The sequence below is a fragment of the Centruroides vittatus genome, unplaced genomic scaffold (genome assembly GCF_030686945.1).
Source record: "Centruroides vittatus isolate TY-2023 unplaced genomic scaffold, ASM3068694v2 contig_352, whole genome shotgun sequence".
NCBI lineage: Eukaryota > Metazoa > Arthropoda > Arachnida > Scorpiones > Buthidae > Centruroides > Centruroides vittatus.
This window is the reverse complement of record NW_027122175.1, coordinates 1,197,433-1,255,288: the sequence shown is the minus strand read 5'-3', so window position 1 is coordinate 1,255,288 and position 57,856 is coordinate 1,197,433. Positions and strand designations below refer to the sequence as shown.

Here is a 57,856-nt window from a genome sequence, read left to right as displayed (position 1 = left end):
CGCTAAAGTTGGCTTGGAGTTTTGTGTAGTAAATGGTGACGAAACAATTACGTGGAAACACGCAATAATGGCATCTAGCTGCCATTGGTGCTCTAGCTAAGGATAGATATGACCCCCCACGGGTCCAATTTCTGACCCGGGGTCGCGACATTAACCCGAAGTGTGTCCAGGCGCTGGAGAATGGCCAACTAATAAGAACGGGTACTTGGAACAGCCCTGAGGGACTTGGCTAAAGTGTGTGACAATTTCGTTGAGTTCCTCTACACTCTCACGTACCCCAGGGAAGGAGGATGTAGGCACAACGTTAACTGAGATAACCTGGACCCTGGTCCGAGATAAGGCAATTTGAAAGGACCCTATGAACATGTTCTCCTCGGGTAACGCATGAAAAGGAGGATGACAAAGAATGGCTATTTAGTTTGGCACCAGTGTAATGCTCCCTACCCCAATAACTGGGGAGAGTATTTTTTAAATCAACTATTATGGGATCCCGAAGCAATTTTAAGGACGTAATGTTATTAAGGATTTGATAATTAAACAGGATAATGGATAGAAGCCGGATACAATCCAGACGCAGAAATCCCAGTTCCGCAAAATACCTTTTATCAGACGCCAAGAGGAGCGATTTCTCTCACTTCAATGGACACTTAACAATCGGCTCTCACCCCCCTTTTTTAAAAAATAAAGGAGTAGAAGAACAGTTTGATGGGAGCAATGTGGTCAACGTTTGGTCCACTTATCTCGTCCTGTCTGTCAGTTCGAGTTGACGAAGTTCATCGTAAACTGCATTTTCCAAGTGTCTAAACAAAAGGTTACTCCACGTCACCTACCTCCTCACATTTGAGGGAGCGAGGACTGTAAACAAAGGCCAAAAAAAATTATTTTAGGGGTTATTTTTCTTGCATTTATCCCAACGATTTATTTCCTTCCTAGTGATCAATTTGCCGGTAGTGTCCAATTGTTGTGTTGCGGGTGGACCCTTCTTTCGTCATTATTAGATTGGGAACGAATAGAACCTGATGAAGATAAAGTTTCTGATAATATCTGCCAACATGACCCACTTAGATGGGGCTTAGAAGCGAAGATAAAGCTTCAACTTTCTTTTGATGATTATAGAAGAATGGAGCCGAATTTAAAAGAACCCCTGTTGAAGATTTCCAAAGCAAGATAAAAGCTGATGACCACACAAACAAGTAGACTCGAGATTTGTGTGAAAATTTCCCTCTTAAACGGCTCAAAATGTTCCTGAAATATGAAAATTGGGGAGAAAGAAAGGAGTCGTATCACTTAATACCCAAGAGGGGTTTAGAAAATTACACGATTTTAGGGAAATTAGATTATTTTTGGGGGAGGAAATATTTGGATACCCGATCGGAAAGGAAAGGGATCAGATTTGTTGAAAGGCAAGTTTGGGTTAGGATCTTCTAAGATTTTTCAATTTGTCTTTATTTATTCTTTGATGATGCTGAGAATCTCCATCAGAAGATATACTTTATGGAATTTTATTTTGGGAAATCGCTGCATAAATTTCGCAAGTATTCAGTTACCGGAAGCTTGGAAAACGGAATATTGAATTTTTCTATTTTCCAGTCAGAGACCGAACGAAAGGGGACTAAAATATTCCAGTAGTGTGTTACCGGACACCTTCGCGCCAAGTAGCAGATCGCAGAAATTCTAACCTTGAGGGCTGTATCGAGCAGATTTGAATTCCTTCAGCTTTGACATTCTAATCTGCCAGGAAATTCTAATCCGGGTAGGCAAAGGAGCGCGCGCTATGCCCTGAATGCCCAAACACGGGGCTCATTAGCGGAAGCGGCTGAGCCGCCTCCTTTCTTACAAACAAAACGTTCGTCACTTCATCGATCGCCTTCCAACTCCGAATGCCAAACATCCCCCCTTGGCCCTGGGTGTTAGCTTCTCCCCCTCCTACCCAGTCGGATCACGTATCGAATTCAATTTGAGATGGCGGCGTATTAGCTTAAGAGGTGGAAATAAAGACGCCTAATCTCATTTTCTCTTCATTCCTTTTCTTCTTCACCTCTAGACACGCGTCCCGACACCCTCTCGTGCCACCGTTGCCCTCCAGGGGTAAAAGAGGAGGGAGGGAAACTGGTTAACTTCCCTCTTTTCGGCGCTCGCGCTTGCGCAATTCCCACAACGGTCCAAACACTTCCTGTGAGACGTGCAAAACGTTTTTGATTTAATTATGTCCTCATTTTCTTGGCTCTAATCGCTTCGGTTCTGCTTTAAGCGTTCCGAGTGATTTAGCGGGCCTCTTAATGTTTACGGAAACAAGCGCTAGAGGGTGCTGTTTGCTTTCGTCATAGACGGCTTCATATTTCAATGGGAGAAATCCGCGCGCTTTACGGCCTCCTTGTTTGCTGTTTGCCTCTTATTTATCCATTCTAGGCGGGAAGAGGCGCATAAATCCTCCCCCGGATTATGTAATGAATTTTTACGTAATGTTTACATTCTTCCCAAATATTTTATAAGCGCCTCGAACTAAGAAAAGCATTTTCTCTTTCCTAAAAATAATTTCCTTCGCTTTCCTCTTTCCGTTTACGCGCCCTTCGGGGCTTCTGCGTCATTCTTATTACCCGAAACATTTTCCTATCTTCGCATTTTAAATTCTCATCACCCATTTAACACTTAACAAATATTCAAGGGCGTCAAGTACTGACCGAAGCTACTTTTTAAGCATTTTATTGCGTTACAATCCGTTAAAATGTCAATTAACCTTACGGACCATCAGTCATTTCTCGATTCGGCGGCCATGTTTAAAGTAAAAATTCTAGTCAATCGAGGGGCGCAGAAACTTAAAACCTTAACGCCACCCTTTGCAGACTTAGTCTACATCCAATCTCACCGGGGTTGAACCCCGAAACATATTAAAACTTAACTATTTATGAAGTCCTGATAGAAATGTAACCAAGGCTAACCAACATGATTTAACAACGTGATGCTTATCTGATTGGAGGAAGCGTAACTGTTAAAGCTGGCGCCACTAACGGGTCGAAGAACCAAGCGGGCTGTAATTTGAAAGTGCAGGAAGTGGCCCACTTGATCCGCCCATACGGTAATTCTCTCGATTAAATTTTGACTCGCGCGCTCCAACTCTTGCTCGAGTATGCATCTGCTCTTTGGAATGCCGCGTAAGTATAGGTTCAAGATGAGAGTTGACCCACCCTCCAACAGCAAAAGTTGAATACGATATACTAACTCCACTCTCTAATATTTAGTTTTAGAGAATCCAGCGGAAGTTGCACAGTATCTTCTGAATTTGCTACACCACCCCTACATGCCAGGTCTTTTTTTTTTTTTTTTAACTAAAGGTTATTGAGGGCCATTCGGTCAGTCGATGCTAATTTTACTAGAGATGTTATCTCTTTCTTTCATCCGGGGGCAACTTTTTTCAAATTCACTCATCCAGCTCATTTTTAAGGGATGAATTGTTTATGTTCTCTACCTAATACGATGTCACGCCAACGACGACGCCACGAGTTTAGGCGCCATTGCCAAAGGCCACGTGTTGTCTGTCTGCTTTTGTCAATTCACGCAAACCCCCACCCCCCGAACCATCGTCGTATGTATTTTATTTATTAAACTCTTACGAGAAGGCTCTCGTAGCCTTTAGCGTAGCCTGGGAAAAGCAACGGATTCGGATCAATCATATCGTTTTACAGCTGTTAACAGAAACAGAAGGTCGACACCGAGGACCTATATGACGTCATGGTTTAGGACAATAGGCTGGAGCTGTCATAATTGGCAACATCCGCTCGACACAAGCACAGAAAGAGGGAGAAGGGGGAAAAAACAGGACAGCAGACAATGCACTAGCATCTTGATGGCAGCGAGATAAGGACCGCTGTGTATGTAATCACGCAAGCTTGTAACAGCCCCAATGCTTTGTTTTGACAACGTGTACCATAAGATCATAACCACCCCTTTCACTACTTTGGTTTTCACTACACAAGAGGGCAGAAGGAAGTCTGTTCAATCCACTTTTTACTCTCTTTACTTCTAACAATGGCAATTAAGTGCGCCTTTTAATTATTCTTAACTATTCTCTATTTTAGGTGCCTGCACGCATTATTCCGACATACCTGTTCTTAATTGCTTCGACAGGTATATTACGAAACTGAACTTTAAACCTATTACATACACACGCACAAAAAATGAATTGTTTAAAATTCTTCCACCCAAAAAATTTAAATAAATTTTAAATGCTACAAAAACTGGCTTTTGGGGAGAATTTTTTTCAATTGTATAACGTTATTTAGATACTTTTGTAGCCATAATTCAGGTGGAACCATCTGAATTAATTTGGGAATTTTTTGGTCATTCGAATTATTTTGGTGTGACATTCTTGGAACCGACTTTGAAGCATTTTAGACTCACAGTTTACAGCCACACGGGCTCATCTTGCGCTTTTTGGGACCGTATAATTTATAAAAGGAACACACAAAACGACGTCTTCAAATAACCTTTGACCTCTACTTTCTAATTCGCCCTCCACGTTTAAAGGTCGAACAATCTTACTGCCCTCCTCTCTACTTTTTTTTTATCTCAAAGATATTTTCGGTGCCTCCGGATAGCCTTGCGTGAAGATATCATTCTTTAATAAGATTACAAGCCAAACATGGATTTAAGAACGGTGAACCCCGAAGAAAATTATCTGATGGAGTCACACACATACACACGGACAGACAGACACAACACGACGTCATTGGCCCTTTATTGATTCATGTTCAACCTTCTGAGCATGATTCTTGCAAAAGGAAATGTCATTTTGGGTTGGTGAGCCCTAGTAGACGTGACTGTCATAACAGAAGGGATTTGTTAGTTATATCCGTGCAACGGGGACAATTGGTACAGAGGGGACTACCCTTCACCCCCCTTTGCGTGCAGGAAACGGTGTGATGGTCATCCGCCGTCGGAAAAAAACCTGCCCGTCTGTAAACATGGCTCCTGTTATTGCATGATACATTGTGAATGGTTGTAAAAGAATAAAAAATTATCACGCGATAATCTCGATAATGTGTATGGATTTGTTTCTTGTTTTCTCTTTTTTTCATTCCTCTCCCCCTAATAATTTTTATTGAATACTCACCTCAAGGTTGATGCGTTCAAACAGGCTCTTTGCCTTAATTAAGTATATGAATCCCTGCTGATTCGGCTCTAATGATGCCAACCTGGAACCTGTTTCGGTGGGGGTGTAAAGGGGGGTGTTCGGAAGGGTAGTGTAGAATTTAATCGAGAGGCAGTCGGGTGTTTTAATGCTTAATGCCCATCCAAGAGTATGATCGTGAGGAATGGTGCGTGCTTCAAACTAATGTGCCCTTCAGGGTCGTCCCACCTTAAGATCTAACTCGGGGTAGGGTGTCGAGTTCTTCTAGACGGTGGCGCCTCTAACGGCGAAACGTGGAATTACTTGGCTTGTTGACTGTTCTAATTTTTTGGATTTAAATCGTATATTTTTAACGTAAATCGTAACACGCGATTCTCCGGGCCTTTCTGTATCATTTATTATAATATTAAGTGTGTATTTTATTTAAAAAATCGATTTAAAGTAGTGTATTAACGACTTTTATTTCGTATCTTCGTACGTTAATGACGGTAACTTTTATCTTCGTGCAGCAAAATCCTAGAAGAGAAAAGAGTAAATTTTAGTGAAATGATTAAAAATAAGCTCGTTATATATTTATAAAACACTAAATTATTAAAAATTAAGTATAATTATTACGACTATAAAGCGGCTAACACGCTCAGGTGACAGGTATAGAATTAATGATGAGCGAAACTAATCAGTCTTCAAACAGGCCCTTTGTTAGGCCCGTTTCGCGTATTTGGCCATTAATGGCATAACTGGAAACCTTTCCCGATGACAGACCATTGGTCACACTTTTCACATTAGTGCACTGTCCTAGGTTCGGGTGCGACAATAGGAAGATGGTGACCCGATTCATGCGTGGAGAACACAATAGGAACATGACATAATGCGGTTTCACACTAACATACCAGCCTCGCTGAGAAATTTTACGCTTAAAAAATACATACATTGATCAAACTTTATTCTCACACTATACCCCCATTACCCCCTCCCCCTTCGACAGTATTGAGTTTTAATATTTAAATATCTCTCAATGGGACGAGGAAGATCATTCTTACTGATTAATTTACTGGATTGATTCCTATTTATTTTACCGATCTTCACCGATTTTTACTGATATTAAACAGTATAAATTAATTATAATTAAACTTAATTAGCATCGCCTTAATTAATGCAAAATTAAACACGTTAAAGTGTGTTATTTCGGTTTTAAAATAAAATATTTATCTTAAAAAATGTCTGTAGATGTATTTGAAAGGGGGTTATATATAAAAAACGGGGGTGAAAATAATTTTTCCCTGTTTAAGAAAAGAAAAAGGAATTGAATAGAAGTGTAATAAAAAGCTTCAACGTTGGATGCGTCAAAGTGAAGCCCAAAGTAAGCAGTAAACTTTTTTCCGTGTTCCTGCAGAAGACACGATATAAAGCAAATGGTATTGGGTCGAAATCACTTGTACCAATGTCCAGTTGTCTAGCGAACATTGCCTTCTAACGATTAGTGCCTCCCTGTGTCTGTAAGATGTCACCTTCCAACAAGAGCAACTGACAGGAGTCGATCGTCTCTGAAAGGTTGCGGCCGATCCACAGACCTTCTATCTGACAGTCGAAACAAACACTTGCAGGTGACATCTTCGCTTCTGGACACGTTAGAGATGACATCGTGCGACAGATGGTTACCTCATCTCGATTAATTCCCAATTTCTCTTCCTCTATCGATTTTTTCCCCCTCTTTTAATTTTACAGTTTCTCCTTCTGCAATTCGGCATTTATCGGGTTGGTGTTTTCTTCGCTCCCTCATCTTTTCCCCTGTAAAAATTCGAGCATCCCGGTTCGAATTTTATAGGGATAAATCCCCGCCTACTTTATCCCCGTGGCGGTAATAATCCTTTATTATCCTTAGAGTAGGAGCATAACCTTGAAAAAGTCCGAGTGGATAATTAATGGGCGGCATTTTTGGGCCTAATTAACTAGCGGGATAACAAAGTCGGAAGAGGGGGGAAGATCTCGACACCGATGCCATTTAGTAGGACAGCAGGGGTGGAGTATGGCCGTTTTTCACATCGCCCGTCCAGTGTTGCTGACGGCAACCACAATGGATCCCTTCTCATCCCTCCGAACTGATGGACTATCGGGCCGGCCTAAGGGCACGCCTCATTACCAATGAATGTGTCTCGTGCTCGGAAAAAACCACACACGGAAACGGCGGGTTACGACCGATGGTAATGGATGATGGAGCTAAAAGTCACAACGTCAAATTGGGCGACAATTAGGCCTAAGGCTGCGCTTGACATTTGTCGCTCGACTCCGGTACTTAACACCCGCATGTGTTCCATAACTTGGGTCTCGCGCGTGATGCTGCAAAAGAGAACTTAAATCTCCACCGGAGCCACGTCGTTGGCAGATGTCTGACTTTGTCACCACGACGCCCGATGTGTCATTTGATAAGTGCTCCCCCCCTTTTGTTATGACTTGTGTATGCCTTATTAACTAGGCCTTAATCTGTATCACTCGTTAGTGGGGGTGCGTACCATGCACACTTTTGTAACTCGTGAGTTACCTTGTTTAATACTTTTTTCACAGTTTTTCACAGTTTACGACATGATTCATATGCAATTCTTATGTATGCCTTAAGTATAGCTTACTTCAGTTATAAGTTCTGCTTATAAGGCATCGATCAGTGAGGTGATATTAAATTCACTTTGACAACTCACCGATTGAAACTATTGTCCTTCTGTTTCTCTAAATTTAACAATTCTCTTACTTGTTTCCTACTTTTATAATACTTCTACAAAGGATATAAAGGTTCAAAAAGTGAGTACTTATTTAATACCGGTATTCAGACTTGAAGATTTGGTAATACTTCCACTTAGAAAACACTCAATTGGCTCCAATTCAAGGGAGATTCTGCTATAAACAACGCATCTAACTAGTGTATATCTTTGTGTTTTAATCACCAAGCTGCTTCTATTGTATTTTATTAAGAAAATTGCATCCTTACACCCTTATAAAGTCAAACAAATTAAAGATATTGCCATATAGCTTTGTCAGGCCGTGCATTATAATATTAATAAAACTCCACCAATAGAAAAAAGCGATACAAAGAAGCTATCCACACATCGTTTTTTACCTCCCCTCCATAATGTCAAAAGTGTAGAAACGTGGGGTCATTCTGACGTTCAATGGGAAAATCGGAACATCTGTTCGACCTTGAGACCAAGTGTTGTTTCTTTCGGTTCCAATAGCGTTAGTAGAGGAGGGGCATTTGATGAAACGAGGCACAGCATTGGACGATTCGGCAGTTTAGTCAGGTGTGGATCGTAGTTTTATCTTCTGTAAAAGATCGTTAAATAAAAGAGATTGATTGATTTGTAAAGGCGTCTCTATATTATTTACAGCTTATACAAAAAATGGTATTTTGATGTAAATCTCTTCTCGGATAATGTTAGAACGTTGCACCAATGGGGGCTCGACTCGGTTTGGCTTGTATAGACACTGCTGCACGCACAATACTACTTTTTTTTTCCTCCTCTTCCCTCGACTCTCTTTTGTACTTTCTTAATTATGCGAGGTGGTCCGGGAAATTTCGATAATAAAAAGTGGGAGTTGATCTTTCCCACATTGGCTCAAGCCTCAAAATATCTAATTCTTCTTTCTTATCTATACACACACAAAAAAAAGAACAGATCCTAATCTGTACAGACACACAGGACGTTCACTCTCCTATTCACTACAACTCCACAGATTATATCTTTATAAAAATATATGATTTTTATTATTTTAAATCAATTTTTACTACTCGTAAAGCTCTTACAAGATGCTGGATGATGGAATGGAAGAGTAGGAAAATGATGTTATCATCATAAAGTAATAATTGTTTAGTTAAAATCCGAAAAGAGAGGATGCAGATCGGATCATCTATAACTTCTCTTATATACTGAAGCGCAATAATGTTAGTAGAATCATTTCACTAACCTACTCGGAAGAGTCATCAATCAAGGCAACAATGGTTTAGCTTGGTCCTAAACTTGACACAAAAGGCAGAGAAGGGCCGTAAACATCCTGCATTAGTTTCTAGATACTCCTACATTTTCTCCAACCCATTATGGGTCTCTGTTGGCCTTTTAAAACTCTTCACCTCCCGAACGTATCTTTTTTACCATCGTTTATCCTTCTCTGCCGGATATTAAATAAGAATTCTTCTAGTTTGATAGATTATACGGGGTTAATGATGCAATATTTTGCTTCCACCCGGGAATTGAAAGGTCTGTAGTTGCTCGAATTTATATTATTCTAACGTATACGTATCGAATCTGAACGCAAACAATATTGAAACTACGATATATCCGGATGTTGATCCGCATCCGCATCACTTATCATCGATGATAAATGATGCAACAGGGAATTTTTGTGGGTTTTTTTTTTGTGATTTTATCACAAAATTTACCATTTTATGATGAGAATCCGAGAATAGATTAAGCGATAGCGGATCATTTTATTATATATATATATATATTATTTTTTAAGGAGCCAGACTTCATCAAGAGTGCCATAAAGCTGTACACGAAAAGTGAAAAAAATATGATCTTTGGGTTATTAAAAGCATCATTTCGTTCGTCGTTTTTCACTTGGTTTACTCAACTCCTGCGGATGACAAGGCGGCTGCAGGGTGCCCAAATGTCTCCTGTAGTATCGACGGGTCAAGAAAGTTAGAATTTTTTAGAAAAAAAAAACAAGAAGGTGGGAGTAATTTATTGGCAGATAGGCAAAAAATATTATATATATATCAGTTAGGCGATTTTCCATTAGATAGTTAGAAGTGTCAGTTGGTGGATGGTGTGAAAAATTTTTCCTATCCTCCTCCTCCTCCTCCTTCTCTCGCTCTTCTTTCGTGCAACGTGGAAAAAACACAGGAACGAAAAAGTAGCAGAGAAAAAGACATATACTCGATATCCCGTGGAGAGAGCTTTGCGTATCTGGCTGGTCTTTGTCCCACTTAATCCCCATCACGGCGTCACAGACGTGTAAAACGTCGAAAAATGGATTTCATATCGCTCAGTACGGACACCCGTCCGATCCTGTCGTCCCACAGTTACCGTTCGGACGGCCGATCTCAGCAGGAGTCGAGCAGGATTACTGGACCCTAGGTTAGACACGCGGAGAATGGCTGTCACCGCCCATAAAGTATTTTTGGCGAATTCATGAACCTCCCCCACCTTCCTCTTCTCTGGGCGATTTCGGCCGTATATACCCTTGACGAATCCCATTTCCTTTCTCTTCTCTACCCCGTCCGACACTCTTTCTCTTCTCCATTCAGCTGCCAGCTTCTCCACCCCCCAGACTATAAGTTCGGATAGAAGGGATTAGGCGACGCCATATATTTCTCGCCATTCTGGCCCGGGACTTTAACGCTGATGTCCTGAATAAAGAAACACAATTTCTTTATATATATATATATATATATTATTTTTTTCTTTCTCGAGTTTTCTTGGATGCTCTTCCACTCCTCTACCATGGATCGGTTGCCAAGTGAGTCTCCGTTCTAGTAGTACTTGGAGATTTGTATCGTTAGATCGTCAGATAATGAGGCTACTTCTTGCGCCGATAAATACGCCTCAATCTGTCTCTTTCATTGGGAATTTTAAACGTGATCCGACAGTATGAATGACGCGACGTAAATTAATGTTGAAGTCCCCCCTCGTGTTTGAACTGGAAGATTTATTTACCGGGCTTTCCCTGTAGCCGTTAGGTTCAATTATGTACGAGGAGTGTCAACAGCGCAGTTTAGAAGGCATTTCTAAGTCCCTCTTGAAGAGCTGCTGAATAAACTTGGATAGAAATAAATGAGCTGCTGTACTTATGCCAAAACCCCCCTTTTTTTCTCCTTTTTTTCCTTTCTTCACATTAGAATGATGTAGCTTTTGGTCTTGGAAAAACAATGTGGGTAAACTACGATAATTTACATCTTCCCGGATTTTCTTTACTTGTTCGCACTTTCTACTCAATCTATGTTTATATAAATAATTCTCTTTAAAATTATAACGCATCTAATCGCTTCGAAAGAGAGAAATGCTACACCACTTTAAGAATTCTGCTCTAAATTCCGCCTTACATCCGCATCTTTCATCATGGAGAAACAATACATATGGGTTTTCTTCAATTCTTCTCACCCCAATGTATTATAATTTTTATATAAACAATTCTCTTTTAAAATTACAATATATTTAATTATTTAAGAAGCGAGAAATGTATAATAATCGCTACTCCACTTTAATAATTCGACTCTAAATTCTGGCTTACATTCGCATCTTCATAACTTTCTAGCAACGTCGCTTCGATTATCGAGGTTGCTGCCATGTTAATAAATGCTAAATTAAAGTCTAAAACCTTGTACGTAATTTTTATTGCCGTATTTAAGTGTGGAAAAATAGAAGAACTCGAGATACATCATTTTTTAACGAGTTATGCACCTATAACGACTACACTTAGAACTAAATGCCAATTTTCCCCCCCCCCTCTTTTTTCTTCTAAAAGGAGGGGGTATTTTGTTACATTTCTCTAAAACTCAAAGTCATTTTTATTGGCAATTATTATACTTATAACAACCACTAAATTCTGTACATTTTTTTTTACCATAAGGCTATAAAAAGTAGCAAGTCCAGGTAGTGCATGAAAGCATTCTTATGTCGACAACTGAGTCGTTTTCTTAAATGATGTAAAGTCCTTATAAACTACGTCCTAATTTCTGATAGATTTTACTCATTTTTTTATCTCTAGACATTTTTTTTTTTCATACGTGAGATGAGTGATAATTTATATACTTCATCCCGGATTTATCCATTTTCTTCTAATTATTTTCATACACTTTAAATTAAACAGGTAAAAATTGTTCGTTATAATGAAATTTATGCATAAATGGATTTATTTAAACTCGTTTCAGTTTTAAAATTAACTAAATAATTTTTATATAAATATTTTCTTCACTTATTTATACATTTTACTAACGAAAGCGAAGATCTAAATCTTTAATTTTATAGTTTCCATTCGATTTATACGCTTTAAGTTAAAGCACAATTTAAAACAATATAACTCTTGATGCTAGTGAATGGCTAATAAGTAGAAATTAATATTTATGAAGCTTAATAAACCTCATATTTGCGAATGAGAGAGGTGAAACGGAAAGAAGCAGGAACCTGTGCAAGAGACAAATGAAGAGCAAGGAAAAGGCGGAACTAATCTGCTAGAGACATAGAGGACCTTTCAGGTATTTACATAAGATCCATCATGTCAATTCTGTGCTACTGCCGTAACAAAGTCGAGCACTTTAAGATCTAATATTTTTATTTTTAATCCTTGTTTTCTTAGATTAAAATCCGTATTTTATAGTCGAGTATATAACAGAATTATGAAGCATATCCAAACAATGATCCTGTTATTCAAAGAATTAAATGGGAGACGATTTTAAATTACCTCAATTAAAATAATAAAATTAAATTCTAGACATTTCGAAGAGATAATTTAAATAATTATTTAACTAAAAATTAAATTATCTAACTGGAAAAAATCCCGCTTCCTCTTTTTTTTTATAAAGTTGATAGCTCTTACAATTATCATTTTTTTCTCTTTATAAATCTGTGGTGGAAAGTTATTAAATGGGGGAACCCGAGAGTAAATTAAAGATTTAAGCCCTTAAATTTCTCAATTGGAAAGAGAGTAAGTTAGTTTGACAGAAAGGAGTCGGTTAACGCTGCTCAGTTAGGAGGGCTGTCAATTCGTGCAGCAGCAGCAGTCGCAAAACACTTGACGCTATTTCATGGACCACTGGGTCAACAGATCGGTCGTCCGGAGGGGCCTGCGGGGAACACAAGAGAAACAGAACCTGTCTCATTCAATCTACTAGCAAACATCCTTCCCTACAGCCGCTTATCTAGCCCGGATTATAGGAGGGAGTCAGAATTGTGACTCACAGATATCGTGCTACCTATATGGGAAAAATCTGTGACAGAAGAATCACTTAATTAATTTAAGAGGATTACTAAACACAGTTTGCGGCAAGTCCGACTAAAGATTAGAAAGTACTACAGCTGCTCTTCTGTTATAGGGCTCTTCTCCTTTCTTGCTCAATATTGTAGCCGTTCCCGTCTCTTTTTTTGCTATATATCTTTTTCCTTTTTTTCATATCTAGCTGCCTGCTAATATTTTCACACCCGTTTTCAAACTTTTGGTGTTGTTTATGGTTTCTCCAAACTTTTCTGAAAGAATCTCCTTTTATTTTTTACCCATTCGTATTTTCTATTTTTCAATAGTTTCTCTAAGCTTTACTCAGTTAGATTTATAAATATTTTTTACACTTTAACACCAATAAATTGCCGATTTTTCACTTTATATTAATTGTAAAACGTATAAAATAAAATTTATTTACCTAAGAAGCATTTAATTCATCTTACGCTACCAGAATTTACGTCATTTTTAAAACTTAATTAATTAATTTTTTATTTATTATTTTAAAAAATACACGCTGATACAAGTAAAGATAAGTTTATATATAGCATTAATTATAAATATATAAATTTATATTAAGTTTAAGCCTATAAAGATCCGTTATAAACTTAATGTGTCGTGCTTGCACCACTATTAATAAATATTTTTATTAAATAAATTCTTTAAAACTTTTAAAATACATTTATTATTTCAATTTAAATATTACGGCATTAAAACGAACGAAAAATTATATATTTAATTTGAAAAAAAAATCAAATTATTCGCATTTACAAAACGAGAAACAAACGAATTTGACAATTTAATCCCTGAAAATGTGGTTTCTCCTCATAACAAGCGAACCTTGCAGAGAAGACAACCAGTCGATTTCAATCAAATTTTTGCTCTTTTAAAAACAGAAATATTTGGAAAAATATTTAAAAAATAATTTAACTTTATTTAAATAATATAGAATATTTAATTATAAGCATTTCGACTGTGTCGATTTAATTATATAAGTAGGCAATTAATAATGTTTGTTAAGTTAAGAAGGGGCTTAGACGTCGAAGAAGAATGGAGTGATGCAGGAGCTATACGAATATTTGTCTAAAAAAAAAAGAAGTACATTTACCATCTTAAGTGTTATACGTCAATAAAACATTAATCCTATGCAGAAAAGCCCACATTTCCATAAGGTAGGATAGAAGTTACCGTCAGCTGCTGCAAATAACAAAAGACGAAACGCTACTGTGCTTATCAACTAACCTTCTACTGTAGGTAACCATGGTAACCGGTACTGAAATGGAAGAAACAGGAGTGATATTGAAATGTCGGGTTATGTCTGATCGTAGCCGATACTAGAAATATACCAAGTAGTAATCTTTCCCCATATCCAACTTTTAGAGGGGGTGAAAGAAGGAAGAATGAGAGAAAGAGAAAACGTTAGGAAATCTCGTCCAATTCAAAAAACCCCCGATCTTTGAACTGTATTCTAAAGTAAATGAAGCTGTTAGAAAGAGTGGAGAGGGTTTTTAAAGGGGAGAAGAAGGAAGGAGGAAAAAAAAAGAAAAAAAAACCGAAAATGAGGCGAGTAAAAAATGCTTGGAAGACAGACTGCCATCCTAGCGTGGTGGCGATCTCCCAATGAGAACGCAGCATTTTTAGCCCCGTTCAGACCCCCGTCCTCGCTTTTTTACTGCCCTACAATGTCCCACCTCTCTTTTCTAGTCTTAAACCTTCCTGACAAGTTCCAACTTCGGTGTCAAGCCGTGCGTGAATCTGATCTGTTCGACCGTACTGGGCAAGAAGACAGTAGCTTCTCCACCCCACCTTCATTCCGCCTCATACCTTTTTGTCTCTCCACTCCGGGTTGTGTCGTCCCTGGCTCGGGTATCAACGACATCAATCCAAGCTAAATCGGTTCGGGATGACTTGTTAATCAACTGAAAGAGCCCCGATGCCATCTGCAGTGTTGGGAGAACCGAGAAGGATAAATATCCTCTATCAATCCGTGTAATGAGTAATCATCCGATCGTAAAACGTTCCACAGGCTAGAACAACTTTAGATCCCGATGATAATTTAGGCCCATGGGCCTTTCACGTAGAAGGGTCGAACCCCCGAAGTGTTGGTTAAGATTAATTGTAGAAGACGTCCAGGTCCAATTACGAAAAATCTCATTAATTAGTTAATCTAAGTTGGTATAGTCAAAGCACAAAAGGCTCTTGTACGCAGTGTTTAAAGTAAATATATCAGATTACAGATTAATTTAGCTCGCAGGATTAATTTCCAAAATTTTTCTTTCTTCTCTCCTTAGTTTTCCAGGGGAAATTATGTTGAAAAGTTTTCAAAGAGAGGAGGAAAGTTGTTCCGAGGTCGTTTGATCGACGTCACATCCTATCATCTACTCATTTTATTTAAAAGTGAAGACAACATGGCGTCACTTCGCCATCCGTTTATATCGATCGAGTTAAGATGGCGACAAGAGAAGGCCGAGACGTAAGAAGCAAAATTCCACTCACGTTCTTAACGCACCAGAGGAGAACCGACGAGAACTTAACGACTGAGAACGAAAAGCATTGGAGCAGACCAAACGAGGAAGGTTCGACGACTCTTATACCAATTCCATTCTGTATAATGCCGTTTGTCGACGAAGCACGTGTTTGAATTCTGCCAAAAAAACTCCCAATTCTTAATTCATAAAAACCTTAATTCTGATAAAGCAATGTTGAAAATTTCTTTCGGAAAAGAACCCTTCTGGCAAGATGCTGGAAAGATGAAGAACTTCTCTTCTGCATCTTTCCAGCATCCGAGTTTAATTTTCTGCGTTTGAGTTTAACTGCTACAAGTAGGCTCGAAACTTTTCTAACTTGGAAAGTTTCTACTTCTTAACCTTTTATTAAAGCTTCTAAACGTTAATAGAAATAATTGGATATTTTACTTTTGTTAATTATCCTTCGTAGATGTCTTTAATTGCCCATATAACACGTTAACATCCTTTTTTACAGCCTAGATCGAAGCCTTAATTTCGATATAAATCCTGGAAGACGCTGTTTTAGCATGGAAAAATGCAAAATTTTACTGTTATACGCATAAAAATGTTGTAAAAATCTTCATTTTTATCATCCCAATCACTTCGGCATGCGGAATTAAAGCTAGCACGTACGTTCCTTCTCAATTTTTACCCCTTTAGCAAGCAAAAAATCATAGATTTTAGCCTTCAGAATAGAAAAAAGGCTAAATTTTTACGGTTATACGCAAAAAATGTTATAAAAGCTCCATTTTTATCATCCCACTCACTTTGGCATGCGGAATTAAGGCTATCACGCACGTTCCTTCTCAATTTCCACCCTTTTAGCATGCAAAAAATCGTATATATTAGCCTGTCACGATAAGCCTTCACGTGCGAATAACCTCTTACCATTAGCCAACCTTATATCTATATATAAATCTTTGGTTTAACCTATGGCGCAGATTATATCTAATGAATATGGAAACAAGTGAGTCATGTAGGATATTACTACATTATCTGCCCATCCATTATTCCTGTAGAAGTCTAAAACTGTGCAGCATTATCACCGAGGCTTATTGGTTGACCGTATCAAATCTAAGCATCCTCCAATCATTCTAATGACATAAGTGAATTGGACAGATGTGTAAGAGCTTTTCAATAAAAGCATCAACATTTACAAAGATTACTGCAAAATCTCATTGTTGCCGATTTATTACTGTGGTAGCATCCATAAAATATTTATTGCTTTATGGGTAGAGTATAATATGTGGTTGATGATATATCAAGTGTTTGTTGGGGATTATTTGGGTTATAAATCTATAATTCCTTGCTGAAAGATGGGCCAAAACCCAGGCTAAATGTATATAAGAACCCGGTGTTTGCCATCCAGCCTTAGTTGAGTTATTGTGTAAAGTTTAGCAGATTGAACAAACAATTTAGCTTTCGTCTTTTTTCACCTCTAAATTTACTGGAATTAATCATAAAAGGGGAGTTGGACTATCGTAGTTAACGTCTCAACTACTATATGGAAGCGTAGTAGCGGATAGACAAACGTACAGACATTGGTATCACTAATAAGTAGCGTGGAAGAGCGTAGACAAACGTACAGACGTTAAAAACAGTATCAATTAACAACCTATTGTAATTAAGAACAAAGTAATTTATCAACCCCCTCAAACAATTAGCAACTAATAATTAAAAGATGACAATACAATAAAGAGAAATGGGGACAGACAATCATACAGACACTTCAGTAGTGTTATAAATATTCAAAATTTCAGCAAATTAGCTATATAAAAGCATAAATTTTGGTGATAAGTACAATCTAAATCAAGTATTATAGTTGGAAGACAGACAAACATACAGATACTGAAGTAGACCACATAATTAAAGAACTAAACTATGCCCGGTTACATACAAGCGAAGGGGGACATCACGGCTGACGTGACCACTTCCCCTCCAGACCAATATTAAGGGGGGATAAAGTCCGGCATTCTCCCGTCTGACGTGTCGGGTATAACTATTGTTACGTCATATACAACTCGTCCAACTAGCCAATCTGCTTGTTGACACATAGAGCCGCCATCTTGTCAGCCGGGGTCGAACTTGTCATCGAGGCATCTCATTATGGAAGGCCAAATACCCAGAAGGTTTCACATTGATTAGATGGACAGGGAGTGGGTATTGGATAGTTCTTTGTCTTGCACGCCGGCTGTCACGTCAAAGGGTGAGAAGAAGAAAAGCACATCTGTACTTCCACATAAGCGGTCAGTGAAGTGGCTCTGGTTGCCCTCCTATTGAAAACCGGTCGATTCTCTACTCATATGTTAGTTATTTCCGGTGCCATTTGTTTTCAATTATTCTACGTGGGAACCGGCGCCGCACCATCCAAAATTAATCACTTTTATCTCACCTTTCCACTCATCTTTGATAAATCTTTATGATGCTTAATAAACATCATAAAGATTTATCAATAGGCTGATTATCATATGCATATAAACTACGTACAAATCGATGTTTGTTTAAGGATAAACTAAGATTCTAATATCGCGCTTCGCTTATCATAGATCCAGAAAATTATCTAGAAAATATAATTTACGATATATTAGATAATAAAATTTAATAAAAAAAATTTAACATAAAAAAATCTTTAACGCTAATTAAACCGCATCCGCATCTTCAGAGATGCTGCAAAGTTCTGATCTAGAAACTCCTCCTCTCTCATCCTCTTCACGGATGCTGCAAGATTCTAACGTAAAAAAACTTTTCCTCCTCCGCTTATCGTAGTTAAAATTGTAAGATAATAGGAATTTCTTAGGAAAGGATAAACAATTAATAACAAGAAAGAAGATAATCGGACAAAAGATCCATCAAACATTTGGTTTTTAGCATCACATGAGGCGAGTTATTGAAATCCGATGGGCCAATACCTCCTTCATTATCCTGTGATTCAACTCAATAAACGGAGAAGGGACGATTCTTGAGAGGAATCTGCTTTCGGTAGGATAAACTGAAGTAATATAACTGTTAGATAATCAATAACTGCCCCCTAATATATGGATTTGTCGGTCGGATGGAACAAAGACGACCCCCGACTGATTTACTTCTTCTAACGATTTTAAATTCCATCTCGACGTCATGTGATTGGATTACCTTTACTTTCTCCCATGTCTGAATATTTTTTCTTAGGAAAATTGTAACTTAATTTATTTGAACCGCTCGCCTCCTATCGACTCTTTACTCTTGTTTTCGTTCGGAATCAACTATCGAAAACGATAGAAAAATATACCGAGTTGGAAAATTAAGTAGAACCAATAAAATACGGAGTAAAGGTTATTATCTGCAAAGAAAATCTCGTCAAGTCGACATTTTTTTTATAATCTTGTTATTGATGAAAAAATCTTAACAGGATCTCTTCCACGTAAACTGTGGTTAAATCTTCATTAAACTCCTCGTGAATGGTGAGGATTATTACAAAAAGTTATACAATATTTATTTATGAGTATATTCTTACTATTTCCTACAATAATATTTAACTTATACTAACTCTATCCACATCTCAACCTTATACTAAGCTTTCCTCTTAACCTTAGTTCATCCACATCTTAACCTTACTTATATTCACTTTACCTACCTCCTAATCCCACTTCTACTTATTTCCTTCACAGTTTAACCTTACTTATATTAAGTTTATTTAAATCTTAAGCCTTATACTAAGTTTATCCACCTCTTAACCTTACTCACACTTAGTTTATCCGCATCTTAATCTTACTTATATAGACCTTTGCGGCATCATAACTCATAGTGAGTCAATAACGTAATCCTTTCTACCTTTTTAAATTCAAACATATTATTTTTCTTGAACTTTTTAACCTTATTTTCCTTAAATTTAATCCTTATTAGAGTTATATTTGCACAACTACGCGATTTATCTACCCATCGCTTCATTTATATCGTTATTTTTTATAAAGAAATAGCCAAATTTTACCTTATTAGGTCTACACACACATATATATTTTCTATTTATCTCTTCTGACACTTATTAAACCCTTAACACGAGTGATAGAATCTCATCCTCAGCATCCTTTTACTCAGCTTCTACTCCCTATACGCGTATCCACACAATAATTACGTCTGTTTTTATTAGATTTACACAGTTTTATAAGGTTTTAATACATTTTATACAGTGATAAATCGAGAAAATGGAGTGTAATTTTAAAGCGTTTTCAGAGAAGATGGGAGGGAATCTGCAACACAAATGTAGACAAATTATGCAAGAAAATTTATCTTCCAATTGCGAAAACAATGCAATTTTTACACATTAAATCGTCATTTTCCTTGTTTATTTTTCAATAAACGGAGAAAACGTTGGCTAATTCTTAGCTAACCCAATCTGTTATCGTTAACTGCTACATCAACGTTAACAGGATTGTCGACGAGGTGACATTAGAGCGGCGATCAAACCACTCGAGACGTTACCAAATATCTAATTAAATGAATAGTGAGAGCATCGACACAAAAACAAACACTTTACGTCTATCTATCCACCGTCTTCTCCCCCCTGAAAAGTAACGTTGTCCGTTGGTCCTGGCACTCGTCGCTTAACACGTTTAAATTCAATTACTAAGACCTCAGGCATCATTATTGAGCCTCATTACGAGCTGGCTCTGTCTAATCTCTCACTTCCCATTAAGTCAGTCCAATAATGTGGTGTTTCTCTTCCACACCCCCTGCTGCATCTCCTCCTCCTATTCTTATTAACGGCCCAATCCGCTTTATTAGTACTAAATTCGCGCGCTAGATGGAGTCACTTGTAATGGGTTTTTTTTAATTATAGCGTGAACTAGCGATGCTGCGAAGTTGCCATTAATCACGCGTGATGATGAGGAGGAGGAGGAGGAGAAGGATGAGGATGATTTTCTTTGATTATTTTAAACACTCCTTTCTTTACGTTTTATTAAAGTTTTAACTAAATTTCGGCCGTGTCGTAACGGTAACTCCACCCCAAACTCGCCCATTGATCGGTTGATGTCGACTTATTATCGTTAAGTTTTCATCAATCATCTAGATACTCTGCCCAATTACCCAATTATCTTTATTCTACACTTATCTAATTGAATCTATTCGAGTGATAATTCCTGCTGACTGTAAGTAAAACGTTAACTTTGGTTTGTTAGGTGATTGGGTGGAAAGAGAGAGAGTTGACGTTTATCTTCATTTTTCTCGATAAAACTTAAATTTTTTAAGGAAAAATAATTAAAAATAATTTTAATATATATCTTTTTTTAATTTTAAATGCATTTATGATAAATAATTTATGCAAATTTATTTATATTTTGAGGATTTTCGGCTAAGAAAGAAGCACATTTTTGGTGCGGATAAGCTCACGTTTTATCATTTTAAATTAGTTTTATTTAAAAAATTTTAAGGAAAAGTATTTAAAAAATGATTTTTATACATATTTTCTTAAGTTTAAATGTATTCTAAATGGAAAATTTATGCAAATTTGTGCAAATTTTGAGAATATTTTGCTAAGAAGGAAGCGCATCTTTAAAGCAGATAAGCTCACATTTTACTATAATTTCTACATTTTTAACAAATTAAATGGAAATTTTAAGCCAAATTTTTATAAATGAAAACGATATTTTTTTCAAATATAAAATTAGATAAATATCAAAAAAATCAGCAGTTATTCACGTTTAAAGCATCTAAAATTACTACTCAACTACTCCAAATTGAAAACGTAGACAGTTTTATTTAAATATTTTTATAAAAAATGATTTTTTTATTATTTTTTAAATGTAATAACATAAATATGACGTGTTTGCATTCATTTTATGTTTATTTTAATTGTATTTTTGAGCGTAGAAAATAATTAGGAAGATGATTTCGAAAGGATAACATGGAAACGAGCGATGATTTTTTGTCTATATGAGATTCGAATATAAAAATATTTTACAAAAGAATAAAAATAAAAAAGAATTCTTGTAACTTTCTTCCATTTCTTGGATCCATTTTCCCTTTAAGAAAGGCCAAACTTTCCTGTTTCGCTTGGAATGCTCAACTAGAGAAATACAAACTTAAAAATCAATTGTTCAAGTTTACCGAATTTTTTAAAATGTCCCTTGTCTATGGGAATAAAGTTTAGAAAAGAATTTTCCAAAATATTTATAAAATCTATAAGAACAAATAATAAATAAACAATAAAAAATTACGCGAAAGTAATTATAAAAAATAATTAAACTGCCTGTAATCGCCGCTTCACTGCAAAACGAGCTAATCCCGCAGTGAAACAAACATTCAGGTTTTAAATCTCTTTTTCTCTTTAAAAATTAATGTATTTAAGTATAAAAATCAATATTTAAATTCATTATTATTATATATAATTTAATTAATAAGTTAAATAATAATAATTTAATCTTTTATATATATTTCTTTGAATTTTTTATCCTACTTCTACGGTAATTCTGGTATAATTTAATAATAATAATATAAGCGATATTATATATATATATATAAAAAGGAATCACGGCATTTCTTTCCATCATTAAAATTCATAAAGGACGATAAACACGCGTAATATAAGTCTCGAAAACGTCACGAATATATCTGGAATTAAATTAGGTTGGTCGACGTCAGCAATAGACAAGCAAAGAAAACGCATTTTGTCCAATATTCCCCCTCCTAGATTCCAATTTGCTTGTGTCGTAGCAGGCATTGTCCCTTTCAGCAATCTATTGTCCTCAGGTTTGGACAAAGACAACGTCCAGATGCGTGATGCCTCTTATTGACTCTCACCCGAAGACCATTTGCGTCACAAGTGACGCCCGTGACGTTTAAACAACGTGATTTACTGCTGAGAAGGAGGACAATGCTTTTCGAGGTACGATCCTCCCCCCGTTCTCTTTTCTTATCGCTATGACGACCGTAAATTTTTGGCATTTTGAAAGCATGACGCACTATGTTCACACAATGCTTATCGGGAATTGTTGCTCGACATTGTGTTACGTCTACGTAGCACGATAAATATTCTCCGGCTCGACTTTATGCCTTTTTATACACTCGACACTATATATATTTTAACCCCCCGTAATTAAAATCGGACGGAAATCGAACCCGAATTTAGTATTAAATATAGAGAAGAGGATGCTCCTCCGCATCACTCCGGAATCATTTCTTTTTTACGGGGGGAGTTTAGGATGCGGCAAAATTAACACGTATGACGTCAGGCAACAACAGATGTAACAAGAAGGACGCTTAAAATCCCAAACTTCGGAACCAAGATTACATTTGCAAGCTGTGAGATCAGCATTTGTGAACGGGAAGAGGGGATAGAAGTCGGGGGATGGAAGACATATTGATCAGTTTCGCTACTGATTTGCATTCAATTTTCCGTTCCAAGGACTCTGGGGGGAAGAGGCCTACTGACGCTCACCCTTATTGTGGGCTCACCCCCACAGCCATTTCCCCCTACGCTCCAAAGACCCAGACGTATTTAATGGAACGGATCATTGGCCGATGATGGGCGAAAGGGCAAAGGGCCACTCAGCCACCTCTCCATTCTGCGCCATTGTGTTGATGAAAATTGTTGAGTGTGATTGCACACGGGATTCCGAGAGACTATACTACACACTCCCTACTTCTGGCCTGGTAATATCACGAGTTGAACTTGTTTTGCCTTCATTTCATTGCTATTTTCTTCCAATAAACAATTTCTTTTCGTTTATATTTTAATCATTTCCCCCTGTTCGGCCTGATAAATTCTATATCTAACCTTAACTTCATCTAAATATATTTAAAAGTCTACTACACGTCCCCTTGTTTGTATTATTTTTTTAAATAGTTTTTACACCAAATTTTAATTATAATTAAGGCAAAATATACTAATTTTGGAATAATTTACTCATTTTTGAGCATCTTCGAGGCGTACAATTAATACCTTTTACTGTTTTTCTTGCAAATTTTTACAATTTTTGCAATTTTCCAAGCTTCAACAACACACCCCTGTCCCTCTTTATTACAATTTTAAACGTAAATTCCGCCTCTCCAGCCTTAAAATACATAAATTTTACAATTTCTAAGATTAATTCGTAGCCTTTCCTACATTTTTTTAGCTTTTAAACATATAAAAATTCGCTAATTTTTTAAACATTTTTTCGAACACGAAATTCTCTTCGACTCCACACCTTCCCTGAAAATTTGAACGATTCACTTCAAATATCGGGCTATAAATAAATTTTTAAATAATAAAAAAATTGTATATCTGAACGTCATAAACTGCAAATCGTGCAGGGTTTTTATTAATGTGCTCTCTGTTCACATATAATGTGATCGCACGAGAAACAAGAATGTTAAAAATTAGACCACCAACGGAGAATGTAATAAAGGGAAAGGGGAATAAAAAAAACAATGCAACAAATTCATTTGTCCACTTGTCATAATCTTTATACGGCTCCTTCCCAAAGTAGAAATACTTTATTACGACTTCAAAAACATATAGATTCTAAGGTCGTGACTGTTCTTATTACTCACGAATTACCGCTTCCACTCAGTTTAACACCATTTGAAACTTTTTATATAAGCACCTACTCCAAGAAAAATACACTTTTATTCGTATTTCTGCATACTAAACTACATAAAAATGTGTAATTTTAAGCCAAAATGGTATTAAAAATGGAAAAATTAAGCCATTAATTCATTGTTGGAGAGGGCGAATTAACTGTTTAATGTAGGTTAATACCTTCTTATATAATCATGTACTTTAAGAAAATTGATTTTTATTCGTATTTCTGCACACTAAACTATAGAAAAATGTGCAATTTTAAGCCGAAACTGCGCTAGAAGAAGGATAAATTAAGCGCTGTAACTCGGGTTGGAGAGAGATTAAATGACTCGAATTATCGCTTCGACTATGTTTAAAACCATCCGAAAATTATTATATAATTATCTAATGCAAGAAAATAGATCTTTCTTTATATTTCTATAGAATAAATTGCATAATTTGAGCATAAAAATGTCCAAAATACCGAAAATTTAAGCATTTTATTTATTTATAACGCACGATTCCGTACTTAAAAGATGGAGCTTAAACAACACAAATAAAACTATCAAAAAAAGTTTTTATTTATAGAATTTACCATAAGAAAATAGATTTTTATTCAGATTTCCACATATATAATGGCATGAAAATGCATAATTTTATGTCAAAAATGAGAAGAAATTAAGCATTTAGTTTATTAATAAGTAAAGTTAAAGAGAGAGATTAAACAGCACGAATTACCTGATAAGTAAGTTAAAATCTATTTATCTAACCACCTACCATAATAAAAGATATTTTAGTTTAAATTTCCATAGCTTAAACGTCATAAAAATGCACAATTTTAATCCAAAACTTCATAAAGAGCGGAAAAATTAAGCTAACCCCATAAGTAAGCTTAAAGCCTAAGCACTTACCATAAGAAAATGCCGTGAAAGGGCACAAAACGTCATTAAAAATAACTAAGAATTGAATTCATTAATCGAAAGGGGAGTTTATAACGATTTATTCAACGTTAGATAATGCATAAACTTTATATTTATGTGTATAGTGGAGTAGGGTAAACAGCGGATGGGTGACAGATGGAAAGGCCATTTTGGTTAAAAAGGAAGACCAACCAGTGAGTCGAACAATTCTCTATTATGAGAGAGGCGAGGTTAAACCAATATGCTTCACCAACACATCATTCCTTCCCCATCTAAAATTCACTAGATCACTCATTGTTTGCAAGGGGTACAAAAGATATATATTTAGAAAACCGTAACAGACATACAAACGGACGTACGGCGTAAAATATTAATTTAAATCGATATAAATTGTGGGTGCGGTAAAGGAGGGGGAAACGAATTCGACTTTAATATATTGTGTTTATATATAGAAGGGGTTTATATATATTCAGTAAATCCTGGGGAGAAAGTATTAAAGCAAAGTTAGAATCGTGCAGTGTGTGCAGATGTCTTTCTTACGTCGTACGGAGCACATTATGTATAAAAAGCACTATCATTTAGTTAAGAGTTTCCATCAGCAGATCTTTTCACAAGCTACACCTTCGCTCACACTCGGCTCCTACGTGGAATTAGCCATGGCCCTGAAGGTATACAAGGAGTGGAGGAAAACTGCTGATGTATGCAAGCACCGGACTGGCAGTTTTCAAGCTTCACACCGCAGACGTTGCATCTACTTAGCCAGCCGGATCCGTCGACTGCCTCACATCTCAACATGCAGATTACAGTACAACACGCGAGCATCGAAATGACAGTTGGAGGAGGGGGACGGAGGCGGGGGAGGAAGGGAAGGAGAACTTCTAACGGGAGTAGTAGTTAGATTTTCCCTCTTTCTCTCTCGTCTTTGAGATGACACGAAATAGGCTTATTTTCGCTCCAACTTATCGAGTGATAGATGGACCAGTTATGCTGGCTGCAACGTCTCCAGTCGGCTCTTCTATCCCCCCCTCAACGACCGGGAGAGACGATTGAAGCTATTACGGGGCGGTAATTGGTCAATTTATGTAAATCGCAGCGATAAATTATGCCTGATTACGGAGACAAATGGCAACAGCTGTAGACAATAAGCGAATATATCTATGGCTAGCCAGTATCTACTCGTGTATGATTTCCTGTTAAGCAGGAACCAGTAAATTTCTTTCATGTGTTGAGACGACGCCATTATCCCGCTGCCTATCGCTTTAACGTTCTACTAGTACCTAGTTCGTGCGCAATCTGTGTGCTTCATACGTTGGCTCGTCATTCTATCGGGGGTCTAACCGTGCTAAATCGTAGATGGAATTTATTAAATTGACTTACAGGCTGTTGTGTGCGCTCCTGCAGATTTTTAAAGCACGCCCTACCACGTATCGCGCGCTGTCTCTCTCTCTCTCCCCACCCTCGACTATCGCATTATGTTTTTGCTTAATTTCTCGATATATCTCGTCGTTAACGTGACGAATTTTTAAAATTTATACAATTTACTCACCTCCCATTTTTTAGACACTAAGATAATTTGGATCCTGTGACGTTTTGCGCGCGGGGAGGGGTTGAAATTCACGCTTTTCGGGCGCCTACATCTAGAATATTTCCATGCTTTCTTACATATATTGTCTGTTTTACGTTTTCTAGAGAATAAAAACACAAGGATAATCATGTTTTTTCTTCTCTAAACACGTAAAAATTCGCTTAACTCGTCGGGAAAGAGGGATGTTTTACAGAACCTCCGACGTGCGCCAGTAAAATAAGGTCTTTTCCTATAGGAAAAAGTAGAAATTGTTGTGATTGAATAAACAGAATCGTTGGCGAGAGGTTAGTATAATATATTAAAGGCAGTTAAAGCAGTAAGGCCATGTCAAAAGCTAATTCCTGAGTGGTTTTATATGAGACAATTGAAGCTAAACTTTTAAGATTTTAGAAGACCGTTTTACGGTCAGTTTAACGTTTAGACAATCGACTTCGTCGAAACGTGAAATTTATCGTCCAGTTCTGACTGTAAAAAGTCGTTATCAACTGTAACAGTATCGTGAAGAAAACAGCATCATTCGAGGAGCGGCGAGAGGAGGAGGAGGATTTTTTCTTTTCCTTTTTTTAATAATAACAACATCCATATTCTCTTCGTGGCATGCTGAATAACTTAATTCCCATTATTGTTTTTAAATACGCGAATGGATGGATATTTTTAGGGATTTTTCGCTTTAATTTCTTTCAGATTTATTCGTAAATTTAACTGTTAAAGCTTGTTGTAGGCCTTGGACTAAAGGGATATAATTACAGACATATTTTATGGTAAATTCTAGTTATACAGGTTAAAATTTGATAAATATTTTAGCCTTTCCGGAAGATTTTCAGCGCGTAAAACGTGTAAAAATTGATCAAAAATCGGATATTTAAGCGAGTTTGGGACGTTTGAAGCTGGTTTTTTATAAGATAAAGTGTAAAGAGGCACGATAAGAGATGATTACATTCGTTTTTCAGAGAGTGGAGAACGTATTTAATTGATTCGAATCTCAAGATAATAGGATAATCGCGTGATTATCATACAGAAACGATCAGTCTTCATGAATCAAAGAGATGGAATCAAACGAGTAATAAATCTCTCGAAATCAGTAGAGGATAGATTTTTATTTTTATTTTTTGTTATTTTATTTTTTTATTCAGTTACACTAAGAGAATTCACAAATTTGGGGGAAGGGATAATAAATCTTCTAGAAATTTGAGAAAAAAAGGAGAGAAAATAGAATTAAGATCCTTAATCTGCCATTACTCGGTAGAATGTCGTTCCAGAATGATGAGTGTAATTCAATGATATACAACGATTCCCGAGAGATATGTCAGACAAGTTGTGAGGCCTGTTATAAGGAACAGCAATAGAAGGGCTAAAAGTAATTGAATTCCCAGATTAAGACGAGACTTCAGATAAGAACGAGCAAAGAATGGCAACACGTACAGCATCACGTACAGTTGTAGATGCCGATAAAACCATCGTTTTTCCAGTTGGAAAAAGGGAGGAAAAGATGAAGGAAAAAGAAGAAGAAAAAAAGCACCTTCCACCGGCGCACTTAAGCCTAACGACCTCCTACAAGCGTGAGCTCCTTGTAAACGGCTTACTTAAGGGATGGCAACACTGCAACTAATTAAGGGCCCAGATCACGGCCGGAAACGGGGGGGGGTGAGAGCGAACTGGACGTTTGATTAGAGTACCGACAATGGCCACTCTTGCCCCATTAGATCCGAGTGAAAACCACTTTAATCAACTGGAAAGAGCCTGGTGCACCCCTTTCCCCGCGACGATTTTTACAAATGAAAGGTCCAAAACGGTTCCTCTAATCAATCTGTTAGCAGAACACGCAGGAGGGTTTTCAGAAATGAGGTAGAGCCGCTATAAAAATCCAAACCACGCGGAAAAAAAAAAAAAAAAAAAAAAAGGAGTAACACAGAAGTAGGATAAGCCGGAAATAGCTAGGATTGGGGTAGAATTTACTGCTGGCATTCGCTAAGCTATCCACTGGCTACAAATGACCATCTCAGTAAGGTAGACTAATAAAGGGGAGTGCGAGAATCTCGGGTTAGTTATGGTTCTAGAAGGTTTCAATCTGGATCTAGCTCTACCTCAGATTTGCTAGAAAACTGTAAAAGGCGTGTTTGTGTGCGAGTGAGAGTTGGGAATTGTTGGGCTGCAACGAAATGGCTCAGTAATTCAACCTGTCTGAGATCGTGGCTGATAAGATTATCTAGAAAACTGTTTTATTTGCAACCTCGGTGTTTGCCTGGTTTAAGATTGGTGCGGTTGTTCTACTACTGGAAATCGTTTGTACTCTGTGAGGGATTACTCAACCCATTTTACAGAAAATACCCTCCTTTATTAATATAAAAGTCCTAGTAGATGATTTGGATAATTGTCTACATTAAGGGATTCTTTACAATAATTTTTTATCCACTGTTTACTGTAATAGTGTGGGGTATAATTAAAGAAATACGGGGGATTTATACTCAGTTATCACCCCAATAAACTTGGACGTTTATAGAGAAATATCCATCTTCTCCACTCTCCATTGAATCTACTGGATGATGCTAAATTTAGATGTGTTATATATATAAATTGGACTATAATCCATACAATTACCCATAAAAATTTAATAAAATAATTATTCAGCCAAACCTGTGAAGAACGGACACTGATGGGAACGTAAAAAATGGGGATTGGCCGTTGTTTGCAGGTTCGATCGTATTTAAATGTTAAATATTTACTGTTTAGAGAGAGAGAGATGGAATTAAAAGTTAGATTTATGTAGAATAATAATTGAAAAATTCATTAAAATATATAAATTTATACAAATTATTAAATATTTTAAATTCAGATGTTAAATCATCTGCAGGCTAATTTTAGAGACAAATAAATAAAATAAAGGAAATTGCTGCAGTATTTTTCAGATTATTCTGTAATAATTCTACTGATTTTTCCCTAATGGGGCCTATAAATGTGTACAATTGAACTTATAATTTATAGATTTAATTAGAGAAAAATCAATAATTTTTTAAGGAAATAATTAAGTAAAAATCAATGAGTAATTTGGGGAATAATTCGCATTTCTCAACATTCGCTACCGATTTTTCCCTTTCTTGTCATTTTCTGAAAATGATTCTGCTAATTTTCCCTAAATAAGTCTTTATAAGTATTCACCAAGTTTAATTAGAGAAAAATCTGTAAATAATTTAGGGAATCTCGCCATTTTCCAAAAATTATTCTACTGATTTTTCCTTTACTAAATCAGAAAATCTCTTGTACTGAAGTCTTTAAATCCTTTATTAAATCAACAAGAAAGGAAAAATCAGTAGAATTATTTGCAGGAAATGATTGAAAAATATAAATAATTAAAAAAATACACGAAATTTAAAATTTATAAACGATAAAAATTGAAATATTTAAAATGATTTAAGAGAATTTTAATTTGAATCATCCCCTTATCATCCATAGAGTTAGCACTATCAAAATGGTATTTTCAGCTTATCATCCTAAATTTAGTACCATAAAAACTGGAACTTTATCTGATATTATGAATTTATCATCATAAAATTATAGATATCAAGCACGAATTTCGCGTTATCAAAATTATATATCTCAGCTTAACACTATCATCAGCGGCTTATCATCCACAGAGTTAACACTATCAAATACGAAGATACCATTTGCCCCATTAAATATGAGGCCAATTCAAGATTGTACTGTAGTATCGGGCTTAAAGATTTAAAATTCGTAACTAATTATACCAAATGAATAAGAGATGATAAATGAAATTATATCTTCCTCCTTGTTATTCATGAATATTTAAGCTTCATTCTAACTTATAGAATTATGGAATGATTCTAGAATTTCATCTGAAATTACATCAATATCATCAATTTAAAGATCTTCAAGTAATCGTTATCAACCTATCATCCCGAAGAGAATACATTAAAGCTGAAAGCATCGCTTTTATCATCCATATGTATATAACGTCATTAATGAAGAAGCAGATGAAAATTATCATCATTAAACCTATCAAATTAGCATCTTGAAGTTAGAATTATCAACTTATCATCCTGACGAAAGCATAGTAAAAGTGAAAGCATCACTTTATCATCCACTTCTACAGTATTAACTTGGAACCATAAGCGCTATCGGGTTGTAATTATCATCATTATCAACTTATCATCTCGAATGTAGCGCAATAAAAATGAAATCATCCTCTCGTCATCCATAAATTTGACGTTATTAAAGTAAAAAGTCGACTTTTACAGCGTAAAATCATCAAAAAATTGGGAAAAATCAGAACGATAAAGTTATTTAAACGAGAGGGAGTATCCGCATCCGAATTGAAAATTATCATCAAGTATCTTTAGAGTAAACGGGTTTTAAAAGGCAAAGATCTTTTAAAGATATAAATTAATTCGAAGATTAAAGTCGATAAACAGATTAAAAAGAATAGGAAAATAGGAAAATCAGTAGAAGAAAGCAGGGGGAAAAAAAGGAGAGAGAGAAGGGGAAAGTAAAGATGGAATGGGACACTTCTGTCGAAGGATTTAAAACAGAAAACGATTTTTCGATTTAAATGAGTTCGGATTGGAAGAGATTCTCTCTCTCTGTCTCTCTCTCTCTCTCCGTTTAAATTCTAAAGCAGTTGAGCGACTCAAACGGAGTCAAAAGCTCTAATTAACTTTTCTCTATCGGGAGAAAGGTGCACGCTTCACTTCTGTTACAACGACGCCTGTTATAATTGGAAAAGAGATTAGGCTGTGTTTCGTATGGAATGCAGACAATTGGAAATACTGCACTGCACCAACACTGCTTACAGCTGCACTGAATAGAGACGACAGATCAGGCAGATGTGCGGACTTGCCGATCATACTACATTCTATTCAAATGGTAATGGCTTTAATTGTAAGCGAAACATGCTACACGAAGTCTTCTGTTATCTGCTCTTGCTACTTGCAACAATTAGTGAAGCACAGGGGCACGAAAACCTCCTCCCTCTTCTCCTCCTTCTCCTCCTCTTCCTTTCTCTCTTTCTAGAATTAATTTGGTCTGGATACAGATAACGCTTGTATTTTTCTCCTTACTTATAACCATAACGAAGCGTAGGCCTTCTAATTTTGACGTTAGGCCCTTTACTTATAGCTTCCGATTCGTTAATATGTAGTTAACAAAGCGATATTCTAGAGGAAAAATTGAGTTTTCAACTGAAATTCCTCATCCCAAGCTCTCTAGGATGCGAAAGATCAGTTAAATCAATTGACGACTTCTCAGATTTTATGTAAATAATGCGTGATTATAGTTACTTAACGCGACTTTTCTCAATAGTTAAACAATAAAGCCAGTCGTAGGCCTTCTATTTTCGCTTTCGGACTTGTAAGTTTGACTATATTACAACTAAAACTTCCTTAAAGATATTTCGAAGCTTCCAAGCTAAGTGTTAGGATGCTAATTAATAAATTTCTCATAATTTAGACATAGGACAGTAATAAAATCGATTAATTCTAAAGGAATTTTGCAAGCTTTATCTTTTTTCTAAGGCTAATGAAGCAAACAATACCCAGCTTGTACCGGGATGTTTAGACTTACCTGCTTTAATCACCCTGTTTACCGAGTGTGCTACGAGGCAATGAAGTCAGAGAGGAGTCTCTTAACTCGAGCAGTTCTAAAGGAAGGAAGGAGAATGAAAAAATAAATAAAAAAAAAGAGAAAAAATTAGTCTTAACGAGTGGTTAGATACGTCGAAAGAGTTTTTATTCAGGCGAAAAATATTTCTGAAGATTTACTCGATGAAAGGGAGCTTTGTGTGACACAAAGAGGCGAATTTATTTAGAGACCCTTAGCATAATAAGACGTTTCTGATGGTTCCAGAAGTCCCGCGACCCCATGTGACCCGGAGTCACTCACTGCACTCCATTACGGACGGCAGGTATTGTGAAGAGGGGTTGGACCGTTTCCGATTTCTCTCACGCGTCAACACACCATCAATGCTAATACGGTAACATCGGTACCACCCACCGTCTTCAGCCATCAATGGAAGTGTGAAAAAGACCTTTTTCTGGGGGGTCGGAAGATAGCCCACCCGTGGTATTCCACCCCACGTTAGCCTTATTTATGACTTAAGTCAGTAGCTCTTATACCACCTTTCGATCGGTTCGTTCTTCAATTGGCACCACTACAATGAAGAAGGACCCCCAATTTGCCCCCTCGAAGGATCCACGGTTGGCAGAGTGAAGAGAGTTACCATTCAACGTCGTCCTGCCTACTGTTGTACTTTTCCCTAATGCACAATAGGGTAAAGACGTCGAGGCGTTCCCGAGGGCAGGGTCCGAGACCCGGGGGTCACGGGATCTGTTTCACTTGTGTAGGACCCCCCAAAAAGATGTTTAGTCTTATCCCCTTAGAGAACCATTCCTTTCATTCGAATCTATATTCCTTACAGGTAGCTTAACGAATGCCCTCAATAGATTTAACGTCAATAGGCATTTCATATATCGCCTTATTGTTAGAAGGGCTGGCAAAAGGACACTCGGTGTGAAAGGATGTTGGCACCTCCAACGTATTCGTCCAGTACACCAGCTGTTCCAGCTCTCGGTCACATCATTAAACAAATATATGAGTGCTTGTTTGGACTTAGCATGGCCCGTTTCTAACGTGGCACATAATCTGTTTACAGGCTCTAAACTAGAAAAATAATCCCCAGAACAACTCTAATCTATTCTATCGCCCACAATTCAAAATATGCTAGATCCAGATAACGATGTAGCTACATATTCATATATTTTGTACACGTTTCTACCTCAAAACTTGTCTCTAATAATGGAAACGGGGGGAGAAGCAACTTAGAAGAGTTAAAAATTAGTTATTTTAATTAGAAAATGGGGTTTAGAAGTCAAAATTAGAAAAGATTCCAGACGTTTTTAGAAGAAACACAGCAGACAAAAGAACACATTTAAAGCAATTTATCTTATTCTAGTAAAGCAATACTTCAGTAAGGCGTAAAGAGCGTGTGTGTGTGTGTGTGCCTATATTTAACAGTTTTGACAGTTAAAGCAGAAGGAGTTCACTGACACCGCATCCTTCGACGTGCATAAAACATTCAACAATTTAAACAAGCTGACAACTCCTCTACTTTCCAAGCTTTCTTCAAAGCAAAAATCTGCCTAAGATTAACTTCCTGGAATACTCTTCTTCTTCGCTTCACTTGCATCGTCTCGGGGTGAATCCATCATTGACATTTTTGTCCTGTCGATCGCATCACACCCAATCTATCTGCAGAGTAAGTACATCTCCAACGCTGGCATGACCGAAAGGCCTTCACACGGGCTTCAACCGGATCAAACGACATAAGAAAAACTTAAACACAACTGAGAGGGGTTATAAAAGACGTGCTTAGACAAGATAAGTCTCCCTGCACGATTCCTTTATTCTCACACAGTATTTTGGAGAAATAGAAGCGATGAGAGTGTCACCGTGGGAGTGGTGCAACCTACTTCGATGAATGGTAAAGCTCAGTTCGATTCTTCCTTCATTTCTGCCATCTCAATGTCGTCGTGATTGCCGACGATAGAGGGGTATCCGTATTGCAAAGTAATAGAGAGGATGTAGAACCCACATGGGACCCGTACGTCTTGCAAACGGCTTATTCTATCGCTTGATTTATGCTCCCCTCTTGTATATTTATTTCTTGATGTTGTGGACTGTTGCAGGAGTTTTCTCCACTTCTATGTATGTAGATGTGTTTCAGTGTTTACCCGTCTAGTCTTTGTCATACCGCAATTTACTTTCCTTATCCTCGTGGGAAGTTGCGCCATTCACTTGGTGTCGTTCCAATACGGATAGATAGAAAACCTTAAGAATCTCCCCCTTTTTTTCCTTTTATCCTTCTTCTTCTGATCTTGGCTCTAATAGAAATAAATCGTTGATCCATTTTTTATGTTCCTCCCCCCAAAAAACCTTGCTACCAATGGCTCTTTATTAAAAGAGTAATAGCACTTGTTGACTATCTCCGCTCTACACTGCTTACTTCACTTTTTAAGAGGCTCATTTTGTATATCATTTCCATACAAATTCGACAATCTCGCCCGACTCCGGCTCTTCCCTCGCCTCCAAAAATTTCTTATGAGTGTTTTTTTTTTTGTTAAAACGTGCATCAATTTATCTACTTTACACGCTTCTGTAAGCGATAGATTAATTCTAATGCGTTCGAAATAAAGAATCGCCGTATGGGATGAAGATGAAGAGGAGGAGGAAGAAAGGAGGAGGGGAGGAGAGGAGAGAAGAGAATGGATGCTTAAAAGTTTAGAATATTTGAATTCAATCCGGAACACTTCTGCGATTTACAAATGTACAAATTGGTAGAGCCATAAACCATCGATAATAAGCTTATTGGAGGGGGGATAACGAGTAGGAGGTAAGAAGGAAGATATTGTCAGAAGCAAAGTTCTTCAACCAAGATAGGAAATCCCGTTACAGAGTGATACGTCGAATGGGAGTATTTTTTTTATGTTTTTTTTTTGGGTTTCGCCAATCGAGATGGCACAGTCCAAGGACTGTACTTTGCAGGATTACTTTCCCACTTCCCTCAACGTTCTGTCCGGTAAATCACCCGATCTCACCGTCCACCTACTAAGCTTATATCGGGGGGATAGAAGGTTATCTTCCGTTTCCACTCCGGATCTTCTGCCATCTCTGACTCCTACTATGGGTCATGGTTTCCGTCTGATTTCATTCTGATATTCTCGGATTTCTTCACTCAGAAATTCCACCCAATCGTGTACTAGCTGCTCCTACTTGTCTATTTTTTTATATCTCATAATAAAAAAGAAACAGTAATAAACATAATTTTTAAACTTTGTTTATAAAACCTTAAAAATTTCCAACGAACTTCTATCGATTGTATACTTTTAAACACCCCTCCTCCCTGTACTCTTTACTTAAACACTACTCGACTGTGAAGGAAATAGAAGATTTTAAAGCCATTTTTCTGTGAATTCTCTTTTAATTTTAAGCCCGCTAATGCATCCGCATTTACTAAACTCACAAAGGTTTAAAAGCATTTTGTTGTGAGAACCAGAAAAAACCCGTTCTCGAATTGGTTTTGGACTTCTAATGAGTCAAATCTCATTTCCGGATGACATCTGCACTTACTTTGCACAGGGAAGTGGTCAGAGGTATCCAAAGTTTCGTTCACAAGCATCGAGGCGGACACACAAGTTGCTTCCACTCCTGTGTCAATATTTGTGTCTGCCACAGCATTACTCATGGTCTGTTATCTAACCTGAACTTTTCTGTGGCAAACGACTCCCTTTCTTTGGTTTACGTTGCAAATAATTATTTTAAATCAGCGGTTTTTTTTATATTTTCTAAAGATTTTGGTGAATTAAAACCTTGTCCCGCTCTTTTTTTCTAATTATTGATACTTTACACAAAGAAACACAACCTCGAGTGTTTTAAAACCCATTTTTTTGCTTAATTTAAGCTTTAAAATGGGCCTAAATTAGTTAAAATTTTTATAATTTCACCTCAAATTCGATAGGCCTTCCAATATTCTATACATTTATTAGAGAATTGACAGTTTTGAACTTCAGTTTTTATCGATTTTCTAACTCCCAAACTTAAAATTTCTCAATGTCTATAGGCAAAATAATCGATATACAATAAAGATAATACAGTAAAAAGATGTAAAATACTTTTAAAACACGAATTAAATTCCGTATCGGCCGTAAAAATGTAAGAAAATGGACACAAACTTACAACTTCTAAGAGTAACTTTATGCATTTTAAGCTTACACCGGGCATAAGATATGCTTAAAATAGATTTAAGGCCTTACACAATTTTAGGCCCTTCACGCGTATTATAAGAGAAAAAAGCGATGAAAAAAAAAGAATAAATGTTTACCTGAAGACCCGATTGAGAACTCGGGAAGCAAAGTTGGAATTTATTAGCAAATTTTCTGTCATATTGAATATTCAAGTGAAGATAAGTCCGTTAACGAACAGAGGAAGGCCTCAGTTTGCTGTGCTGTGTTCGATTAATGGAGGACATTAATCAAAACGCAAATGGAACCTGACTAACTTAGCTTAAATGTAGCGAACCAGGACCTGCACGGACTTTTTTTTTATTATTATTCTTTTCTGCCAACAGTTCGGTAACGGTGTATCGGTTTAGATGTGATTAATGCAAATACGTGAAGAAGGGGGAGGACACAGAATTGTGTAAGGGGAGAAACCCGTACCACGTCCTCCCTCTCTTCCTAAAAGTACAGTGAAGAAGGAAGAGAGAGGGTTGAAAAAAAACCTAATTATGGTCCAACCCGTAACGGCAAGATATTTTTCTTCGGCTCTGCTCGTTAATGTGACTCCTCCCTTTTTTCCAGTGCCCTTTTTTCGCCTTTTTTTCCATCCACGCCCCTTTTAGAAAGATCTGCAAATTATTGGAAAGGAAGAGAAGCTAACGAGCAATGTGGAGAAAGGGGTCCTTTCATTTTTTTTTCTTTCGGTTTCTTTCTCGTTTCCTTTTTTTTTTTTTTTATCCACTTTCTTTACTCCATCCCAATCGACCGCAGCAAGAGTTTTTCGAACGTTTCGCTCTCCTCCCACTCTATTAAGGGTGGAAAGATGTGACGTCACGCTGTGAAAATTTGCAGTGATTTAATTCCGCCATATTTAATTTCGCGTTTCTGGTTCCAGCTGCTACCAAACCCGTATGAATTTCTGGTTCTGTATATACGCTAGAGGCTGGGAGAGTTTCTCGATTTTGCTGCTACCGAATCTCTGTGAGTTTCGGGTGACAAATTCACACGAAGCTATATGATATTTTATGGCATAGATGCACACGGATCGGAGGTTCAAAATACCTGTAAAATTAGTGAAATTTGTGATGTAGAAATTCTCAAAATTGAGTGTAGATACAAGGAATCTGATAGTTTCTATACACCTCCAAACTCTCCCAAAACTGGGGAGTTTTTAAGCTTAATTTCTCCTATTCTGAATAAATGACCCCCGAAACTATACGAGGTTACGCCCACAAAATTGAGGGATGTTTTAGGCTGAATTCTTTCTAACTGGAGTGAGTTTCTACCTCAAAATGCCTTCAAAATTGAATGAATTTATGATTTATGAATGCGAATTTTAGACACAGATACTGTCAAATTTAGCGACTTTCTTTCTCCAAAAGTTATTGAAACTACATTAATTTATAATCAAGAGATTCCCTGAAATTTCCGACTTTAAACACACCAAAAATACACAGTTTACGATTCCACTACTGTGAAACTAAACAACGATTGAAGCGCATTCAATTTTTTTTCAACTAGCATCCAGGCCCTCTCGAATATGGCTACAGAACTAACATATTCAATCTTCCACTATAAAAAACTGAGAAAATATCCTCTCGAGTTTCCCCCGATTCCTGAAAAACCTTCCAAATCTCTAAAAGTCTCGCTAGAGGAGGCAACTTCTTACGAGGTTGAAAACCTAAAGAGTATCTCAAAAAAGGGGCCTTTATCTGTAATTTATCCCACTTTGCCAGTAAGATTATTGGTCGTAACTGCAACCAATCGAGGCCCTTCTCTCATCCCAACGATTATTGATCGTTATAAACGATGTCAACGTGTTTGTTCCATTTACTTACCATACATTAGGACAGATGTTACTCAACGCACACGCCTGTGCACATCCCTCACATTTAATCTCCGTATCTCCCAAATTTTCTGCAACAATGGCTCCTTATCGGATTATATTAATATAGAAGGCATTAAAGCTTTCAGGATTTATTGATAATAAGCTATAACATAGCTTTAAATGGCATTACATATAATGATACTACTCCTATAGTAACGCACTTTATAATCGCTAGTATATAACAGTCTGTTACTTAAAACATTCAATTATCTTTATATATTTATTTATCAATAAATTATTTAGTTAAATAGAAAAAATATAACTCGTATATCAATCACATAAATGCAAAAATTGCATGCTTAATGCAATCAAGTATACGGGGGGAAGGCGTTACTACGATGAGAAATGGAGTGTATATACGCACACACATACGTATAAGTTAAATAAACATACTTTACTTCAAGTCTGGTATAACAAATTTCAACACTAGTAATAATAAATGTGCTCTTAACACGAAAACAACACACGAAAATATCAAAAAAATAACATCGTCCCCCGTTCGCTGTGTTAAGCTCCTACCATCCATGTCCCCCTTAAAGTTAGTTAAAAATTGATTTTTATAAAAATCAATATACAGGAGGCCCGATGACTAGGTATATTTATCATCAGTGATGTTCATTAAAACATTCTCCACATCAACCAACCATGGGTTGTACCTTAGTCTATGAAATTCTTCAACATGGAAGTCGAGTTAGGAACAAGGGGAAATAACGAAAAATTCTACATCTCTACCCAACTTTACACCTAAATCCCTTAGAGGAGATGAAGAAGGTGTGTAAGATGGATGAAAATACAACACGAGTGACCAATTAATATTAGAATTATGGTTTAGAAATCCATCAAACGATTGCTATGACGAAGCCAACATAGTAAATCCTATGACAAGGACACTTGTACCAGTTAATAATTAATTAACCACGGTTATTGATTCGTTGGAGTTCTCAGCACTAAAATCTAAATTACAGAGCTTTGTAAATTAATTAGTTAAAGAGTTTTTTTTAGTAATTAGAGAGATGACGAAGTGAGGGAAACGTCAGGAAGATGCAAAAATCTGGAGAGTTGGTAAGGATGAGGATGAGGATGCCGGATGGTTTTCTTAACGGCTTGGCACCATACAACAATGTGTGCAGCTTTAATCGAACGTCCTCTCTTATTATCGAGTTGGAATGACGTCAGCAGAAGAGGGAAGATGTCCCCGGATGATAAATGAGGCTGTCTCGGGAGTACGGACACCGGTGGTGACACGAAATGTCCGTGTTCTGCACTTGGGATATCGTTTCTCACTCGGCCTACATTAAATTAGCCTGTTAATTAGGACGTTAATTGAAGAGACACTCATTATTAAGGAAGTAAGAAGGCGCAGCATCTTTACTTTATTATTTCTGGTCGATGAGAGAGCTTCGGCGCCATTTTAATATTGCACGAGGCCTTATCTGACACTTTGTTACTCTATCGGTTGTTGCTTAGACAGGCAGGCATCAATCAATAAGTTAAATGTGTGGTGCTGGGAGGCGGGATGCCTGATAAATGACCCTCTAGTGTGCCTAACCGGTCGTTACTGTTATCCGACTGTAAATAATAAAGTTAATATAAGTTTGGGGGTCCGAACGTTTGTTAGAATGACCTATCTTTCTATAGATTTAGTCACTGGGATAATTTAAAATTCCCCGTTGGATGGGGCGAATCCCTTCAAGATATTCTGTTTTATTAAACAATTTAGGAATTTTCCGACGTTATAAACTGTACTAGAGTCTAAAATAAAGTAGGCTTTAGAAGTTGGAGTATATTTTTTCTGCTAATCTCAAATCATTTTAGTTAGTTTCCGTGGCAAAAAATGCGTTTTGTAAGCTGGAAAACTTGAGTATCTATTAATTTAATGGGTGGAAACACTAGAGTGTAACAAAGGAAAGTCGTAAAGTAAAAAAAATTCAGTTGTTCCTAAGTTAGAGTCAAACTCTAAGTGCTCATAAGAGAAGAAATTTTCGGTTTCTAACACTCCTTCCTAAAGTTACAGAACAGAAGAGCTAAAGTTTGGAGTGAATAGGCCTTTGGGATAGTTTCCATTTCTTTACTTCACTCACTTTTTCTCATAGCAGGAAGAAGCCGGACAAACAGAAAACTTTTCCACACCTTCCAAGAAAAAAAAAAAAAAAAAAGTAAAATTTTGACTAGCGAAAGCCTTCAGCGCTTTTCATTTCAACTCTATGGGTGTGTCTAGACTGCTTTCTTCGCTTCATCTTCGGTCTCGCGACCTCTTCTTCTCCCCCATCTCTGTCTGAGAATCGATTTTTCGGGAGGGGGGCCAAAGTCGAAGTCACGCGCACCGGTCCATACTAAAATCGATCGTTTGAAGCGCGTTTCGTATTCCTCGCAAGCAAATGGTATTGGCAGATGTGACGTTGATTCCTGAAGATAAACGATACCCTTAATACCATACAAAATATCACAAGCATGGACCGTCCGAAGCTGGTATCGAAGGGTGGGCAAAAATCGAAGTCAAATTAAGAACCCCTTGGGTAGAGGAAAACTGAGTTCTTGATTCGTCTTCAAACCGATAAATTTCAATAAATAAATCCCGGCACTTTACGATATTCAAATTGTAGAAAACTCTGAAAAGTTTGCCTTTCCAACGTCTTGAAAGATGGCTGACTTTTAGAATTTTGTGGAAGAACCCTCCCACTTCTTATATATTGCTGAAGAGGAACGATCAGATGCACGCACTTTTTAGAGTTTCTGATCGTTTTTCAAATCGAATTTTTTGATTGTTTCTCTTTGAATTTCATCAATGATTTCTCTCTTCTTCTTTTATTTTATTTCCCTCCTCCTCCTCCTCCTCCTCCTCTTCTTCTTCTATCCTATCTTTAGAAAAGAATCTCCGAGAATATTCGTGTTTTATGGATGATAGATGGTTAAGAGTAATATCGATACTGGAAGGGTAAATTGTTTAAGTGGAATTTCGAGTACCTGTTTTGCTATATAGATGGCCCGCTATCAAAATTTAATTTTTGAACTGGGTTTAAAGACTATTTTTACTTTGTTATATATATATAAAATATTTTAAAAGTCGATTTTAAAATTTCAGGTGTTCTTTAAATGTTAAATGCCATACTTTACAGGTGAAGTTTTTCTTTTTTTTAAATATTTAACGACGATTTAAACTTTTATTAAAATTAATTTTCCTCATTTCTCCTTATCCCATTGTTTTTCTCTTACAGCAGCCCTTAAGGGGTGTATTTTTAATGTTTAACTTTTACAAAATGGATGATTCTGCCGGAATCCCGAGCTTCTGGAAATTCGAATTTTGAGCTTAGTTATATAAAGAAGCGTAGAATTTATAATTTAAAAGAGAAGGAGGAGGATGAACGATAATAAAATGCATTGGAGATAATGTGTTTTTTGTGAAAGCAAAGATATGGAGGTAGTGTATTTCTCTTCATTCAGCCCAACTGATCGTTCATTCCCACTCAACAAGCTGTACTTCTCCCTTGGGTAAGGAAACAATAATCCCTTCGTTATCTATATCTAGCGGCTAGTTGGGAACAATCTGAAAGACAAGAATTCTCCTGCGAACCTGCTGTCAACAGAGATATGGCCTGTCATACGTGATATCTGGTCAACGCCTCTAAGAAGGCCAGAAACCATTCAAAATTGACAAACATCAGTTTGCAATCAACTTAATGTGGTCGAGTGAGTCAGTCAAAGATTGCTTAATGCTCATTGGACCTCTAACAACACAGAATATAACATAAACAAGACAGGCAGCATGGCAAAACCTCATAAAGTCTAGCAGATGTCACGTTCAAGGATTACATGCTCCTAGAACGACACATGATCGTAAATGGTGAAGTAAAGAGCAGATGCCTTCTGGCAGTTTACCTGTTTCTTTCTGTTTTTTTTTCCTTCCTTTCTTCCCCTTCGCTTTTTCTACCCCTTAGTCTGGATTTCTTCAACGATTAGCAGTGATTGGGCGGTTGTTTCCATCTCCATTCTGCGATTGTTTCGTGCTACCTCCTCCTCTTTGATTCCAGATTCACAGGGGTGGTTCTGGAATAATCAAAATTTAATTGAATCTTTTTTCCCCCTTCCATTTCCATTTAAAAGGTGCCGCACTCTACACCACTTATGTTCGAGTTAACTAGTTTGGTTTTCATCCCTTCGGGCATCATTGTTTTATGTGAATTCTTCCTTTTTTCATCTCTGATGAGGCTTCTATGATAGAGTAAACGTTATTTTGAGGATTTCAAATGATCAGAAACGTTTAATAAACCTACTTTAACTCAAAAAAAGGGATTACAGAAGGCCAATTGTCTTATAAATCACGCAAATCCCAATTGAAAACCTCACGTCCCGGTTGGAGGGGATTAAAAAAACGCATCTTATTTACATATTTTTCGAAGATTTTCACGTGTAAAAACACAGAGAGGGGTCAATTAAAATCTCGCGCGCGCTTAGGTTTCATATAGTGGCTCCTCCTGGCGTTGGTTTACATCATTACTAAATTTCAAGAATTTTCATCATGTTAAGGGCGAAGAAAAAATGTAAAAAAATGTGTACAGCTAATTGGTTTACGCGTGATTCATTTTACAGTTTTAGAGGCAATTAAACCGCAAGTTATCCTCATAAACCGCGTGAAAATTTTCGAATTAATTAATCAAAACCGATGATTATTTTACATGTCTTCCAGAATGGAAACTTTTATCTGCGGTAAGTGAATCAATACTTTTCAGTTATTAATTAATTTAATGAAATTTACAGGGAGAGTGTTTAGTTAAATTGATAGAAATCGATAAGGAAGACGAATCGTCACTTCTGCCTATCATTTTTCTACATTGATGCACCCTTCTCCGAAGTATCCATCCTCTTGGTTACCCCCAACGAAAAAATAAAAATAGCTGCTTAAAGCATAAATTTTACGATTTTAATCGCTTAAATATTATGTTAGGATGCTTATAAGTAAAGTTATAAACGGGAGAAGCAAAGATAGAAGGTAATTAAGAGAGCGGAGTGTTCAATGATTCCCAGAGGTATCCATTCATTCCAGCTAGGGATTTAGAAGCAGCCGCACGCCAACACCCGGAACGTGAGGAGTTAAGCCCTATCTTGATTGAAACGGAGGGTCCAAGTCCACCGGAAGTCGGATACACGTGTAGTTCCGGTCACATGACCCGATGCCGGCGACTTGTTTGTTTGTTCGCTTCCTTCCTTTGCTCGATTCCGAATTGAGGATGGATTACTGGCTTTTTGTTCTTACAAGACCCTTAGAAAATTGTTATGAATCCTTACCAACCGACAATTTTTATCCTATTTATTTATCATCCCAATTATTTGTTCGAAGATAAAGTCTTTAAAATAGATAACAAAAATATCGTTGGATGAGGGATGGATAAATCCTCAATTTTTGATAAATGCTTCTATAGTATTTGGGGAGGGAGTGTTTTATGTAAGCTCTAGTAATGGGGATCGATAACTACAAATATTTTATTTTATAAACGCTAAAAAACATACTAGGAAAGTGTAAATTACATGCAGGAATTAAGCTATAATGATTTAGGATATTGAAAAGGCTCAAGAGTGATCAAACTCCCGAATATTCTCCAAAATCACTCCTACAGAAGGATATTATTAGAAAATAATAATATACTTTCGGTAAATTTAAGTAAATTATTTGTTTCTTATGCGGCTGTCTCATTTAATAAAATTAATTTGGCACCCTTCCTTCAACAGGAAGGGTGCCAAATTAATTTTATTACTTAAAAGGGTGCTCGATAACATTAATAAATAAAGGAAAATTCCTCTGTTACGTAGGATATTTTTATAATTAAAGAGAGAAATTGAATTTAAGTAACAGGAAAAAAATATTTGACGTGTATTATGCCTTTATCAAAGTTCGTCCGATAGAAGGGCATCGATATTCTTATCCAATTCTTATCCTAGCAATTTGGAGCAACCTGTTAATCAAAAAAAACTTATTGCACGGTAAAAATTAAGTAGAATATAATTTGTTTAGGTAATATCCAGGGTTTCGAGATAAAGTTACAAGAAAATTTGGGCCAACAGGGCGCATTTATAGTGTTGAACAATCCTCACAAACGGATGTCTTGTCGGACATGGATTCCAGATCACCATTCTTCAAAGCAGACATCTTCTATAACAAGACGTGACGTCATCGCTGCCAACTACGTGATTGGACTGTATCCCGAGCCTCTTCCGACACGCAGCATCCAGTATAAGGTGACCATGAATTTTTAACACCATTCTCCCGCCCTCTCCGGGGACCAAACGGAGCGCACACACGCACACACACGCACACACACACACACGGAGGGGCCGCGTGTATTAACACCCCGAGCGTCCGGGACTTGGCAGAGAGGGGGGAAGGTAGAGATGGCGAGTCCACCCCCACTTTCACGGTCCCGTCACCATGAATAAAACATCTATAATCTGGAGCACCGTGAGACGCATAATGGCACCTCTATCGCCTACTCCACTACCCTAATCTTAATGGCAGATTTATTAAAATGATCTGCGCAGTAATCCGTCACATTTTCCAATTTACTGCCCTTCTACGCTTCTCTGGTTGCGGGTTTATTATTTCGGAGGGGGGGCAAGACGGGAGATAGACTCGACCGTACATCACAACATTATGACTGCCGACAACGTTTGGTAAAGGCAATGGTACCAGCGCCCGCAGTCATTGTAGAAGGTAAAGTAGTCGAGTCTCGTTTGCCAAGGATATCACTAGACGTCATACGCTGCTTGATTTAATTAAATATCAAAAACCCGACACGTGTCGACGGTGGCTATGTCCTGTAAATGTTGAACGGAGAGGGAGGAGGGATGCTTGTAGATACGGGAAAAGTCCATTTTATACAAAATCCGGGTGCGGGTTGTTCGAAAATCTTCCCGAAATGGTACATATATATATATATATTTTTTTTTAAATAGGAAATCTTGGATTTCGTCGCGGTTTTCCTACGCTACTTGCTTCGACCGTGCGATTTTTGTAGCGGTTTTATTAATGAAATTACGAGAAAATGCCCCAAAATCTTTAAAACTGTAAAAATTTACCGTGTTAGCTTTAGTATAATTGTATAAATTCAAGGTTAAAACGATGAAATTTCGTATAAAACGAAGCGGAGTGTATGTTTAATGTCTTTAAAAATATAATAAAAGTCAATTTTTACCACAAAATTCGAGTTTAATTTGCTTAAAGATGTTCTAAAAATGCCGAATTTTTAACCGAAATATTTAATGTTCTTATATTTCCACTCCATTTTTCTAACATCCCCTCGTTAATTCCAACCCAATTGTTTGAATTTACTTTCACTTTCATTTACAAAACTACAAGGAAAAGACGTATAAAAATACTTAAAATTTAAAAATTTAGTACATTTATCAGCTTAAATTTGTATAATTTAACCGCGAAAATGTAGAAATTGGAGGAAAAACGGAGGTTAAACAGTTAAAATCGAGCCATTTTGATATTCGCCAAGGCTACTAATTTATGACGAATGAGCGCGTTTAAATGGGATAATAGACTATTTGGATAGTTTATCAGGCAGATAAACTATGGCACGACTGCGCATCTCTGTTGGGAGTCATCGGATTAACTAAATATAGTGGACAGTAAGCTCGGGCGATTTTCAGAAGGGGCCAAGCCTCGGGACACTAGTGCTAATGGACTTGAGCGCCCCGCAGAGGAACTGGAGGTATAATTACGACTCCAAAAGGCTTTTACGGGACCAAGAATGAATTATTAAAGACAAACTGTATAGCTGGAAAGAGGAGGGAGCGACAGCGCTTACAGAAGACTCAAAATAATCATTTAATTACAACTTTACTGTTAACGGTGTTAAGGTGGGTTATTCTGCTAGGGATTTCCGTCCGTTATGGCTAACTAGTTTCCTATTCCGTAGCTCGCAGGTTCCTCTCTCTGGAGATTCGCCATTCTTGTGGCTCCATGAAGAGCTTTGCCACCTTTAAATGTATACTTTGACTCCCCACTTCGAAGAGGAGCCATCTTAACACAGCTTTTATACGGAATGGCTCCCTTACAATTCGCAACCTTAGACGATACGTAAATGAAAAGTGGCAGCTGCTGATGGGGTGGAGAGGAGCGTACAGGAGTTTTTTGACCCCCGTACGTGTTAGGGAAAAAGGATTACGTTTCATCCTATCTGTATGCGTGTAAGTATAAGAAGAGATAATGGGGTTATCAAATCAGTTGTCCTTAAAGTTAACCTCGAAATTTACTCCGCTACTACATCACGTCCGGGCTAAAATAACGGCCTGGTTCAATTCATCGTTTTTGAATATGAGTTCAAGGTGGGGACAAACTTACATTACCGCAACATCTCACAAACTCCAGCGTAGAGAACATCAAACAAACAAACCGAAAAAAGTAATGACAGACGTAACAAGTTTGCAGACATCGCAGGTAACAATTCACCTATCAAAACACGTCAATCCGGCACCACTCGGGTATCTTGTGCAGACCCCCGGAATGACAACGTGACCAGTTTAATGTCCACCCCCGCTTCGTGTCCAGTGCAGGCTCTGTAATTTCCCTCCACTCCTTAATGTCCACCAGTTATTAGAACTTCTTGGACGACTTTTTTTCTTCTTCTCGGATGTTCTCCATGCACCACATGGCCACTACACACTCTGTTGTTAGATGTTGCTGGGGTGTAATTGTCTGCACCGACAAGCCGTGCAGTCATTATGCAAGCAAAAGACAAACTGTGTGTCTGGTTTCTGTTCTCTTTCAATTGATTCCGTCATATCTATGTCAAAAAATGCAATTCCATTCGTTTCTTGCGGTAAAATAATGACTTTTGATATTTTTCTACACATCCTATCCATATGTTTTCACTAAATGGGCCTATAAAATTACCTATCGTCTATTATAGCCGGGGGTGGTTTTAAGAGCTACTTTTGATCGAAGTTGTACAATTCCATCAAAAATTGTTAGCTTAGACATTTATCTGTGTGTCGTAACTAATATAAAAAGTTCGTTCGCGTATGTTCCACTCTACTTTTTTATCTTCTGAAGGACCCAAATTGCTCGGTACCAAGTAAAGCATGACTGCTTAGATACACATTTGGCAGTTTTAAGTAAACAATAGCTCCGTTATTGCTTCGTGTGTATTTATATGCATGTCTATGTTGTGTGATAATTTTATTCTTACACCTTAAATGTTTCTGATTTAAGTAACAATACGGGGGTTTAAAACACACCAGAATATAGAAAAACTCTCAACGCCAGTACAGGTACGCATCTTTCCTTCTCCACACCATAACTCTGTTCTGTACAAAGACTAGAAAGGTTGACAAAAATCCAACTTCCATCACACATACATCCAGTTTTGTACGGGTTCCTGTTTTCGAACGTAACTATTAAGTCGAATGGCGCAAGGAAAAGAAAATCATGGTCAGATAATAATCATCGCATCATCGTTTTAAGTTCCATTCTTATTAAGCTTAGGATTGTGAGGGGGTAGAAGAAGTTTCAACCTAATAGCTATCGAGCCTTCGGGCCTCTTTGTATAAGGAAATCGGCTGTGCGGACATTAAAGTGTTCGAACGAAGAGACATCACTTCTTAACGACCTCCTATGCACCATTATGGGTTCAGTTAATGTTGACGTGACTGCAAACGGCGTCTATCCGACCGATCCCCTAGTCACTCCCCTCGGCAACACTCAAAAAAAAAAAGCAAAAGCATTGCTAGTTAAGCCTCACTATTTCTTGAAGGATAACCTGTTTTAAAAAAAAATCTTTTCTACGTTTCTACTAGCGCATATCCTGTTCGACATGGATGTAGGACTGTTTAATTTTTCAACCAGTTACAAATTACTGAAGGGAGGAAAGAGAAGAATGGTTGCTGCAACAGTTAATTTACAGAAGGAGGAACAGGAGAGAACCGAGAGAAAAAGGCTAATATTGTAAAAATATAAAGAAAAAGAAAGGTGAAGTTGAATCAGCTTGTAGAAAAGTGAACGAATGAGATTAATATTGGAATTTTTTTTCTTTTTTTTTATTTGGAGCATATTGCGTGGTGCGGATAGAATATTGGAACTAAGAAAACTGTAAACAGTAAGAAGAATCTAATATTGGAAGACAAAAATGAATTAAAAACAAGAGCAAAGCGAGGACGAATGCAAATAAACCTGAAAGAATAAAACCCAGAACCCAATTTAAAGACATTTTGTTAAAAAATACACCTCCTGCCCACACACCGCGTATTGAAAAATACCAAGAAAATATTGAAAGAAAAAAAAAGAAACGAAAGAAATTAGAAAAATTCAATAATGGTATTTAAAAATATTTAGATTATATTGATGGATGCGGATAATTATAAATGGATGTGTGGTGTCCTTCTTCCTATACACGATTTTAATATTATGTAAAGGCATGGTGTCGAACAACAATGGCATCGTCTACCTCCACCCAACTGTGTACAACCCTGTTAACTCGTGTTTACACTTGTACAACACCTGTACACAACCGATTGGTCATGGGGGAGTTGGAACCGTTCTGCAGGCCATCATTCATGGATAAATGACAGTTGCTTTAATCGATTGCTTTACTATACATTCTCTTTACTGTAAATTGCGTTAAATATGTCATTTAAAATTAATCGATTTATTAAAATATGCCTCTAATTAATTCATATTTAATTACGTTTCTTAAAAATTTCCACGTATTTAAGTTAATTTTGTATTTAAAAAAGAAAAAAAGATAAATATATCCATGATCTTCCGCATCTTTTTCCATTTCTAATTTTCTCATTTTGATAAAGTGATGAGGAGGAGGAAAATCCCAAACCACCAAGCTACAATTTTTTCCTTCTTTTTTTTTAAAAAAAACTAATCTTTAGAGTATCTTAACGAAAAATATTACAAAGCAGTGCTTCTTAAAACGTATAATATCAAGCAGAAGTGATTTACAGCAACGAGGGATGTACAATAAAATATCAGAGTCATCAATTTGTTTCCACAAACGATCGAAAACTTCTTCTATATTAAAGGCCGGGTAACGATCAGACGAGTTAGTTAAATGCATAACTTCTGCTCTCTGAAAGTTTATTTACCTATTAAAGATACCGTCTTTCAACAAGGAATGCTCTAATTACCAATTATGTTCTGTTCTTTGCAATTCTAATGGAGCCCTTGACAGCTCGCTAGAGACCAACTTTTTATTGCCACCGGATCGCTTCTCTTTTACATTAAATGTCAGATGCTTGACAGTTTAATTGTTAAGAAACGAATTTTGCTTCAATCCGATTCTTTGTATAACTTCAAATCGACTTTTAAAAAATTTACAGAAAATATTATTATTATTGTTATTGTTATTATTATAGCTATTTGATATTAAAGTAAACCGTTTAACACATCTTTCTTTCTCTCTATCTGCCTGTATAAGATGCTAAAAAAGCTTTTAAAAAATAATTGTTGCTCTGTTATAATTTATAATTTAGAATTTATTTTTTGTTCAAATAAATCCTTAAATCAAAACTATAAATCAAACTATACATACGCGGAAGCGCTCAAAGGAAAGGTCTATCTATTAATACATCTATATATAGTCCTTTTCTTTGATTCCTTCTCTAAATATAGTCTTTAAAGTTCTCTATTTAAAGCTCAAAATTGAATTAACCGCGTTTTTTATAGCTGTTAAAATATATCAAAGCACTATAATATGTAATGAAGACAGGCTAATTGAATAATATAGCAACTTAACCTTAACAACGACTTTTGGGCCACCCTGCCCCTTGTCCTGCTGCTGCTATACCGTTTGAGCCATCCGGTTCCCTCTTTTTATGATTTATAGTGTATTTTAAAACTGATTCTTTCATCCTCTTAAATCTTCCCTTTACCCAGTATTTTAAAAATATTCCCCAATTGACTCCTTCTCCTTTATAACTGTTATAAAAATCTACATCATTTTTCCATCAATATTCTTATTAAATTGAATCCTTCGTACTCCTAAAGGATTTTTAAGCTGAATCATTTCGTTTTTTATGCTTCTAAACGTGATTCATATCTTATATTTTGATACTTCTTAAAGAAAAAACAGACTTTAAATTGCTTCTTCTTATAAATTTTGTTTTATATTTTACTCAGTCTCCCCCTGTTTTTTTATTTATTTATTCGAAGCCAGCTTCCTGCAAAATAAAAAGTCCTCTTTGTATTTTACATTCCCAAACTCCTTCCACTTTTGAATTATTTTCCTCCCCTTTCGACCACTTTATATAATATTGTTTCTATGTTTCAGGTACATTCTCTTTCATCCTCTAACGTAACTCATACACATAAACTCTAAGATATATATTTTAATATTACTCTTGCATGTCCCCGAGCAAAATAAGGGCATATGGATTCGGTTGTAGTGTTTCTAACCTTTTACTTTCATTTTGAAAATTTATTTATTTATTTATTTATTTTTTCTTTACTTCTTTTTTTTCGTAGAAACGACCCGAGGCAATGCCATTTCCTGTATTGGTTCGAGATGTCTTGTTTTTAACCTCTACGTGTGGGTGGCTAAGTATTTCAACGAGGACCTCCCAGACACGAGACTTTCATACACTAGAACCTGGCATCTTCTTACTCATCACCCACAGCTTTGGTAATAATTTCAAGTTTGACTTTTGCCAAACAAGGCAATTCTGAAAAGTCAGCGAAGGAGGGCGGGTATCCGAAACATCCGGTTACATTGTCCTCCTAAAAATGCTCCATTTAGGCATCCCCAAACAAGAAGAATGGGCCAAATTCTTCGGAACAATGACAAGAATTATTGCTGTAATGTGTTTTCTACAATAGCAAATTAGGTATTTGTTTTGTCTCTTTAATGTACTCTAACCGCTCCGAGGAGCTTTCAACAAAATCTGCCTTTTGTTGGATTTTTACAGACGTAATTAATGACTACAACTTTTAAAAAAATCGATAAATTTTATATTTCCAGAATGGATAATGAAGAAATTAGAATAGAAAAGATCGATTTTTTTTTTAATTATTAATAAATTCGAAGAGGATCGTAACTCAACTTTCGACCTTTTAAACCTTTCAACAGTCGCTAACGATGAAGAGGGTTGAGTTCATAACGTAGAAGAGCAGAACAAACGATTCGTGTCCCATAAGTTTGCCCTTCTCCAATCACGTCTCGGAATATTGAACCATGACCTCGAAACGACCGAGTCGGACACTATCGCAGTGTCTAGCCGAGATTTACGACAAAAGAAGAAAATAGCAGACATTTCGCCACCTTATATTTATCCAGTATATCAGTAACTCTGTTTATATCTCGTACTTAGCCACTTAACTGTTATTTTGACAGCTACGTCAAATAACCGAAAACCATCCTCCTCCTGTTTTGCCACCGAAGAGAGCCTGTCTGTTAGTTTCTTATCTCTTCACCAGGTGTCGGTTTAATGTCAAAAGCTCTTAGGCCTATTTGGTAGGGTTTTAATAGATCTATAAAGGCGTAAATCATCTTTTCTAGCCTTAACTCCAATCCTCCTTTTATCAATGATCCAGCTCCTTATGAAGCTCGCGGCTTTTTTTTTTTTTATCAAGTGGCCTAAATTAGAAGGCTTATTTTATAAAAACCTTGAAGTCTTATACAGATTGTGGTGTTCAGATATTATTAATTCGCGCGAAAATGCAAAATTTTTAAGAGAAACCCCTTTGCAATGCGCTTATAATGAGTACCTTCAGAGCGGGTATCTCATACTTCGTCTTTAAATTATAAATTATTTTAGGCAACAAATTTAAATATTTTCATTTCGATGAGTATCAAAAATCTTTATACATTTTTGCAATTTACTACAAAATTCGTTTACCCTGTGTAACGATATATGTAAGCCCCGCAGCGACTCGATGAAGTGGATAGAAGGTTTAACTTTGTCACGTTCCGATGTTTGCTAGGACCCATCAGTTGACGGACGATCGGGTGATGTTTGCCTGCCGTGACTCTCACATACACATCCGGTAGTCCGGTATTAGGCCCTATATTGCTAGTGGATCGATTTGCAGCCCTTAGTATGAGTAGTGGACGAGCCGGACCCAGACCAAGGTCAATATTCAATTCTATCAAGCTTACCTTGAACCGCATGATTGAAAATCTGTCAAGTGTCCGGTCCTTAATTAAAATACATAAAGTTTGGATATATTTTCGAGGGGGTGGTTACTCTAAAGATAGGAAAATCTGCAGCATTCTACTCTCTTAATCCTATTGAGTGAATTCGTTTTATAAGCTTAAATCTTACCTATTCCCATAAGTGAAACCCTGGCTTAAGTCTAGGAATTGTGAGAATTTTTTACAGACCGGAGGCAAAATTCCTCTCTTAGGGTCTTTTTCACTATAACGTTGAATAGAATATCATCTACTTAAGGCCTTTCTCAGAACTGACGTTTTGATAGAAGTAAACATCACAACAAAGAATGGTGATCCTTAAATCCAAAAATCGATGGGATAATCCACATTTATGAGTTTATCAAGAGCAAAAGTGATGAAGATAAATCAAAATTAAAGTTAAAGCAACGATATATTATTAGATTACACTCGACTAAACTTTCATTAAAGACAAAATAGGTCTCAAAAATTATTTTAAGAAGTAACCATTTCACCAGCAAATGATGAATGGGTTATTTGTTTAAGATTTGGCACCATAATTCGTAGTGGAAAAGGAGGTTGTCAACTGGCAACCATACCGCCAAACGCGCGAGTCGCACGTGTTTTTACTTTCAAAATTTGTTTTTCCTGGCTATAAAGCTGAGAAAGACTACAAACTGAATTTTTGTATCTTTCCCGAAGGGGCTAAGCAGATGTCTTCCTAATTACACCCGAGGGATGAGCAGGAAATCTGTATTGGCCGGAAACTGCCACCATGCGCCGTCACCACCGTTTGCGCCAGCACTGACAGCTGTCTGCTAGCATCATCATACAAGCGACAATTGCTTATTGCCATAGTTAGATCCGAAGCTGCAAACCTCCCCCCTCTTTTTTATATTTTCCTACTTATTCTAGGTGATGACTGAGGGGAACACGTGGAAGATTGAACAGTAAAGATCGGGTTACCGACCGACGAATGAACTCCTGAGAGTTATAGACATCCATGTTTCTTCCCTCCCGAGGGTTTTCGGACCCTTTACTAACAAATACGCTCCCATAATTCGTGTTTTTTTTCCTTTCCCGGAATGCGCCAGGATTTGATTTAACTTTCATCTAACCGAAAATTCACCGTGTGTGGCCATGAGAAAATATTTCTCAAAAATATAAAAAACAGAAAAGAAAACACCAATCTGACCATCCGACGTGTAAAATTAATTCAAAATTCGCGCAGTAGATGGCGCTGCTCATAAGTATACCCCTTAAAACTTATACCGAGAGTTTGGCTTCCCCGCAAAGTTCACGCAATTCCAACCCTCAATTATTAAAATTAAGGAGATATTTCTACAGTTTTAAGTACTGAATCCTGGTGTCCTCATTACCAGAATTCAATAAATAATGGTGTTTTTTTTAATTATCAAAGGGCATAACTCGCTTAATTGTATAGGGGCATAACAGTTTTCATGGATAAGTTCTTAAAAAAAAGAAGATATGAGGCATACTTAAAAGGAAATCATACAAAAATAAGGAAATTAAATCATTTTTCTAAGTTTCTAAACTACAAAAACAAAAACAAAATAAAATAAAATAATTAAGATTAAAGTGGAAAATAACCTATAAAAATGACTTAAAATACAAGCATTAACTAAATAAATGTATTATTTATTTATTTTCTTCTTAATAAAGTATTTTTACTAATTATCATAGCAACTAATTATAGTAAGAAAAGTTCTATAATGTCTTCGCTTAACTGACGAATTAAAATTTTCAAAATAAAGGAAGAGGGGAAATGATAGAAGAAAGGAATTAATGCCTAAGGTATGTCCGTGCATAGCTATGACAAATTAGATGCATAAGCGAGTAGAGGTATTACGGTTTGTCTATAATACTTACAGGAGAAGGTCGGAGTGGCTCGGCATCCTTTCCTCGACCCCCCGCAGCGAATCAACGGAAACTGCCACCAGATGGGAGGTGCGTCGGATGAGGCAAGATGGCTGTTACTCCTCTAGCGGGCAAGAGCTGCCCTCTACCGTTTTCTAACTCAAAAATCGATAATGGCCTTCTATTTTGCGTGTTATTCTTTTAAACTTTCCGTCATTTTTAGCATTAATTTTCATTGTTGGTGGTGCACAAAATTCGCACAGAAGGGTGTAGAGTTTGGCATGATTTTCTGTAGGGTAGAGTATTGTAATGAGGTAAATCATAAATAACTGCGTTTAAATGTGGATAATAAAGTTGTAAATGCAGAATGTATCCCGCATAAAATCCTGTAATCATGTTTAGCATTATAATGGGGGAAATTGGATTCGAGTTGTAGCGAGAAATCGAAAATGTGGTTGTGTCTCGCACTCGGCGAAGAAATGTAATATAATATTCGTGAAGCAATAATTAACCTAGTTTTAAACTATTTATTATATTTTTCACCAAGGTACTCATCTTTTGATAGGAAACTTTTGGAGCACATCTCCAAGAAATAAGAATTTAGACAGCTGTTGACCCGAACAGATAGTATCTGTTTCAATTCTAAAATTGTAAAAAAAAGCAAAGAATAAAAACTATTATTTTCGTCTTTCGGTGTCCGACATCACTTAAAATCGCTAAACAAACTCTTAAACTGGAAAGGGTGCATCGTACTTTAAAAAAAAGAACTGACCGTTGGAGATCACGTGACCGTCGCGACCAATAAAAGATCGGAACATGTGACCAACATTCCAATAACATTACTGAGTGGCCCGAATGAGGGGAGAAAGGTATTAGTACCTCACTTTGCGGTCTATTCTCAGCGGTGCTCCAAGTGGCCACTCAAGACATGGATATTGCCACCATCCACTGGTTGTTGACAGAAAACTTAAAAGATTCACCCATCCTAACACAGTTGCTATTCGATAGTATGACACCCTCAGTAATAACTGGAAAACGCACATTTGTAAGACAAGTGTACTTCACCCAGTGTTGATCCAAGAGTTGGGTCCCTGTTGAAAGGAAGTGTTTACACGTGGAGTCCTAGTCTGTCTTAATTAAAACAGCCTACCGAGAATCAATATTTGATACCCCCAGCTCCCCCTCTAACTAGACAGCATCTGCCGTGCCTCTTCCCTATCTCGAACAGGAAATTGACGAATTACGCGATCCGAAAACTCTTACTCAGCTCATTTACACACGGTAATAAAGCGACTGCATATGTGAGCAGCCAACGACACCTCCCCATTGTACAAGGGCCGACTCGGGTTTCTTATTATGTACGTCTGCGTCAACATAATCTATCACAGAACTCAACCCGATGTAATTATATAGAACACCGCGATACTAGACCCTCGTCTCTTCCTCCCCACCCATGATTTTGAAAACCATATAAATATCCTCTACGAAAGTGTCATTAATCGGGTTTTAGCAACCATCAAGTTTGCATAGTCTACTTTATATAATGTTAAAAGCATCTTTAAAATGCATATGAAACAGGGGAGATGACAAAACGGATAAAGGAAAAAGACTCTCTGCAAGGATCCCGAAGTAAGACACCTCTCGAGAGTTATCATTAAATTGAAATTTAAGGACTCATCTCGAGTTCGGTGTGTTCTTTTCCGTTAATTTAATGCACACGAAGCCATCAAATTCCAAAGAATTTAAGCTTTGGTGTCCAACGCTGGAATAAGATTCTATAATTCGAAGCAATTTATCACGCGCTCGTCATAAATACATCAAAATTCATTAAAGTCACGTGCGGTTTATGGCAAAGACCACCCAATGCGAATCACGCAAGGTAAGATGCGTCGTAACGCATGGGAGGTCCCGAAAGATGGCTTCTGTAGGAAACTCGACTCCGGGAAGTAGACGCAGGCGTTCGGTATCCATCATTGACGCAAGCGGTTTGGTTCACACGGAGCTGTCGTCGCCTGTGTCAACAGTCGATCCACGCAACGCACAGCTGACGACTTAACCCTCTCCGACGTAAATATAAACGAGAGCAAACATTCCTCTCTGCTTTGTCACTTTCGGAGGCATTTCTGTCGCGGGAACCGACACCTGGTGCCACACGTTGCCCTCTCTCTACGTATAAATATGACTTATATGCCTACAAAGGCATACACCTACAAAGGGCACCGGCTTCTCCCCGCCACCACTCAAATGTCAATTAAGTGAATCAGAACTCGCATACTCCAAAGGGCCTAGGAGTTTAAGAGGCCATATTGATATAAACCCGTATAGGGTACTTAAAGACCACTTCGAAACACCGGGTTTGATGCAGAAACCCAATTTATTGACAAGCCAGTTTGCAAAGTACTAGAAGAGGGATTTCGGAAACTTATGCCATAACCTCTTCTGTATTCGCTACGACAACTAGACCATAGCAGAAATTAATTCCGCCCCTAAGCAGAGCCAGCTTAAAATATAAACAGATATAAAAATGGAAAGAACAATAGAAATAACTATAGGAATAAAAATTCTTTCTAGTATTTTTTAAAAGGAAATACTCTGTCGGATTTGGATATCTGAATACACGTTGTCGTCGACTTTCCTCAGGATATCTCAGGAGCCGTGATTTGCCTCATATATCCCCTCGGACAGTCGATTTGTCTATAAATACACAACACCTTAAACAAAAGAAAAAAACTACTCTACTAAAAATCCTATCCCCGAAGAATTTGTAAAACTCTAGAGATTCTTTTTGCAGCCTTCTATTCGGCTTTTGTCTTTAAGATAAATCCGAGGACAGCCCTTCTTCCATCTACAACTACGTCAGAGAATTGAGAATTTCAAAGATTTTTCTTTACCAGGTGGAGTCGGTGTTTGAGGATCTACAACGTTCATTTTTTTACTGTCAGGCATCATATTCTTCCATAAATCTAGACACTAACATACATTTTTTCCTCTCTCTTTTAACTGATATAACGCCATTTTGCACCCGGTTAATCCAATACGCTTCCAGTAATTAAACTCGATAATTTACTAATTAATAATAATTTAATTCACTTAAAATTAATACAAATTCGACTTTTAACAAATCAAATTTAATTTTAATCCGTATAATTAAAAAAAATAATGAGGAAAAGATAAAAAATGAAACACAGTGTTGAATATGGAGAACAATTTGCTAATAGTGGCGCCATCTGGCGGTAGATCGGTCAACTTGGCGTAAATCACTCCGTGTTTAAAAGTATTGTTTTTAAAGAAAATTAAATAAAAATTTGATAATTTCTACGTTAAATTATCGAAAGATGAAGGTTACACTGGAGTAAGGTAAAGAGAATATGCAGTGAAGTATGGAAGAGTGTAACGTAACAGGTCATCGTCAGGTGCCCGTCTACGGTCACTTGAACCGGTAGTTAACACCAAAAAAGAGCTTCCAAGTTTGATAGATAGTAGTATAGTCTAACATAGCACCTTTTTTCCATTTCCTAGTTTCTGGTTTCAAAGTCTCTCGGACACGAGTTGACCC

At 36.9% G+C, this 57,856-nt stretch overlaps 1 long non-coding RNA gene across 1 annotated transcript; it reads right to left on the bottom strand.

The window, feature by feature from the left end:
* Positions 1–5,065: 5,065 nt before the first annotated feature.
* On the bottom strand, positions 5,066–54,524 carry LOC136974683 (uncharacterized). Its single transcript, XR_010880678.1, has 2 exons — positions 54,313–54,524; positions 5,066–5,644 (listed from the first exon to the last, which is right to left on the bottom strand). It is a non-coding gene; the product is annotated as an uncharacterized lncRNA (long non-coding RNA).
* Positions 54,525–57,856: the final 3,332 nt, after the last annotated feature.